The following is a 72,089-nucleotide window of genomic DNA, read 5'->3' as shown; positions in this document are numbered from 1 at the left end:
CATACTTATAAATACATAACTTAAAAGATATGAATCCCTATATACTCATATAATGCATTAAAATAAAAAGAAAATATTGGCGTATAGCAACCTCAGGTCTCTATAATAGTCTTAATCTTCTTTAATTTTTATATGTGCTGTAAGGTCAAGAAAAGACAAATCTAGTGCTGGAATTTGTTTCATGATAATATCATTTTGTATGTTCATTTGTATTAATGTTAAACTCATATACATTGTAGTTTTCTGTGTTGCATAAGTCAATAATTATCTTGTTATTATTACATTCATTTTTAAATTATTTTTTTGTTTCAAGAAATATGGATTATTTATGATAGTCTTAATAATTTTATACAAGAATATTTGCATTTGTACTTCAACTCTTAATTTTAAATTGATTCATTAAATTGAAGTAATAAATCATTAGAACTTCAATGATCGTTCCACGCATTTGCGTTATATTTTTATAATACGAATATTTTCGAAACTTTTTTTGTTTTCTTCCTATCTGATCTTGATGTACCTTACAAAAAGAATTTTAAGTCATAGACATGTATTTCAGTTTAGATCTCTCAAAGGAATTGAATAACAGCTTTATTGATTTTATGTCATTAAATTCCTTTGTGTTACGTACTACAAATCCGAGTTTCCTATATGCCTCCAATAATGTGAGTATTATGAGACGTTATATCAAGATTCTTTACTGTCAGTACCTTCCTTAGATGCATAGCATTAACCCAATAATTTGTCATAGTACTGGTTGCTAGTAGTAAAAGATATTGAACAACATTTTTTAAATACTGAACTTGAAACTATTCTTTAAAGACCATTGATACATATTATTCAAATCATCTTGCAACTCTCTAACGCTCATTCACATCATCTGCATAAATGACACATTCCGAAGAATTAATAGATTTAGGTAAATCTTTTATATACAGAGTATCCAAGGAGGAAAGGACAATATTTTGAGAAATTAAAGTATGGATCCTTACAAGCAAAAGAGTCTATATAAACTATGGGTCATGATGGCATCCTTTTCGAAATATCGGAATATCGAAATAAAGGTCAAGGGAGAAAAAGAGGCTCCACAAAAAATCATAAACATTTGCAAAAGTATGAAAATCATACCTAATATGGTGTGGGGCCTCCTTTAGCGTCAAAAACAGCTTGGATCCGACGTGGAATGGGCGTATACAGCTCCTGAATCGTGGTGCGTGGAATTTTGTACCATTGTTCCTCCAAAACACTCTCCAGTTCCTTAACGGATGCTGGTGGAGGGTAATGAGACCGAACACGCCTTTCTAACTCAGACCACAACGGCTCATTGATGTTCAGGTCTGGTGATTGTGGGACCCATGGAAGGTGTGGTAATTCCTGGTCATGCTCCAACCATGATTTCAAAGTTTTTGCAGCGTGAAAGGGTGCCAAATCATCTTGGTAGATGCCATCATCATCAGGGAACAATATTTTGGCCATGGGTAGAACCTGGTCATCCAAAATGGCCTCATATGCCTTAGCATTAATCATTCGATACAGGGCTATGATGGGACCTTGAGAAAACCCCGATATCATTGCCCATACTGTAACAGAACCATCTCCATGCTTTACAGTTGGGAGCAGACAGTCTGTATCATAGGCCTGCGACAATGTTCTCCATACGTAAACAGACGGTTGTTGGAAACAAGGTGAAGGTCGATTCATCGAATCACGTTACGAGTTTCCACTGTTTATGAGTCCACGCTTTGTGGTCCTTACACCATTGGATATGCCTCTTCCCATTTACTGCTGTGACCAGGGGTTTAGCGATAGCGGCCCTGCCATGAATTTTCATTTTATGAAGTTCCCGTCGCATCGTTTTGATGAAACCGGGTTCTGTAGACCGGAATTGAGTTCAGACGTTATTTTAATTGCAGTGGCCTTCTTTAGCTGCTACAATCCGTTTTAATGCCCTCCGATCTCTATCTAACAGGATTGTCTTTGGACCACTGTTGTGCTTTGCAGACGTCGTTTGCTCATGAATTGTGTATGCCCTCGTGACATTGGATACAGTGACTTTCGATACCTCCTCAATGTTCGCCACTGTTGCCACTGAAGCTCCAACTAGACGTGTACCAACGATCATGCCTCTTTGGAAGTCTGTCAGGTCACCCATTTGACCGCACCACTTTCACACCATGACACTCACAAGTGAATTAGTTACGGCTGACGGAAGAGGAAGGTCCACATGACACACTGAAAACAAAAAACGGTCGGCAACCGCAAGACGTGTTGTACAGTGGAGGGCCAAACTTACGTGTCCAGTATGAAGTGTTTTTAGATTTTTGTCAACCCCTGTATATATATACGTATAAAACACACGTTTTCGTATATATTTGCCGCAGGACATTACGTAGGGCTTGTAAGTTAAATTCAAAAACTAGAGGATTTATGCATGTAACCTATGTTTTTAAATATGCCACTTGTTTGTTTCTCAGTGCACTGAAATTTACTCACTATACGCAATATTTCCTAACCAATTGTTTTCATTTAATCGTACATATATATATAACAAAAAACAATGGATCTAATAACTCAATTTTACCGGAAGCAGCACTTACCATTATGCTCACCCGAGCCACTCATATTGTATATTCAAAAATATACGAACCCTACCTTTCGTTTTTCGTATCAATGAAGTACTGCAGTTTCAAATAAGACGAGGTCCACACATGATAATCAATTGGATCTATAGTCTTAGGATGCCTCTATAGTGTGTCTCATCAATCGAAACAATAAGTTAATCAAAGAATTCAACAAAACCTTGTGTCTCTTCATAATTAATATCAAAGAAATGTTTGTATATTGAAAGGAAGAAGTCCTGAGTGAGTGAATGACTGATTGATCAACGCTGAGATCAAATCGCATGAGCTAGAGGTTTAAAATGATTATAATCTATAGGATTACTGATGGAAGATACTACTAAGGGAGTAGGGTGTATTTTTTGTAAATTCAACGAGGAAAGAGGCTCCTAGGAGTGATCGTTATTATAGTAAAATGTCCATTCTTCGAATCTCTGGAGGGTGGAATCATGAAATATAGAATGAGGCTTACTATTTAGCACAATTGAACACGGGTTTCGCCGTTTTTTGACATTTCCCCCCAGAAGAGGATAAGAGGCAGGGAAAAGGCGCAGGTTGAAATTGCTAAAAAAAAAAAAGGACCATATATCGAGATTCCGTTAAGGTTAGATACATGAAATTTCGATTTTCTTTTATTAAAAATAATTAAAGACCTGTTTAAGTTTTTTTCTTTTTGAATTTTCTTAGAGGTACTAGAGAAGGCACGAAGAAAAGATGGAAGTTGTAATAAGATGGCCATATCTTGATATTCCTTAAGGTTAGAGGCATGCAAATTGACATTTAGGCTTACAGACAGTAACACAGCCAGGATTTTTGTTTGGAGGGGCCTTAGTGTTCATACTTATGCATATATATATATATATATATATATATATATATATATATATATATATATATATATATATATATATATATATATATATATATATATGTGTGTGTGTGTGTGTGTGTGTGTGTGTGAGTTGCGTGTGTATGTGAGGGAGAGAGAGCATTAATTAAGCGGTTCGCTAAGTTAAATTAATAAAAAATAGTAATATCTTCAGTTAGTCAGTCATTTTTACTACTCCTAAAGTGCTCTCTGATCGGTCATTTCGATCATTTTAATACGTCTCCTCACTAATCCTCCACCATGTTGCGTAGCTGAATTTGGATTTAAATGACATTAGAAGTGTCACTGTTCATCACAGTGACCTCGAAAACTATGTATTCGGCACTAATATCGTCATTTTCAATGAATATATATATATATATATATATATATATATATATATATATATATATATATATATATATATATATATATATATATATATATATACAGTAGAGCGTCGATTATCCGAACGTCGGTCAACCGAACGACCGCTTAAATGAACTGTGTACTCGCTCGCACCTGTTACTCTCCCACCCTACCGTCCATCATCCCCCTCACTCCCAAACCAAGTTTCCCATAGTCGCCGCACTGAGCCACCGCTGGCGGAACATTGCTTCTAATGGGGCCTTCATGAGGCGCTGCAGACCGGCCAAGCCGCCAGTCGCTGTGTTTCAACAATCAGCACACTTCTGTCGGTTTGGCACTGGCTGTAGAAGTTGAGTCCAGTACAGTACAGTACAGTTCGATTATCCGAACAAACCAGTTTTCCGAACACCCATGTCCCCCAATTACTTCGGATAATCGACGCTCTACTGTATATATATATATATATATCGTAGTGTGCCGGACGCGCCATCTCAATTGGCGCCAAAATTTTTGCCACACTCCGCAATTACTCAAACAATTAACGACAATTATTTTACTAATTGCGTAGACAAGATTATTTTTTTTCCTAAATCTTAAAACAAGGAAAAGCAATAGAACAGAGAAATGTTAGTCATTCTCTTCGCGCTCATTCGGTTTCTTCCAGCTGTCTTTATTTTTTTGGATGAAATATTCTGTCTGCTTCATCCTCTCCCAGCCAGCTGATTGTCTGCCTCAAGAAGCAGTTAAACTATAACCTTTCTCGTCTGAGAAGATAATATTTCCTCCTAAAGGAAAGTAACAGATTCCTACTTTTGGTTATCACAACCTTAAATAAATAGAGACGAAAGAAATAATCTGAATTTCATTTAGTTAACTTTAAGGTTAAAAAGGTTATTTTGCTAGCCAGTAATATATTCAATAACTCTGACACAAAGTCTCATTTCCTCGCAATACAACCACAAGTGTTCGATTGTAAATTTGATTACTCACTCTGTTTTTGGACGTTTTAGTAATATAAATTGTCATAGTCCTAAGTTATTATTTTTACAGCACACTTGCAAAGTTTGAACTTTTAAACTCTTTAAATTTTATTGGAAATATAATGTGTCTGTAGAGTCATGGTATAATTAAACTTGTCTTAGTAAATTGTACTATCTGTAACCAGACGTGACTCTTTGTACACGTGAGGTCAAATGTCAACCTCCTCAGGTTATCAGGGTTTTTGTATAAAGAAATTTTCCCATGTAAAGGAAGCTTTTAGGATACGCCCTCCGCCTGCTTGCGCAGCCGCAGAAACTTAAATTCGTTTCATAAATAATTAGAAATCCAATCAGGTAAAACCCTGGCTTACCCCTGTATTTACACGTCCCTGCCCTAGTGCCGTGTGAAAATGATAAGGGCAAACAAAAAGTGAGTACATCTCTCTTTTTGGGGATTAACATCTAGTTTTTCGAAGAAGCACGAGTTTATGCTCGTTGCCCCCTTCGGGGGAATTAACATACAGTTTTTCGAAGAGGCACGAGCTTACGCTCGTTGCCCCCTTCGAGGGGAATTCCGATAACTTCAAAACATGGACTTATCGTCCACAGTCTAACTTTGAACTTACGCCGGTACATTGACACTCCTGTTCTAGCCCGTTCTTCGGTCGGGAGAAACTTTGTTACATCGTTCACCGACTTGTGCTATTGTGTCGGCAGTGACTGTTAAATTCCATCATACGGCGTAAGGACGGTATTCCTTTCACCACGGTCATTTCATAAAGATTCATCATTGGAGACGAGCAGTGTGTGTTATCGCCAATTCATTCCTAAGTGCTCAACTGGACAGTACCACTGTTCTCACTGTGAGTATACAGTCAATATAAAAACTACTACTCAAATTCTGTTTACCTAATCTGAGCACTGGCTCTACACGGATCTCTTCAAGATTTTTCATTAACTCTAACTCTTGTGTTCCTGAAGGCTTCCTAATACAATATTAGTTAACCTGTGCTAACGCTGATTTACGTATCTATAGAAGACCTCATGTAGGAAGTCACATGTGTTGTATTAAGTCCACGGATTTATTCGAGCCAGCTAATAAAATTCTTCCTAACTCGAACTTGCATCGCTTACGTCATTTAAAACATTCTCAATACTTCCTTTTGGTGAACGTTTCATAATCTTTCTTAAGATCTATATTAACGCCTCGTATCGACGTGCCAATGTTGTAGTCTACTGGAGAAGGCAGATGACCTGTGGGTTGGACGTAGTTCGAATCTGGGAACTGCATTTCTAACCTCTATTCTATCATCCATCCAGGAGAAGACCAGCCTGTGCGAAGTCCCAATTTTCCAAAGACTTCTAGTCCAGTACGAAGCTCAGTGACGACATCGTCTTACACGAAGTCCTGACCATCGTTCGTCTATCCTGCTCTTGTATTTCAGCCGCTCGAAGTACAAGTGACTAATTTTATCGCAATAGTGTTTTTAAGTGCTTTTAAGTGATTGTGCTACCCGGTGTGTACGAAACGGCTACAGCAACGTCGAGGTAGCCCAGAGTCTTCCCATCTCGACTTGGAGTGCCTGGAGGTAGGACCACGGACCTCAGGTGGGTTACCACTGTTTATTTAATATTTTCATGTACCTGTCATTTGCATTTTGTTTTCATCAAGTCGCTTAACTGTAAAGGGGATCACCTCCCACGTAGTTTCAAAATTACTTTGAAACCTTTTAGTTGTTTTAATATCGTTTGTATGAATTGTTAATTACTTTTGATTTCCAAGATCTCTTTTAGTTCGAGCGGTAATCTCGTGTTTAATGATATAATATGTTTTGATATGCTAATTTGTTAAGTATTCTAAACTGGCTGATAGCAGTGGTATTTCAACTCGCTGACGTCTACTCGCTAACATCATAATACTCGTAATCATTCGTTCTCTTGCGTACTGACCACCCTCGTCCTCATTCTGACGAAAACCGCCTTGCTTTTGTTATTTGTATTGTTACGGGACCCTAAAGCTGTCCCCTTGACGAGTGGTCATTCGATAGCCTATTTGCTTGAGATGGACATCCGCGCCTTTGCGCCCTTACTAGGTTGTTATTGAAATTGTATGCTATTTAATCATCTACCATTCGAGCTGCATAGCTCGTCTTTGACACGGACTAATTTAAAGTCCCAATATAAACAGCCTTTTTCAAGGCTACCTCTTGCTCTTACTCATTATTATTGTGCTAATAACAACCTCCTTCACCACGACATATTTTGGTGGCAGATCGGTGGAATGTGCACGCGCGACATAATTGGTGTCGGCCGGTGACATGCGATACCCCGCGTCACACACATAATTTGGTGACAGAATCGTTGGGATATGCATCCGCTGCCATAATTTGGTGGCTACAGTGAGATTCGAACCCTGGCCCATATAAATGGTGGCCCTGATGTGAATTATTCTTGTTGTGAGATAATTATCCTCTGGCGGTATATAAATACTTGTTGTTCTTGGCTATCGTTCTTTGTCGGTGTCTTCACACCCTGTCAGTACCCCCATTAATTAGTTAAGCGCTCGTGTATATATAAAACCAATATTTTGAATTCTATGAGAGCTTACTTGGGAGCGTGAACAAACTATTCGTTGTTCTTTGAATGCAAATGATAGAAGCGGTGTTTTTACAATTTCCTAACACTAAAAATCCTACCAGTCGACCACGAAGGTCTAGTGCCCCTTGAGACCGTTCGTGGGCGCGACAATATACAGGGTTTTCATAAAGTCTGGACGGATTTAATTTGCTTATAATTTTCATAAAAATGCTCATAATGAAATCAAATAAAGTGCAAACGGTAACGGAAGGATTAAATTTTTAGTTGGCAACACTGTTAGATAAGCGGCAACTCTGAACTCGTTGACAGAGGGAGAGGGAGGGCAAGGGTCAGTTTCTTACCAAATTCCATCCATTGTTGTTTTCATTGTTGTTTCAATGTTGACTGTTAAAAGTAAGTTGTAAGCTGAAAGTGGCATGCTAAGTTCTTGGAGACAGGAAGCGTCCTGGACCGTCGTCGAAGTGGGAGGCCGCCAACATCGCCTGCAACAGTGAGCAGGGTAAGGGAAAGCATCATCAACAGCCCACGCCTACGCGAATGTGTGGACGTAAATGGCGCCCAGTTGAAGGATGTGGCGGTGAATGAACTGAGCTGGTGCAGATTACAGGTGAAAATTGAATCCTTCCGCTACCGTTTTTACTTTATTTGATTTCAATATGAGCATTTTTATGTAAATTATAAGCGAATTAAATCCGTCCAGACTTTATGAAAACCCTGTGTATATATATATATATATGTCCCTGGGTAAGGCATGGGATAGGTCACTGTTCATCTCAGCAATCTCGAAAACTATGGATTCGACACTGATATTGGTCATTTTCGGTCATTTTAAATGTCTCTTCCTCTCCCCTAAGTTGCACCGTCAAACTGATATGATATAAACCATCCCAGGTCCGAACCTCATCTGTTTTAAAAATTTGATCGTGATCGGTGGGGTGGTTCGAGAGTAATTAAGTTTTATTTATTTTTATGCGTGTTCCCCTTCCCTCTCTTCCCTAAGTTCTACTGTAAAAGTAAAATTATTAAAAAAAAAACTCCCCAGTCCCGAACCTCATTAATGTTGAAAATTTGACTGAGATCGGCCAGGTGACTCAAGAGTTATTAAGTCAAAGCATAATCACTTTCATTTATATATATATTGATTATTATATATCTCCCCCTCCTCCCCCTCCCCTAAGTTCTACCGTGAAAATGAATAGACGAAAACTATTCCAGGCCTGAATCTAATCGAAGTTGAAAATTTGATCGAGATCGGTTGGATGGTTCAAGAGATTAAGAGTCACAAACATAGTCACTTTCAATTTTATAACATACTGACTTTGCCTAGCTGGAGGTTCCGCCCCCAGACCCCCGCGTTTTCTCGGCCTACGGCCTCCCATCTCTTATGTATTAGTCTTTGCACTAACAGTGAATTTCATGCATTTGCTCTTCATTTTTTTTTCTTTTTGCTGAATTTACCCATCTGAGGGCTTCTTCCCCACATCCCCCTTTTGCTCAGCTTATGGCCTCGCACCTCTTCAACCCACAATTCTGCCGAATTTCAAGTTTCTTTTCCTATTTCAACTATCTAAAAGATAAGATTTTGTGTCCCAACAAAACGCCTATTTAAATAACATGGAAACTTCTTCATCCCCCTTTAGACCCCTTAAAAATTAAAAATGTTCACTTTTAGCAATTTTCCTGTAGATTAGTCCCGGAAGGCTACAATCATCCTAAATTTCATAATTCTAATCCTGCCGGAAGTGCCTAAATATTTTGGAGTGTAGAAGACATTCCATATAAATAACATGGGAATGATCCTTTAGTTCCTCATAAAACCACTCTAAAGTTGGACATTTTTATTTTTACTGATTTACTTAGGAAACATTAACGAAAACGTACAAACATACCAAATTTCAAGGTTTTATACCAATTCCAAGTACCTAAAATGTGCAATTATAGGTCCAAAAGAAGGCACATTTAAATAACATGTTGAATTTCTTCATCTTCCATTTAGATACCTAAAAATTAAAAATATTCACTTTTGGCAATTTTTCTGCCGGTTAGACCCGAAAAGATAAAATCATGTCAAATTTAATCATTGTAACCCCACAGGAAGAGCCCAATAATTTTCTAAAAGGTGTCTCATATAAATAACATGGGAAAGATTTTTCAGTTCAGCATAAAAGTGGGAATTTTTTATTTTTACTAATTTACTTAGGTAATGCTAACGAAAACGTACAAACATACCGAATTTCAAGTTTTTATTCTAATTCCAAGTACCTAAAACATGAGATTATAGATTAAAAAAAGACCCATTTAAATAACATAAGGAAATTGTTCATCGCCCCTTTAGACCCCTTAAAAATTAAAAATATCCACTTTTCCCAAGTTTCCTGTCGGTTAGTCCCGGAAATCTGGAATCACGCCATATTTTAACTTTGCACGTCAACCGGAAGTACACCTTTAATTTATGTTAGTTCATGTAGTTTTATATACTTATATTTAGGATATATGTGCGTCTGTTACGCCATTATGTTTAGTCTTAATAATAATAATAATAATAATAATAATAATAATAATAATAATAATAATAATAATAATAATAATAATACCTACATCTTTCTCTGAACACTGGCTTTCTTTAAATACATTTTTTCTTTGTTTCTCGATTGCTGTTTTACCACATTTTCTTCGCCAAAATTAGCATCACTAAAGTCCTTTATATGCTCAAGCCATTTTTCTAAAACGTTTTCTGAGACTTTCTTTGAATTGATATGTTGTTTAGATTTTTCTCCGTTGTTTTTTTTTCTTTTGTTTCTTTGTTTGCATATTTCCCCATCGAAATTAACACAATTGTCTTTTTTCCGCTTTAACAATTTTTGTAAAACATTTTGCGATATTTTGCAATTGCAAAGAAAATTCTTATTTCGACATCCTAAACACGTCTAATTCAAGCAAATCATCGGAACTGCTCTAATTGATCAAACATTAGAGATTGCTTTGGAATAGTCACACGCTACAAGTCTTTACTATTGTTTTCCACCCTCTCCTGTTCACAATTTTTTCTCAAATATTCTTCATCTAAATGAAACCACAACAAAGGAAAATCCTTATTTTCACCCTTCCTTTTTTTTTTTTTTTTTTTTTAGGTTAAGGAAACTAGCTGATAAGCATTTATCGAAATCCATTAATCCCCACTTTCTTTGATGCCAATTCCGGTAGGTTTACTGTTGGGAACGCCAGGTAATAGTTCAAAACAGGCGATGTCAGGTCACATGTTTTGTAATTTTTTGTCGATGTCAATGATTTCTTGGTCTCAAATATGTCCATTCCCTCATAATCCTTCAGCTAAGATAAAGTAATTTTTTTCGGAACCTCCTTTTACGATCAGAAAGAAACTGATGCTTTTCTGAGTGCCTGGCTCAGTCAGCAAAGTTTTGGGTCAAAGAAGATACGTGAAAATGTGGTCATTGCTATGTCAAACAGTAGAACAATAACTCCAAGGTCACCATATGCATATACGTTTTTACTCTCTTTCCTTTCTTCCCTTTGAACAATTGGGATTCCGGGAATAACTCGATTCCCATACACCCCTCCCCCAAATGCTAACATCTTAAAAGAATCAAGACAACGTTGGCGAACATAGCTTGTCTAGAAACTGTTTAGTGACATATTTTGTTTTGAAATAGAGTACATGGAAGGGAATTGTTTCTTCCGAGAAAAAGTTACAAACATCAAAGTACCAAAGTACATTGTCGGAACCCATTGGGGGGCAGCCTCCATGCCCCCTTCCCTCTTACAGAAATATTTTCTCTGAATAAAATAAAAAAAAGTGAGGGGGTTGTGGTTTTTATATTAAGATGCCCACATCTTGAAATCCCTTAAGATTTGAATATGTTAAAGATATTAAATTTGGCAAATATAATAGGAAAACACAATGTTTTTGTTGTCTTCTTTGTCTTTATTTTGATACTGTGGGATGAAACCGAATGTTTAGTTATTTATAGATCGCGAAACTGTTATGAATTGACACGTTAATAAGAACGTTGCGCTTTGATCAGAGGTTGTATGTTATTTCTATTTTGAATTACTAAAGCGAAGGTAACATCAACCAACGTTATTACTCTATAAACTACTCATTGAAAACAAGTGGTTATATGCAACAGCGTTTCAACAAAAAAGAGGAAGAAATGCCGCTTTCAGCGAGAAAAGGGGGAGTAAATTTCAATATTTTTTTTTCTCTATATATAAATGACTTCAAGATTGTTAGCACGAGAAACTCAGGTGAGCCATTGGAAATGAATTTTTGAACACAGTAAACATCTGGACCGACGTGGGTTTTTATTATTACTCTTTCATTGAAATATGTATTCTATAAGGGTAAAAGGGGTTTAACTTTAAGACAGGAATAATGCGATAAACGTTTTCTTACCATGCGAAGAACGGAAGCGAAGGCTATAACACGACGTGCGCAGCATAGGCGAGCAAACGCGAAGACCCAGTGGAGTGAAGACCCCAGCTATCCTGAGAGGAAGTTAAAAATACAAATTTATAAAAACTATATATTTTGGCAAAGATGAAGAGAAACTTAATAATACATATAATAGATACAGTATGTTTTAGACTACGTTTTGCACATCTATTTGCGAAACTGTTAATTTTTGTATAGCAGTTTTAGCACCAATGAAAATTGAATTTGTTTATTTATTTTATTGTTTTACGTGGACATGAAAAATTAAAAATAAATAATTTTTGTTTATAACAAACACATATGATAACGAAAAGCATAATAGAGGAAACGTAGTGACTTTTGGCTGAAAGGCTAGCTATTAACTTTATCATTCTATAAATTGCCTTGGATGGTATCTGGTTTTGAATGTGTTTATATGGAATATTAAGTGCTGAATCCGTAATGTCACCAAGAAACGGAAGTTAGCATTACCCAGCCAAGGAACTGAACATACATTTTTATGACGAAAATGCAATAGCTTAATTAAATAGTAGTGTTAATTTCCTAACTCACATTGTAATCAAATGATGCCCGGATTGAGCATGTTTTTCTTTTCTTTTCTTTTTTCTTTTTTTTTATTAAGTTGTAAAACGAACCCTAATTTTTCTTCGCTAATTCAATCAACAAGAAAAGAGGACGAAGCAATGCAACGAAATAATTATACAAACCTGTTACTTACAAACTCCTTAACCTAGAACTTGAAACAACAGGACAGAAAAGAGACTTTATTTCAAAGATGCTTTATTTCCAATGCTACAAAATATAAGTGTTCATATGGTATTTTCTATCGTAAATTCTACAGCCAGTTTCCAATGATGTGAACTCCATAGTGGATTGATATGTGTTATTGAGAACCAAAGAGGCATCTACAGAGAAACGTTGGGTTTATGGGGAGAAATTTATCTCTGACTTCAAAATATAACTCTTCTATCATGAGTAAAAATCTGTTTTCTCACAAAAATAGCTCACTTCAATAATAAATTATGACCACAGATGCATAGCAATTCTATGATTTTGTGTAGCAAACTACGATGAAGATACCGCTTAAAAATAACGCACATATATATATTCAGATACCCAGGGTAAACCTCTTAAACTAGAAACTTTAAATTTCTACAGTACATAGGATTTGTGATGTAAGTACCATTAGAGAAGAATTTTTGGAAATTTGGCCTGAAAAAGGGGAGATAAGGGTTGGGTCGCAATTAGCCTTAAAATTTCCTTATCTGGGAATGGAATTTGGCATTTTAACTTCTCATTTAAGATAAGTATACATATGTTTCACCGTTATATATATATATATATATATATATATATATATATATATGTGTGTGTGTGTGTGTGTGTGTGTGTTTCTCATAAAAAGGAAGTGAAATTATGGGAAAAAAGAGTGGGGTGCCAATTATTATAAGATAGACATATCTCAAAGTGCCTTAACGATAAAGACAAAAACTTTCGTACCTACAATGTTTTATTTTCCATTTAAAATAGTTATAGACTTGTTTCACTGTCTTTTTGATGTTTTTCCTAGAAGGGAAAAAAAAAGGGCTGGCTTGACAAATGTTATAATAAAACGGCTATATCTCTAATTCCGCAAGGTTAGAGACAAGAAATTGCATTTAGACTTTTCATTTAAAATAATGAAAGACATATTTTTAAAACCGTGGCTCAATAGTAGAGCGTTCACCTCTGGTGTGTAGGATCCTTGCTTCAATCCCAGATCACGCCAAATGTATTTTGTGGTGGCCAAATACCTTATCCATGTGTTTTCTTGGGAGAACTTCCACTTTCCTTATTCCATCATTTCATTAATTCTGATCATTACTGACCAGTTTTTTAGCCTACACGGCATAAGCGGAATTCACCAAAATCGGAATTCATTAAGGTTAGCAAGATGTTAGATGAAAATTCGTATTTAAACTTCATATTCAATACAAGTGCGCCTGTACCACAGGGTTTCCTGAAATTCGGCTTTTAACCGAAGAAGGAGGAAGTTTCTACTTTTTAATCAATATATATAAAAATGGTTTCGGACTTATCTGTCTCATCGTCACAGGTGAACGGTACATACATACTACAGCATATTAAGTATGTCATCATAGAAAACACTACAGTACTACGTTAATTACTGTACTGTACCTTGAAAAATGTGCTCAAAGATCACTTTCTAGTGACAAATTTCTGTAAAATTGTAAAAGAAAAAAATGAAATGAAATCTTTAAGTTTTCCGTCCCACTGTTATGCCGGTTAGGCTAAGGGAGACGGTGATGATGAGAGATGAGTGAAATGGTGGAATGAAGAAAGTGGGAGGAAACTGGAGAACCCCGAGAAAACACAGAGCACGCTGTTTGTCCACCACTAAGTCCACACGGCGAGAGCTGGAATCGAACCAGGGACCCCAAGCACCGGAGATGAACGCTCTACCACTGAGCCACTGCGCTCCCAAGATTGTAAAAGAAAAATGCACTTTCGTCCGTATTGTAGATATCACACGACACACTTTTCTCTCACTTGTTTAATCACAATTCACTAATGATGAAACTGAGTCTCCTTTGCTCACCAGTGAAGCCAATCAGTGAAACAACTAAAATCTTGAATGTCTAAATTTTTTGCATTCTCGTCAACGTTTGATTGAATTATAGTATAGGGTTACTTAAAGGTACATTGCAAGCGCGCATATCGGTAAATCCCTTCTTGGGTACGTTTGGTTTATCTTGGTGCGCTTCCCGCCTAAAGAAAAGATCCGTCTGCAAGGCATTGTTGCCATAGCACGGTTAAATTAAGAGTTACAATACTCTAGGAAACATAGCAAAACGCCACAGCACTGAAAATCACTGTAACAATTGTTCCCGTATGGCAATAAGCACTTCAGCCACTTGCCAAATAGTCTGGTGGCAGAGCAAGAGAACCTTGCATTTTGGGGTGACCAAGGTTTTTTGATGTTTTCTTATAGATTTTGATGTGCTGAATCCAAAACTGCCGGGTGCAACTCTGGCACCCTTGAGCATTTCCCACAAAACTCACTAACGATTTCCCCTCCGCCCTTTTTATTAAAAAATCGTTGACATCGGGGAACTTATCTGTAACTTCTACAGTAATAAACGTAGAATAACGGTTCAGACCTTGTTATGCTTCTATTGGAACAGTCTTTCCAACTATGTTAATCACTTGGGCTGCAACGATCAGGAAAGGGAAATAAAATGGGAAATTCTGGAAAATTCCCTCCCAAAGAATCTTTCAGCTCTTAATATTCAAGAGCCGTACATCGAATCTCCATCCGGAAAGAAAACATTTTTATATTTTCATTAACTTTCGACACTAGCAAACAATATTAGGAAGGGTACCGCCCTGGCACCCTTGAACATTTCCCACAAAACTCACAATTTCCTATCATTAATATTTTACCAAAAAATTATTGACTTCTGGGAAATTATCTGTAACTTCTATAGTTATTAACGTAGAATAACGGTTGAGACCTTGTTATGCTTCTATTGGAACAGTCTTTTCAACTATGTTAATCACTTGGGCTGCAACGAACAGAAAAGGGAAATTTTGGAAAATTCCCTCCCAAAGCATCTTTCAGCTCTTAAAGTACAAAAGGGATGGGGTGTATCTCCTTCCGATAGAAATATTTTCAATTTTCTTGAACTTTCTACCTTCACCATTTCTCATTAAACTCATGATTTCCCATCTAAATTGAAAATGGTTCATTGCGGGAAATGTACCTTGAACTTCTATACAAATTAACAAAGAATAATGTTTCATCCCTTTCTGCTTCTGTTCTAATAATCTTTCCAACGATATCAGCCCTTAGGGCAACATTTGCAATTTCGAGACATTTTTATTAAGTACGAATGTAATGTATTTAGACTGTTCCAAAATTTTCTATTATCAGTAAAGTGTATTAATAAATCGTACGTTTAAAAAAATATTTTTATAACTTTCTTTGATTTTTATGATTTTGATTAAAATGTAGCACCTGTAGTTTGAGAGGTTTCGCACACTTAGAAAATGAATGTTCTAGTGGTATTCTAAAAGCCACACTTATCTGTAAAAAAATGGTTATTCAAGATAAACTTACATAATGACTTAAATATGTCATATTTATTTGTAATATTATTCCTCACCACCTCACTGGTTATATCTTCCTGAGACCCCAATTTTTTCAAGATAACTCCTTTACTTGTTTAATGGCTGTTGATTTTCTTGTATTATAGCCACCATATTCAGGAGTGACTTCAGGACTCCTAATGATCGACTTTAAAAACTCGAAATCTATTCTCTGTGCTCTGTACACTGAACAAACTTGAGATGCAAGTAATGCTAGAGTTGGCACTTCTTTTACTGAGAAATGTTGGGGCATTGGTGGGTTTTCTGGCCCTGTGTACCGGTGTACAGGCACTCCACTAGTCACACGTTCCTTCATTTCTTCCTTTGTAATGCGACAAATTTTGTTACTTTTGCAACTCCATGACTTCTCCACATGAGTTATCAGCAGAGCCATACTGTGAGTTTGACGTAGACCTTTTTGAGATGAAATAGACGTGTCGAAGTTGTCACCAACAGCTTGCACAAATCCGTCTGTTGAGGGATTAAGTCCTCGCAAAGTTGGTGCTTTGCTGGCTTCTGCTGCAGCTGACGCTTTAAATCTTAGGGTCTCACTGTAACTACAAGTGATTCCAAACTTATAGAATTCGTCAGTGAGACGTTTGCTGTTCAGAAGCATAGCAAGATCAATCTGGAGAATAGTTGGCTGCTTTGTCAATGCTGCAGTTACGATATTGCAGGTAGTTTCCAATGAGTATTGCAGATAGCTCAGTAATTCCAAACATCTCTAATAAGGAAAGTAAAGTTTCACTAACATTATTTTTAATATTGTCTTCAGAGAGGGTAGTTTCGTAACTTTTCAATCTATCATCAGGCTTCTTCACTTCATTCATTATCTTTGTACTTAGTTCTTTTATTGTTTCTCCATCATCGTCGTCATCTTCGGTAATATTCATGGCAAGAGCAGCTTGATTTTTAAAGGCAAGAATGCTGGATACACCAGAAGAGGACAATACTAGAAGGTCTTTACCTATTCTTTCCTGAACATCTCTTATAATTGCAAGATGATCAGTTCTAGATCCATTGTTCTGTTGATAAAGATGTTAAACTTCGATGGAGTTCCAAATACGAGAGGCGTCCTCTTTTAAAGCTGTCGTGACTGCGTTGATTCCATCTCCGTCACTTCCTTTATTTATGCTGCGTTTCAGTGAACAAATTTTAGCTGACTTACTGTGCAAAAATTGATAGTAACAGTCTTTGTGGTAACGAGCGTCTGCCTCACGTAGATCTCCAACAGCTCCATTTACAAGCATTCGAACAGCTTCGGATAATTCGTCATTTCTAACATCACATATTATGAGGATAGCTTCTTGAGGTTGCCCTGGACAATCGACCGTTCTAAGAAGGTGATATCTGCGCCACCGACTTGGATTTTTTGGATCAGAATCGGAACAGATCTCTCCACAGAATAGACAGTCAGTACGAAAATTGAAAGGTTTTGCGTCTGATCTTCTAATCCGTTTCACCTGTGGTTCAGAGGAGGTTGAAGTTGATTGTCTTTGGCTCTCTTGATATGCCACTGCGAAGTATACGCAGTACTTATGAAAGTATACTGGCACATTTTCCTCAAGAGAAATAAACCGTCCGTCACGTCTAAGACTACTTGCCAACATAATTGATCGAACTCGAGCTGGTCCTCTAGTTATAAGCCGCTCTTGTTTTTTCTGACATGTGAAAATGCACTTCTTTTCATCCGCCATGATTTTAAAAAGAGCTCTATGAAACACTACTTTGAAACGTGTTAACACACATAAAACAGTAACAGTTTATTCACTTGGCACTAGTCAGCTATAAACTCATCCCTATAACCATGATCACTAACCTATAAACATGATCACTAAAAACTGTTATGTCTATGTGATGGCTGCTACCTGTAGATATATAAAAAGGTTGAATTAATACACGGAGGAACGTTAGAATTAATAACGATGAAAAAATAAAAGAAAATTTAAACATTAAGATTCATGAACTTTTAGCCAGGAATCGTAAACTAAACTTAAATTGTTAAAAACAAAAGCGAATACAAGTACTAAATATACCCTACTGCCCAAATTATATGAGGAAGATAATTGTACCATATATTGTGCTACTTATCAATTCTACAAATGTAAATTCCTTTTAAATTTTAATTATTGAAGTGTGTATCGCACGGTTACAATTCACGTGTGTACGGTTATTTTCAAATGTAGAAAGTTCATAAAAATATATAAATATTTCTTTCGGAAGGAGATACACCCCATCCCTTTTGTACTTTAAGAGCTGAAAGATGCTTTGGGAGGGAATTTATTTCCTTTTTCTGTTCGTTGCAGCCCAAGTGATTAACATAGTTGGAAAGACTGTTCCAATAGAAGCATAACAAGGTCTCAACCGTTATTCTACGTTTATTACTATAGAAGTCACAGATAATTTCCCAGAAGTCAATAATTTTTTTGGTAAAATACTAATGATGGGAAATTGTGAGTTTTGTGGGAAATGTTCAAGGGTGCCAGGGCGGCACCCGTCCTAATATTGTTTGCTAGTGTCGAAAGTTAATGAAAATATAAAAATGTTTTCTTTCCGGATGGAGATTCGATGTACGGCTCTTGAATATAAAGAGCTGAAAAATGCTTTCGGAGAGAATTTTCCAGAATTTCCCATTTTATTCCCTTTCCTGTTCGTTGGGGCCCCGAGTGATTAACATAGTTGGAAAGACAGTTCCAATAGAAGCATAACAAGGTCTGAACCGTTATTCTACGTTTGTTACTGTAGAAGTTACAGATAATTTCCCAGAAGTCAATAATTTTTTGGTAAAATACTAATGATGGGAAATTGTGAGTTTTGTGGGAAATGTTCAAGGGTGCCACGGCGGCACCCGTCCTAATATTGTTTGCTAGTGTCGAAAGTTCATGAAAATATAAAAATATTTTTTTCCGGATGGAGATTCGATGTACGGCTCTTGAATATAAAGAGCTGAAAGATGCTTTCGGAGAGAATTTTCCAGATTTTCCCATTTTATTCCCTTCCTGTTCGTCGCGGCCCCGAGTGATTAACATAGTTGGAAAGACAGTTCCAATAAAAGCATAACAAGGTCTGAACCGTTATTTTACGTTTATTACTGTAGAAGTTACAGATAATTTTCCCGAAGTCAACGATTTTTTAATGAAAAGGGGGAGGGGAAATCGTTAGTGAGTTTTGTGGGAAATGCTCAAGGGTGCCAGCGTTGCACCCGGGAGTTTTGGATTCAGCACATCAAAATCTACATGAAAACATCAAAAAACCTTGGTCACCCCAAAATGCAAGGTACTCTGCAAATCTTATGGACTGGCTGCCAGACTAAAATAGCAATGACCTCGTTTAATGGGCTGGCTGACAACTAATGCCACCTACACGACAAAGCCAATAAGACGTCTATTGGATTAAAACGTTCACGTGAGTGCTAGCAGAAAATACTTTAAAGGCCAACTAAATGCACTGGCGGGAAGTGTGACAAGATAAAACAAACGTACTCTAGAAATACGACACTGGCGAAATCGCTTAGATTTGTTCCCGGAACCTGATGCAACAGTATAAAGAATATTTTTACGGTCTTGAAGTACTGTGTATAAGGCAATCCCATACTTTTCTGCAATTGTATTTTTCTTTAATACACCACTGTCAACTTCCTCCAGGAATTTAGTTTTGTTTACAGATCTACGTATGCTTATCTGCTTCCTCTTGGCCATGAGTCCCCTCCTAGGCCTACTACTTGCAATTTAATATTACTGGAACGAAATAGGCCACACATCAACTAGCATCTACACCATTCTACTTCATCTATTGACAAGGATCCGCGTTATTGACATTTACAACTAGCGTTCTCATAGCTAATTTTTAACTGAACAAAAATTGCATTTGTTAATTGAAGCTCATTGTTGACGCGACTATCACCATGGTCGAGCAATTACTCATGCTAGCCATGTTTTAAAAGGGTATTCTGTGAGGTTTTCAATTAAATGGGACGGAATGTAATGGAACGGAATTCATTTTCCATTCCATTATGTTGCGTTACCTTTCCTTCCCAGCCAGGTAGCATTTCTGAATGTAGTCCTAGCACATAAACAACAGGAAAAGAGTATGAAAAAATTTGAAAGTTCATAGTAAATGAAAAATATCTAATAACGCAATGGACTAAAAAAAGTTCTAAATTCGTGCTGAAATTCGTGGCCCATAAAACTTCCTTTAAGAGCATGTATATCGCTGCCGGGACCGAAATTTTGTTCATGTTAACCGAGTCTTCGCCTTAAGTAAGTTCGTTGAAAAGCGATTTACGCTGTATTGAATGAAGCCTTAATGAATTAAGAATAATAATTACTACTTCCAGAAATTTAATTAAGATGTAGGACTACTTCGTGCATAATTATTGTTATTTACCTCATTTTGGCAAAGACAGACCTCTAGCACTACTCACATTTTTTGTCTCTCTACAAGACTTGCCAGCTTCTGATTACAATACATTCCGGCTTTCGCTAAATTACACATTAGAAACAACGCATAATTTTGTTTTCTTTGCTAAGAGAAATATACTTTGAAAATTGTCATGCTGTAGACCCTTACATTTATGCAATAATTCTTTCACGCGGAAGTACGCATGATAGCCTAACAACAAGGATAAACAACTGGGCTAAACTACATATAAACAAAGTCTACAGCCTTTAGACAAGAGGTAAAATTGTTGTAGATACTTTTCTTTACGATAAAGAAAAAGTAAGAAAAGCAGATAAGAAAAGAGAGAAAAGCGTAAAAACAAACTACACGGGGAAGAGAAGTTGGAATTTGTGTCTGTGAGGAAAAAAGCCGAACGTTACATTCACAAGTCTACGGGATAAGGTTTCCAATTTACGTGTAAATCGGCTCAAAACCTTCTAGAACTCACGTTTCTTTGCTCAGAAAGATCTAACACAGGCCAGAAACCCACGAATTTTTCCTCTTGGAAAATACATCACCAAACGCAACAGAGGATTTCCCACAATCCTCTCGTCCATTCTAACTGCGTGTACTGCTGATCATTGGTGCTATAAGTTCGCTCTAAAGAATGGTTGCGCATCTTTATTTTCGAAAACTCACTACTCACACACATACACACATATGGAAATACCACAGTGTTGGACGAAGAACCTGGAGTTGCGTTCAATAAATTTTCAATAAAAGTGTTATTCTATAAATCAATCTGTAAAAAAAAAAAAAAAAAAAAAAAAAAAGTTATGGAAGTAAACTCCGGTTTAGAAACGAAATTAAGTTACTGTTCTTCTAAGGTTTTCTACAGAGTATTTACATTTCTTTTAATTAAAAAATCTGAGAATAACAAAAGATAATGACTTGAAATCAAGTAACAGCAATAATTCATACTCCTTAAATGTCTTTTCCATCTGAATATTCATTAAACTCAACAATTCTGCTAGCTGTAGAAATATGTATTATTTCAAGAAAAACGAAATTTTACCATAGTCAACACCGATTAGTAGGGCAACTCATATTATGCTTTCTTTCTTTTTTTGTTTAATTATTATTTATTTTTTTTCAAATTATGCTTTATTATGGTTTATTGTTAGTTTCAACCATTGTTTTACAATAATCGTACAAAGTATATTTACTATACATTAATTTTTCTAAGTATCTTGACGTATTTATTAATACCGGTATTTTAAGCTATCAGTTGCTTCCATATTTAATGAACTTTCTACTTGATGCACTGTAAAGAGATATGCTTTATTCGAGTCAGTTTTTTATCACTTGTGTGCGCCTAAGAGGTGCATATATACAGAAAGGGGAAGTAAAAGATGACACCTACGTACAAAAAGTGCTCAAATTCAAGAGTTACATATAACAATATAGTGTGAAGTTCTTGTGTACTATTCATTGTTGGCGATAAGTTTTCTTCTTCTTTTCCTTTTTTTCTTTCGAAGGATTACACCAAAAAGTTTACAGAAATAAAAATAAGCTTTTCATTGTTGAATTGTTATATTCTCAATGATTTTGCATTGTAAATATTGGTTTAAAAAATATTAATACAGTATCTTAAACTTACAGTTAAACAGAATTTTCTAAGAATTGTGCTATATATTTTAAATTGTGCTTTATGCTTTATTTTCAAAAATTATGCTTTATTATGCTTTTAAAATTAGTTTCTTCTGGAACCCTTAGACAACCACAACCATGTTCAAGGTACCAACCATATGTATAAATTGTTCTTATGCTTTTTGTGCTTTTGGGTTGCATTACAGATTAGTAATGGTAAGTGCGAGGTCTCTACTTTGATAAAATTTTATTTTTAGTTAAATAATCTTGTCACTTTTTTCTTTAAACGTAATGACAGAAAATAAAACCACTAGGGTTCCTTCCAACTTGCTCAACTGCAATATTCCATTGACACGATAATAAACTGCATGTATGCTCTCCCCTTTGGTCTATTTGTCTTGAAACTTTCTTATAATTTTTGAAATAATGGGTAAAATACCGGTAGTTATAAAATTTTATACATTTCAAATATCAGCAGCGGATAATCCCTTGAGGTACTATGCAATATCATGAGGTTAACAGTTTTGGCAACTCAACATAAATTTGTCTTTTTTCTAATGTCATTGCAAGCTCTAACTATATGCTTTATATCTTCGGAACAGTATGAAATATAAAATTGCTGTAAATGACATGATGATGATCAAGCTTGTTGAATCCATCTGCGTAATTGGACTTGATACTAGTCTAAGCATCTTTTTAAAATAAAATTTTTCGAGAAAAGTCCTATTCATTTGAAAAATGTCATATCATGATTATTTAACACAAGTATTTTATTAGATGCGTATTACCCCGTCATTCTCATTTGCGTTACTACTGTTGTAGAGATCTTCAAAATTTAGATGTTTGTGATATCGTAGGAATCTTAGTTTATAACACTAAATTATATGTGATGTATTGTAAGTTTTCGTTTAGTGTGTAAATTTTAAATATGCAATGATATGACGTTGCGCTATTTGGAAACATGTAACATTATGTTGGTTTTGCAACATTATTTAGTGTACGCGCTTATGATGCGGGAGATCCGGATTCGACTCTCAGTGGCAGCTCATGTTTTTCGGATCTCACGTCAACCTGTAGGTCCACATCTCATACAGCCTCGATGCTTTCATACATCCGCCATTGAACCCCTGTACAAGATCGGCAGTTACTCGGTCACACCTATTCGACACGAATTGCTCCTTGTAATGTTGATGAGACATTGGACCGTAGCAATATCTAGTAATGGATACGAAGTGCTTACAGTCTACTGGACCAGCACTGAACAACAGACCATCAACTGTAGTGAACAACGTTAACAAAGAGCACATTGACAAATGTGCAGCCACACGACAGCTTGTTAAAGCGATTGGGTTATCTGTGGGTAGTATTCTAACACTAATACAGTCTTCAGTTTACAGAAAACTTTGTGCCCGTTGGGTGCCACACCTGCTAATAAGCTAACAGAAACAAATCCACTCTCAAACACACACAGCAGAAAATCAGAAGTGTGGGAATGGAGTAGGAATCTCCCTATAGTCCGTACCTAACCTCTTCGGATTTCTTTAAGTTTGATCATCTGAAAGCCTACCTTCATAGTAGACACATTCCCAGTGACCAAGAATTCATTGCATATCTGTGTGTGAAACAGTGGTGTAATACTCAGCGTTTGGGGTTTTATTAATGTGCTTTCACGGCATAAAAAGAACAGAGGGTTAAATGCGTCAAAGTGGATGGAGTGTACATTGAGTAAAATGTGTATGTATATACATAAAAGACATAAGTGTGTGCACACAGAACTTCACTGTTCTAGTGCAACTATAAACAAGTTATCGCTCATTGTGCAAAACGTCTAGAAGGACCTTTGTAAAAACGTATAACGTAAAATGTGCCAGAAAAACGTTTAAGTTATGAAAAAATGTAACATCTTGGAACCCTGGTAAATGTAGGGGGACCATGAAAGAAATATCTTTTCTTGAAATCTTCTTCATTTAATTCTGATTTTGGGAAATTTAAAATTCCCACCGAACTGTCTGTTATATGTAGTCATACGCACAGTCAACTTTACCGGTGGACCTTTGCACAGACACTGTTCGTCTTCTTTTATTTTTTTAACAGGTTAAAATGGTTTGAGTTCCGGGTTCTCATAAGATCCATTGCCTCCCATGTGAAGTATAAATGTATATGAAGTGAATTGCTATGATGTGGATCAGCGTTTCCCAACCGGTGTGCCGCAAGGAAATCGAAACAAAATTGTTACTTCTATAGCAACGAAATTGCAAGGCAACCAAAAAATGTATACTTGTGTTTCACATTGTTAAGAACTTCCACAACGGAAAAAATACTGTAATTGTAATATATTATACATACATTACACTATAGCAGATAGTATTTCGGAAACAAAATTTTATTTGTCGGATTCTCATACACATGAATGTTGAGAAGTATTTTTATATGCTTCAGTTGACTTCATTTTAGTGGGTGAGGGACCTTTTTGCGCCTTCTGTTCTACAGTCATCAGAATTAAGTGTCCAGGAAGAAAGTGAATTGGTCGATGTGAGGAATGACCGAGGTTTGAAGCTCAAGTACTCCCAGCAAGACATGGCATCATTCTGGATTTCTCTCCAGAGATAATATCCAGCTATATCTACAAAAGCTGCGAAAGTTCGCATTCCCTTTTCTACATCCTACTTAAGTGAAGCAGGATTTTCTGCAATAAACACAATTAAGTGTAAGAACAGGTGACAACTGTTAACTCCGGAACAAGATATAAGAATGTGTTTATCAACTATCCGTCCAGAATTGAAGATTATGAAAGAACATCAAGCTCAAGTTGCACATTAATTTTGCTTCGTGCATGCTTGTTTTACTTTTGAAAAATTGTAACCTACATATAGAATTATTAAACAATTCTAACCTTCAATAGACGTTATTGAAAAATTGTTACATTACTAATATTATTGAAGAATTCTAACCTTTATTTAATATTTAGAAAATGTAAAGTCCATATTAATCATGTTAATATTTAAAAATGTAAAGTCCATATTAATCATGTTAATATTTAAAAATGTAAAGTCCATATTAATCATGTTAATAAATTATAAGTTTCATACTGTGTTACTTTTCTGCACATTTTTAATGTTGAAAATAGTATCATTATCATTATGATCATTATGATATTTATTATCATTATGATCATTATTGCTTCTTTATCGTTGCAGGCTGTATCGTAACTTGAAATTTTAAAATATCATTCAGTCCATGCATACAAATTACCTAGATTTGTGCTTTAAAAGTATAAAAGGTATAAGAGATTTGTTTGTTCGTTCGTTATTAAATGATCTTCCTTCTTAGTGAAACGTTAAATATAGTTTTCGAAAAAGAAAGTGTATTTTTAAAAACCTGAGTCCTATAATCCATTTCAATTGTTTTCTGTTTTTAAATTAGAACGAAAAATAAACATAATGATCTACCACTGGAAAAAAACAGTGATCGAGCTTTCTTCTCTGTAAGGAGATCAGTAATCACAGGAAAAATTATCACGGATTTTATATTTACAAATAATAATAATAATAATATTTACGAGTGTGTCGCGTGAATTCAAGTTACACCTGTAGTGTGGCGCAAGTTGAAAAAGGTTTTGAAACGCTGATGTAGATGATAGAAATGTAATTGTCGTTGCCTCTGTTTGGAAGATGAAGAGTAGGCAGTTCACAATATTTATAATTGACAACATTCATCCGAAGAACCCAATTGGCCCCTGAACTGGGGTGGTGGATCTTGATTGGATCTCGATTGGTTGGCTGCCAATAAGGGTTGTCTAGAATGGCCCTCATAAGGGTTTTATCCTGAACGTAGTACTCAATTGCAGTTAATGTTTGTCAGGTGTTATGTCATCTAAAATTTCACAAAGAATGAGTAATTTCGTAAGAATATCTTCTGATCATTTGAGAATATCTTCGTTTGATAGCTTGGAAAAGTATCGTGAGTTTTAAATCATGAAATACATTTAGGATTTCTCGCAAATTGGAGGTTGAGTCTTCTGAAGTATCTTCCTTTGTAAACGGAAATTTCGGTGTCTGGTTTTGGAACCGATCTTCCGAGGGGTAAGTTTCTTCAGTAGTTAACTGTTTCGACACTATTGGAGATGAACCTCATTTTAGAAGTGGAAAGTCCTTAGCTTGAGGCATTTCTGCTGGGAAGAACGTCTAGACAGGACCTTGTGGGTGACGTAACATTCTTTATAGTATACTGGATGGCCCCCTCCACAATTTGATATTTTTGTTTTAGTTGTTGTAATTTTTCTTTTAAATTTAAAACAATGGAAAATAAATCGAAGAAAGAGAGTTTAATCCTATAACTATTGTTAGTTCGCTATTTCATAAAATAAATGAATTTCTTAATAATACTGACGATCATTGCTAGTGCGCAGAGAGTGTTTAAAGGGTCCTCACAAACAAAATGCCTGTGGCTCATGAAAACTATTAGCAACTCTGGTGGATATAATAAATTGATAATTGCTGGAACGTAAGTAGTGAGGAAGTGCGATGAAAATATCTCACGTTTTTCACCAATATCTCACATGGGCTGAAATGGAACAGGATTTGTCGCAACAGAGACAAGCACTGTGCAACAGAGCCTATATACTGGTAACTGATTCATAGATTTATGTCACACCGTTTTGCAGAAACGAGGTTTAATGAGATCTATGGCTCTAAAATGAGATCTAAATTACTATAGTGCTTTCAATTGTACTTAGAATCGTATCTAGGAATGGTACTTGGTTCCTCGTCTAGCAAAAGTACATGCTCTACCCATTAGACTAAGAATGTGAGTTATACAGTATATTGGTGAAGTAAGTTTTGTTACATTATATTTTATATTCATCATGTTACCATATCCGTAACAGCAACGATGATCGGAATAGTCATTCAGCAAATTAGGTTTCCGTAGGACTATTCAAAGTATAATTGCAGAAAATATACCGTCATAGAACAAAAAGAAAAACGCTCCAACCTCTCTCATCTAGCAAAGAATCAAATAATACTAATAATGTTTTAAAGAATCAAGAAAACTAACAATAATGGTTTTCTCTTTTGTCTGATAATACTAAGAGTAACAAAGGGTTTTCTTTCTTTGTGTTACAGTTTCCAACTGCTGAAAACTCAAAAAAGTTCATAAAAACTCCGTCCAGAGAACAAAGAGAAGTGGTACACTTGGAGAGAAGAAAGGATTTCTTCCTATTGACAGAGTGATCTTCTGAAGCTTAAAGAGGACAGCTCAGCTGCGGGGCAAAAACTGCAGACTGTCACGTTGGCAAGATTGAATGCCTGCCTGTCTTATCAGTAACATAACAAAAACAAAAGAAATTAAGTAAAAGAAGCACATTCCACTGTCTCCGTTTAATTAATCTTTTAAACAATACCAATCACTGTCACTGAAACCCCTAACCTAATTAGAACAGGCATTAAATCTGGTTGTTATGATTTTCAGACAAATTTTATGATAGATTAATGTTCTTTCTTAAGTAATTGGTATTCAGTAATTTGATGTTCAAACAATAATTGTAACCTGGTTGCAAGGACTGAAAAGTTAACAATATTTAGATCACCTCCCTTAAAAGTAAATCATATTCCTTCGTGACATCTTCAAGCATAACGCAAACTGAACTTGTTAAAAACCAATCCTAATAATAAACTAATCCTAATCCTGACGCAAAAGTCTTAGTCTATGCGTCACATTAATCCTAATAATACACAGCCACGCTAAGAAGTCACAACCTGAGTTATGGGATGTTACCGTAAACTACAGATGATTTTCCTATTTAAAACTATTATGACAATTTAATTATAACTTGAAAACAATATTCTTTAAATTTAATTATTTAAAATAAAACAAGTTCCGTTCTTAAATTTGAGTGTTAATAGTTGTGAAACCTAATAACATAATTGCATGTATTTGGTACAAATATGATTTAGTTACTATTTCTACTCTCATTGTGTTCATGAATTCAGGACAAAAGTATTATTTAATGTATTACATTATACAATATATGTATAGATGTATTGTCTTTACAAAGTACAATAGTTGTATTATATTCCCTTTTAATTTTTAACGTCTCAGTGCTTTAGGAGTTGACATAGACTACACTCTCAGACTTTAAATTTTTATTAATTCGTGCTAAAAATGTAATACTCATTTACTTATTTTTTTATATTATACTGTAACAATAATGGTGAGGTATATGACCAACTGCTGTATTTTTGCTCTCAGCTGTTTTCAGAACTTAAATAAAGTTTTTATTATTATTATTATTATTATTATTATTATTATTATTATTATTATTATTATTATTATTATTATTATTATTATTATTATTATTATTACATTTTCAAATCGTTTGTTCACATATAAATAAGGAATCATTTTTTACGCTCAGACGGATGCCACTAGTTTCAAGTCACATAAATAAACAAAACTAGGTTCTGCGTTCATGTTCATGTAATACTCATTCACTTCACCACAGTATTTCTTAGTTATATCATACATGCTACATGAATTTATATATGTATTATGTATAAGAAAGCTAGAAAATATTTTTAAAAAATACAACTAAGGAATATTTCTACATCATAGTTTTCAGTCGTAACTGAAATTGTTTTTCCCCTGTTGGAAAAAAAAATGGCTCCAAATTAAAACAGTGGAACTTTAATGCAATATGGAAGGCAGTTAAGGGCGCCGTAAAGCAAGTTAAATTATACCTTCCCATAATCCTGCTGTCCTTAGCTGTGTATATACAGAGAAGCAACAAAAAGGCTGGGGCGGGAAGTCAGTTCCCGAAGGATTATGGGGAAAATCCTTGGATACCACGCAATGACCTAGTCGTTAATTTAGATCAAGATGCGCGCCTATTCTTTTCCGTAGCCTTTTTCTTCCAGCCGCGATTTTTCATTGCAACAAAATTAAAATTAAAAGACTGTTATGATTCTGAATATTTATCTCTGGTACTTTTACCCATCCACGCTGTGGTTGTTCGACTGTAATTAGAATTTTAAGAAAAAAGGCAAAGGAGGGAAAATAAATTTTATATTCTCTTCACAGAATGAAAATGCAAATAACCACCTCGCGGAAGGCAATTCCTGAAAATATGACAGCGGTAATAACTTTTTCTTCTAAAGCTTGAAAACATTGTATATACAATAATTCTAAACACGTTAAAATTCATCTTCGTCTGCCTTCGCTGTAAGATGTAATAATTCCGTCCGAAGTTTCACTTAATCATCTCGAAATAATCACCTTAAAAATTTATTTTACTTTCTCTGTCTTCCGTTTAAATGAACTATTAAAGAAACGATTGCTGATTGCCGTTATTTTCGGGTTTAAAATGGTGAATGTTTGCGACATATTAATTTGACATTATATTATTACTGGAAAATAAAAACATAGACATGCTGTACGTTAACCACACCAGTTATCTATGACCGAAAATAATGGTCAATCCTTTTAAACCTATGCATCTTTTGAGGAAAATGTGAACTTTCTATTAAGTAGCAACTGCTTCAACACTACTCATCCGAGTATCTTAGTTCATGCCTCGTTCTCTTCCAAATAAAACAAACTTTCAAAAGCTACCATGCGCATGTATTCTATTCATAATGCACAGAAAAATAGTTGATAATTTGAGAAATTTCCTTTAAAAAAATATTTCTGAAAATTTGATACTCTGTGCAACAGCCGCGACAACAAGTAACCGACTATAATCTACCTTGAAAGATAATATGATATATACGTAAATCGTGTGTCAACTTTCATTGTAATATCTAAAATAGTGGAATATCAGAAAGAAGGAAATGTTGAAATGCTCGAACGATAAGTGCGGTCTTGCTTCAAGGCCAAGCTTTAAATGACGGAACCACCCTATATCCTGGAATGCAAAGCACGGAAAATGCATTTTGTTAAAGCATTATAGCTCCTAGACATGAATTAGTAACAAATTGCTTTGAAGCAGCATATTATGTTCGGGAGATCATAATTTGTGATATATGTGCGTAGCACAGCGTACATGCCAAACGATTTAAAACGGTTAACTCTTAACCCTTTACTAACATTCAAACGAATCTCTTGGCGTGGGAAACGCTGGTTCGATTCACGAGTGGAGTTCAGGCGGTTCGGATTCCACGTTAAGCTGTAGGTAAACATCTCATATAGTCTCACTGCTGAACGAGACACTAAACTTAAAATCAAATCAAATCAAAATCAAAATGAATCGAGAAATGACAAGTTGAACGAACTGACATAATTGAATCACTGATTGGAAAAAGGGAATAAGTGCATCAGACCTAAGTTTTCAATAACGCTAAAAAACCTTCTAGAGGCGTTGTTTGTATTTGTTGCAAAAAGTGTATAATTGATTACTTGTAGCAAAACAACTAACAAACACTAAGACAACAAGAAGAATCTTGTATTGCAGCCCTGGAGTTGGTTAGAAAGGCTTAAAAATGGAAAAAATATTCCCTTTTTCCAATCAATTAAAGTTGGGTGCAATTGTAATTGTGTGTAGGGTATGTAATGTGCAGTTTGATAGAAAGCTATGAAAATGTACATGTTGAATGCAATGTTGTACGTTAATCTTGGATATATGTATTCGAACTATCACGCATATTAGGCTTCTAACACTTTTATTGTCACCGTCCGTTTTTCTGTACAGCACATGTTATTCGTACAGCAAGAAAAGTAATACAATAGACAACTGAACAAAATACGTACCAAAATACGTTCTCACAGTAGAATGGGTTTACATAGGGTCCTATCCGTCTGCATCTTCTTCTTCTACAGTTTCTTGATCAGTGGTTTTCCATGAACAAATCATCCTATAAAACTGTTTGTATTGGTCAGGTATGTATTTGATGATCTGTGAAGAATCGTTGATCTTTTTCTGATTGATCGAGACTTGCCAATCGTATGCCTTTGACGTTGGCAGTGCAACGTTTGTGACATTACTTTTGAGTAATCGAAAAATATCAGTTCTTAGTCCATTGATAAACTTATGAGCTTGGACATAACCTGGAGATTCTGCTTTGTAAACAGTGTCTCTATTTACTTACTTGGAATTTCACTGTTTTGTCCACAATGCTACCTGAAGATTTCTAAAGCGTTTACCACCAATGTTTAAAATCTAAGATTTCTTCATTGACAACTTCGTAAACCTGAAATGGAGGATCAGTATTTGTTGCATTCGTAATCATGTGGTTATACTGTGCTGGTAAATAAATGCGATTGTGTCGTTTGAGTTCTGGTTTGATTACAGCAAAATTTCGGTCACATGGTAAAAACTGTGACTTCTGACAGGCAAATATTGGTGTATAGTGGGAACCGTTATGATACGGTCAGGCTGAAAAGCATTCATGTCATTGAATGATTGCAGTTTTGACCACCATTTGTATCACTGAAAACATGTAAATCTGTAACTGATTGGAGCAAAAAGTTCTCCATAGATTGTGCAATGCAAAAAGAAGGCGAAGTATCGTAACGAAAGCAGAGGGCTCTGGTGGTTGTTACACACAGTCTCACAGTTGTGGTCGTGTCCTGTAGTGACTGTAAGAAGGAAATAAGAAACGTAGTTATTCCCTTTTTCTAATCAGCAAGAGATTTTGCCTTCTACATTGGTCATATAGAGTTGCCCAAACATTCCAATTTTCTACTCAACGATGCAACTATCTTAAAGGAACACATCTGCTATCTCAGGTTAAAATCGCAAAAAATTGTACTTATTCCCTTTTTCCAATCAGTGGTTCAATTAAGAGTAAATTCTCATACGCAGTTTCCTTGAAAACCGAGAAAGACATTTGAATTTCTGTGGCACTTTATCAAAGAATTTTTGTTCTTTACCAACAACATTGATACTGCAATGTTCTCTAAGAAGAGTTAAAATAAAGTATAAGGGGAATTTAACATTTCACCCTTTTTATTATTAAACAAATGTCTTATATGAACTGTTGTAAAAAGTTTTTTAGAAATTTTCTCTAAGTCTTTGATAACCCTTTAGCCTCTCATTGTAGGTTATGAGCATTCCCCTTCCGCATACGATATTGCCTTGAAGTGAGGGAGCCCCAGGTGTAGGTATTAAAGGATACCTCCGTAGCTCATGGCGGCCTCGGAAGAAAGGTTTTGTGGGTGAATGATCAGCACTGGCACTGATGACTTCTTAGTCTCGTCGTTCGCTTTTACAGCCGTCCTTCTGGAGGGAAGGACCTGTGAAGGCATTGTCGGATTTCTTCGTGACTTTTCGTGTCCTCTTCGTTTCTTCCTTTATGTATAGTTTCCTTCTGTCGTCTGCCACTGTTTGTTCATAATCGTAAAAATATGTGTTTATAGTGGAAACGTGTGGCTTATAGTACCTGTGATATAAGGATCTTTGAAATAGTTTTGATTCTGGCTGGAGTAGGTTATTTCTTCATGTATGCAATTTATATATATATATATATATATATATATATATATATATATATATATATAAAATACACTGTTAATTAACAGATTGTATCTGTTGTTCTCGGTCTTCTAACAACGAAACACGTGCTCCTAGGAGTAACACACATTCTTCTGTGACGCACAGTACTAATTACAGTTTGTCACTGTGAAACTGAGATACCTTATGATTACTTTAATAAATATCTTCATTACACTGCAACAGATGATCATTTTAATTAAATATCTTGGTTCCGTATATGTAGTAGGCTTTATAGTGTGAAACCAGTCAATTCATGAGAAGCAGCAAGATATTCGAAACGTTATACACCACATTTATGCCCAGAACTTTGCATAGGGTTTTCGAAGTTTGAACCGTTTTCAGTAGCATATTTTCCATTTACAAAGTCCAAAAATGCAATGTAAACATCTTTATTGTATGAAGTTTAACAAGACAAGCAAAAGTTGAATACCAAATGAGTATATAGCGAGAAACGGCCTTGTATAAATTTGGGCGCTATTTTGTGGCGAATATGTGCAAACAAAGGCATGTTTTTGCGCTGTTATCACATTAACGATACTTCTCTATAAGCTTTGATCCTTCCCGTCCTCCAATTCCCTTTCCTATATACTTCATCTCTACGCAGTTTAATTTAGCGGCAATTGTCAGGATCTGCGAGCAACCATGTTTCGTTTTTTTTTTTTTTTTTAGAAGAGGTACGCAGAAGAAGAGAGAGTTATTTTGTTGCAGAGAAAGGGAGGGGGAGGGATGAGAATACATTTTCAAGCGAGAGTACGTACATTCATGCCAAGTTTAATTATTCCACTCATATTAACTAACAGTTACCATGCTTTCAAATTGCAGCAATGCGCCATTGTTTAAGCATTGCCTTAATCTGCTTATCTGCGATGAGTAAAAGTGTGAACAGTGCCAATTACATGATCACTATCTGCAAAAATGTACTTTTTTTTCTTTTAGAGAAGTGACCAAAAATTTTCGTAACTAATCCAGAAGTCAAATAAAGTGTTCACTTTTTAATTTGTATATTTTTACCTTTGTGTTCATGTGATTGTATCGGTCTCCTAGTTTTCAATATAAATTCATGAAAACATTTTTTTAAAAAAAGAATGTGAGGAAATGGATAACTTGTGCATTCACACAAACGAGTAAAATCGTATTATTTAAATCAATTTTAATATTCAACAAAAGTAAACCTTTCCAAACGTTTATAAATAATAAAATAATCCTCTTTTAAACAAAATATTTTTATTCGTTTCTTGTTCTTCTAATCCTGCTATATCATTGCTACATAAAAGATTTTCGGGTTTTAGTTTTGTGTCATTTTTGCATAAATTATATTCTAATAGAATGTATACTAAAAAAAAAAAAAAAAAAAAAAAAACAAGGAGCGATGATCGTGTGATGTATTGCACGCAATAACGTTTCGTAAATAAACATTATGTCCTTATTTGTCGGACTCTTATTAGGCATATCTGTAGAGGTTAGAATATATGAGTAACTGTATTTTTGCATGCCTTGGCCGGAAGTGATATATGAACAACTAATGTTTGTAGTGGCATATTTACGATTTTGTTCCGGTCGGGGTTCTTTGTTAACTTTATTCCTGGAAATGTGAAAATTCTGCAAGATATTTCATTTATTTTAAAATAGTAAATAAAATTTCGGGGGTGTCTTAAGCCCGGAAGCCCGCTTAAATACACCATTGATTTTATATAGATAGTCATAGATAGTCATATATATATAGATATATAGATAGTTATAAACTGAGTCAATATTGATAATCTAATACAGCGTCGTAACTTAGTTCCTTTCTGGGGGGGGGGAGGCAAGCATTAATATTTGGGCCCCAAGAAAAATTTGCTTTGGGCTCTCTCGCAAAATTTGAAAATAGGCCCCTTCTTTCAATCTTTCTGTTCTTCTTTATAGGCCCCCGGAGACTTCGGGCCCTCCTGCAAAATTCGAAAATAGCCTCCTTCTTTCCGTCTTTCTCTTACTCTTTGTGCCCTTCCTCCCCGGAGCCTGTGGGACCTTTCGCACGCCCCTTGGCCTGCTCCATACATGACAAATAAATTAAGAGAACAATATTGACAAATCTCAAAGCCATACGAATAAATAATATTTCTAGGACCCCTAATACTATACATTTTTTTTTTTTTTACTGAAATGAGCCCACGACTCATCTTTGTTTCATTTAATTTTTATGTGCCGTTTTATTTATGTAATATAGTGAACCTGTTTGATGCTTCATTTGTAATTTCATGTTCGTATCGTATATGGAGTAAGGAAATTTTGTCTTAAAGTGGGCCCCCCTCGAACGACAAGGAGCTTCCCTAGAGGGGACATTGCCCCTCTTGCCGCCCCACAAGTTACGGCCCTGATCTAATACCAAATATGAGACAGTTTGGAATCTATTATGTACGTCCTATATATACCAGCTATATCAATCCGGTCGACTTTATCGCTGAAATTGTTTTAAAGTAAAGTTCATTTTCAAAATGGCCCGTCCATGTGGACGAAATGACCGGTTATAAGTAAACTTGTTATCACTAATATATGAGAAATTAAAGGGGATAAGAGATGCTGAACATAATTGCTCTATATTAAATAGAGTTACAATTGTATCAAACAGTAAATTTGTCTAAAAGTAAAAATCGATCAAAAATAAAATTGGAAAGAAATAAGAGCTTGGCACTAAAAAAATATCTGGTCAGCAGCCATCTTGATTAACTAGATTCTTCCATCAAAGTAAACATATATGAAAGTCCAGACAATAATATCTAATATATCTTTGTTTGCACAGATATTAACGACCAGAACATTCTAATCAGAGTATGAGCAACCTTGTGTGGCACTTTGAGCCAAATACAAACACTCTGTACTACTTTGTGCTATTCTAATTCCCAAGAATAGGTTCAATAAAAATTAAAGTATCGATGTTTGTCCGCTTTCTCGTCCTAGACCACTATGGCGATTTTTATGAATTTTAGTACATTAGTTGATCAGGACCTAACTTAACCTTTTATCATCTTACCTCTATTAAAATGCATACCCTAAAGGAGCAAAGAATTACACTTGTATATGTGAATAACAATATATGCGAAAAATTGAGTATCTCACGAGTAGAGTAGGGTGGGAAGGTTGACTTGAGTGTAGCGTCCGTTTCAGCGGCGAGGCTATATGAGACGTGGGCCTACAGCTTAACATGGAATCCGAACCACATGATCTGCCAGGAATTCGTACGCTATCCACATATTCACGAAGGAACGATATGACTTCTAAAAATAACCTAAAACAAACTGTATTAGTGTCGAAGCCATTTTTCAGACATTCGGAAACGTGTATTAACATTCTCAATACTGATTCAGTTCTAAATCAGTTTTGTTTGAATTATCTGTCAACTCGATAGGGAAGCGTTGGTTTCTCTACCTGCAACAAAGCTACAGGGATTGAACAAAAAAATCTAAAACGTTTGCAAAAGTGTGAAAATCATACCTAGTATGTTGTGGGGCCTCCTTTTGCGTCCAAAACAGCTTGGATCCGACGTGGAATGGACGTATACAGCTCCTGAATCGTGGCGGATGGAATTTTGTACCATGGTTCCTCCAAAACATATTCCAGTTCCTTAAGGGATGCTGGTGAAGGGTAATGAGACCGAACACGCCTTTCTAACTCAGACCACAATGGCTCAATAATGTTCAGATCTGGTGATTGTGGGACCCAGGGAGGTGTGATAGCTCCTGGTCATGCTCCTCAAACCATGATTTCACCGTTTCTGCCGGTTCTGCGTGACAGGGTGCCAAATCATATTGCTAGGTGCCATCACCATCAGGGAATAATATTTGGGCCATGGGTGGAACCTGGTGCCCCAAAATGGCCTCATACGCCTTAGCATTCATCATTCCATGCAGGGCTATGACGGGACCTGCAGAAAACCACGATATCACTGCCCATACTGTAACAGAACCACCCCCATGCTTTACAGTTGGGAGCAGACAGTCTGTATCATAGGCCTGCGACGGTGTTCTCCATAGGTAAACACGACCGGTTGTTGGAAACAAGGTGAAAGTCGATTCATCGAACCACATTACGTGTTTGCACTGCTCATGAGTCCACGCCTTGTGGTCCTTGCACCATTGGATACGCCTCTTCGCATTTACTGCTGTGACCAGGGGTTTGGTGATAGCGGCCCTGCCATGAATTTTCATTTTATGAAGTTCCCGTCGCATTGTTTTCGATGAAACCGGGTTCTGTAGGCCCGGAATTGAGTTCAGACGTAATTTTTATTGCAGTGGTCTTCTTTTTAGCTGCTACAATCCGTTTTAATGCCCTCCGGTCCCTATCTGACAGGATTGTCTTTCGACCACTTTTGTGATTTGTAGACGTCTTTTGCCTATGAATTGTGTTGTAAAAGGCTGGGCGTGGTCAAATTTATTAGATATGTAAATTTGACCTCGACTCCTGAATATTAGCATAGGATAATTATCATAGCGGTATACATTATGTTCAGGTTCGCCAGATATGAATAAATTAATATGTAAATTTATATATTTGCTTACCAAGACTGGGCTTTTGATGGTTTGTTTCCGAAAAGTACACCGGTGTGATAGTAAGCAAAATCATGGAAAGCTGAAGTTAACGCCGCGGGGACCGAACCTCAGGTCTCCAAGTCTAATGTTCAATTAGTGATTCACGAAACATAGAGAAATTTAAAGGTAATACTCCTAATGATATACAGATCTCGGCGTCCTACTTTTCCCCCAAAACGGTCTCACCAGGTCGCTAGGAAAAAGTAGTTGCGCAGCTAATTAGAATTTAAGCCAAACAAAATAAAATCAGTTTTACGCAACCTCCACGGAACGGACACACGCTGCAAAGCTGAAAGAAAATTTCCCGCTAATGCAGTTTTTATGGGACAGACTGTACTGACTACCATTTGGAGAAGCAAGTGAATTTTCGAATAAAAATGTTCAATAGCTGAATCCTGCAATAGATATTTGATTTATTGAAATAAAAGATATAATGGAAATAAATCGAATCAAAATAATTCGAAATAACTAAAATTAATTATGACTCTGGTGGTCAGTTCAGGCATCTTCCAAAATACTGGTAATGCCAAGAAAAAAAAACTTTTATCCTAGCAGGGGTGAGGAATTAAATCTACTTTGCTTAAATAACAAAAGTTACACAGAAATTTGGTAACAGCAATAAAATTTTAATTAATTAAAAAAGGGTGGTTACCAGCAGGGTTGGCTGGTTTAAACCAAGGTGGTTTAAACCAGCTGTTTTTTTTTTTAAATCAACTGGTTTGAACCAAAAAACGAAAAATGTTCGTAAAAGTGTAAGTGTTCGTAAAATCTTGATGAACACATATTTGTGGGTTATCACGTGTCACTCCCGTATATTATTCGTATTATATTCAGACCTCCCCATTCATTACTCAAAGAGATTATACTACAAAAGCAACTTTTTTTTATAAGTTTATGAAGTTTCTTTTGTGATTTTTTTATAGTTTGTTATTACTGTTATGCAATTGCAATCAAAGAAAAATTCTAAATATTGTTTCGTTTTAATAATGTTTACCATTGATAAAATATATCGAAATACCGTACTTTTGCGGGGGGTGGGTCATACAAACCCCACAAGAGGCACTTAATATTGATACAAATTAGTTCGGATATCAATTGGACATTACTTTGAATCAATTAACTTTTTGTCTTTATTAATGAGAGTCCGTCTGCGCCACGTGTCACTTGATTAGATACTTATCGATGAATTATCCTAACTTTTGTGTATATTATCTAATCTACCGATAGGCCGTAACTGTTGCTTTTACAAAAACTTTTACAGATGTGCAACTACAATTCGTTTCCGTTTACGAAGTGCCTATCCAGACAATTACCATCGAACAACTAATAACATTGAATTTATGTTTTATTTAAAATGCAACTCCCAAATTTGCACTTTGAACAGACATGAATATTATTCTAAATATTAGGACTCGATACAAATATGCATCTTATTCTGACCCTTTCTTCATCAATTATATAACAGAATGTCTTAGTATATGATGAGGAGTTAAGAACTCAAAATGTTATGCAATAAGATGTATTATTTCTTCAATAAAATAAAATAAATCGATAAAATAAAATGGATCACTGATATACAACTGGATTTGTGGTTATTGGATAAAAATTAAGACACGCTAATTGTTCATTCCGTATGGAAACGGAGAATCGACAATACCATCAGTTTCGACCCGATTGGGGAATGAAGTAAAGAAATCGACGGATGACATCTGCCAAAATAGTCCGACCTTGAGTCATAATGGGGAAGAAATAAAATAACTATATTTCCTACCTTCTCACCGCAGCTGGTCGCCTTTTTATGACTGCTTCTTCTTACCAGGCACGTACTTTTTCCTCGTGTTCAACTTGTTAAAATGTATCACTGGCACTTAACTTCTCCTGCTCCTTTCCATCTGGGCGATGCTTCCGTCACAGTTCCATGGTTAAAGTTCTTGCTTCGGACCCCGACGTGTGCATCTCATCTGCTGAATATTCGTCTGGTTGCTCATTAGCCTCTTTACAGAGCATATGCTAGGGCTTCTATGGGATGTAAATGTTTGCTTCTTTTCTCCTATGGATTTGTCTGACACTTTCCACTACGTGGTCTATTCAAAACATGTGCAACCTTTTCTATTTTTATTGGAAGCACAGACATTCAGCAACCGATTATCAACTAGCACCATAGGTAGTTCGATCACCGCCACTAATAACAAATCACTTCTGCTTTTGATAACACTTTTTCTTAAAAGAAAAATAATTCGAAAATAATTATCAATGTAGTGTACAGCGTTTGCACGATATTAATCAATAGGCAATGTTAACTGATCGGCTTCTAACACAGCACCACGACGGCGATGCACTAGCACATAGTTTTTAACTAAGAATCACTTGAAAGAAAAAAAAATAAAGTTCGTTGATGTTCGTGTAAGTGTGTATGCGTATAGAGGCCGTGTGTAATGTTCGACGAATGTATTGCAACTGCCGCAGCTTCTTTCGGTGTTAGGGCGCGTACCTATCTATAAATAAAAAGATCTTTCTTTTCTTTCAAAAACATTTTGAAATTCGCCACTTGGTTTGTTGTGGTGGCGGTTTTCATTGCTCTTTCCCCCCCAAAAAAAATAATAATAATAAAATAAAATAAGAAATAAAAAAAAAATCGCTGTAACGTTTTAGGTTGAGTTTATGACATGCTTACAAAGCCAAAGGGTTTCTGAATATCTCCAATGTAAAAAGGATGTTTCAGCAGTTTCTCGGAGAATTTTAACTGTTAATTGCTCAGCCTGTGTTTGGGCCACGAGGACAGAAAGAAACGGGGTCTATTGTCCAGAAAAGTTGGCCTTCCGTTACATGCGATCGAAGCTGGTTGAATCGAAAAGTAAAGATGTTTACTTTTAAAGAAAAAGAAAATCGTGCTTTAGCTAACTCAAATTTTAATATCGAGTTGATTGCACATAATTTACATATGTAATGATAATTACTTCTAAACGATTGTCACAGTGTATGTCATCGTACATTGGGCACAGTGCCTTTCGATACCGAATGTGCCTTTCGATACCCCCACAGTGTTCGCCACTGTTGCCACTGAAGCTCCAACCAGACGGGCACCAACGATCATGCCTCTTTGGAAGTCTGTTAGGTCGCCCATTTTACCGCACCACTTTCACACCACGACACTCACAGGTGAACTGGTTACTGCTGACGGAAGAGGAAGGTCCACATGATACGTTGAAAACAAAAAAAAAAACGATCGACAACCGCAACACGTGTTGTACAATGGAGGGCCAAACTTATGTGTTCTGTATGAAGTGTTTTTAGATCTTTTTGTGTATCCCCTGTACATGCACATTAACAATAAAAATGTGGTAAATATTTACAAAAGTCAGAGAAAGGAGCATCATATAAATAGGTCTACATGATAAAATAAACAGCTATTTAGCTTGATGAGCGTTAGGTATCATCTATAGTTCTACTAAATATTTAACTTGTAATAGAGTTTATTATTGCCACTAGTTCTGTTAGAATTCACTCGTAATGAAACCTTGTTTCTTGAATCTGGCGCCAATTAAACATAACACTTGGCTTAAATTGCTGAACAATAGAACATAGATTCGTACTCGTGCGGCCCTTATAGGTGGTCTGTGGCACTCAAGTCAAAGAATTCTATAGCAGCAAAAGCAAACAAGTGTTCCCAACTTGAAATCACTATTTTGGTGCTAAGAGGAGATTTGCCAACTAAGTTTCTAGTAATTATTGCATCAGATTAAAATTATCACATATATTTAATGCTGTTATAGCATATGGTACAATAAATATCTAACAAAAGCGTAAATTTTTATCTATATAGGCTATATAAAAACAAAATTGACTATGTTTCTGACTTAATAACTCTTAAACCACCTGATCGATCTTGATTAAATTTTCAACACAGACAAGGTCCGGGCCTGGGATGCTTTGATGGTGCAACTTAGACGAATGGGAGAAGGATATATATATATATATATATATATATATATATATATATATATATATATATATATATATATATATATATATATATATATATATATATATATTTGGTCTAGGAATTAATTCGTGCGGGTGGACAAGAGATCCATCGTATCGTTCGTAGTATAGGGCAGTGGATTAAAGCGTCAACAACACCAGTTTGTAGTTAAGTGAACATGGCGCATTTTGTGCCTGATAAAGTGTTTTTGCGGGGTGTCCTGCTGCATTACTTTAACATGCAGAAAAGTGCGACTGAAAGTCATCGTATTTTGGTGGAAGTGTATCGTGACCATGCTCTAGCTGAGCGAACGTGTCAGAAGTGGTTTGCACGGTTTAGAAGTGGTGATTTCGGCTTGGCAGACCAAGAGCGAGCTGGACAGCCAAAAAAAATTTCAAGACGAAGAATTGACAGCATTGCTCGAGCAGGATTCGTGTCAAACGCAGGAACAACTTGCAGCAGCATTAGGCGTTGATCAAACAACAGTCTCCAAACGCTTGAAAGCCATGGGAATGATTCAAAAGATGTCACATTGGGTTCCACATGAATTGAAAGACAGAGACGTTGAAAGACGAAAAACCATTTGCGAATTGCTGCTTCAACAACAGAGCAGAAAGGGGTTTCTGCATCGAATTATTACGGGTGATGAGAAGTGGATCCATTACGAGAACCCTAAACGAAAAAAGGTCTGGGTGAAACGAGGTGAACCAGGTCCATCACAACCAAAACGAGATATTCACTGTGCAAAGGTTATGCTGTGCATATGGTGGGATATGAAAGGTGTGGTGTACTATGAGCTGCTGCAACCGGGTGAAACTATGAATGGAGAACGTTATCGACGACAATTAATGCGTTTGAAGCAAGCTCTGGCCAGAACACGACCAGAATGGGAGAACAGACATGATAAACTTATTGTTCAACATGATTACGCTCGCCCACATGTCGCAAAACCGGTCAAAACCTATTTAGAAAATGTCGGATGGGAAGTTTTACCCCACCCGCCGTATTCACCAGACGTTGCTCCTTCGTACTACTACTTGTTCGATTGCATGAACAACGATTTGATTGGACAGCGGTTTACTTCTTCAGAAGATATCGAAACATGGGTCTCTGACTGGATCGCTTCCAAGGATGAGGACTTCTTTCGCCACGGAATCCGTACATTGCCTGACAGATGGGCGAAAGTGGTGGCTAGCGATGGACAATATTTTTCTTAAGGTATTTATGTATTTTGTGTTTGTACTACAGCTTCAATGTGTGCGTACCAACCGCACGAATTAATTCCTAGACCAAATATATATATATATATATATATATATATATATATATATATATAAAACTGATTGAAAGAGACCGCTATTAGAGTCGAATCGATAATTTTCGGGGTCACTGAGATGAACAGTGACACTTCCAATGTCGTTTAAATCCAAATGCAGCCCCGCAACTTGGAGGAGGGGGAGAGAACTCCTTGCTTCTCACACGGCAAACTTTATGTAGCAATGTCTGGAAATGGAAATCCCGAAAATTCATATGTTATGGTTGAAGAATGCAAGAGAAAAGATGTCTTCTATCAGAGAGCTCTTCAGTAACTGTTAAAAGTACTGTAATTTGTCAATTGTGTTTCAACCAAAGGAGCTGTCAATAATTGCTCTTGCTGTTTAGTAGTTTTTTTTTTTATTATTATTATTCATAATTGACAATTTGTGCGAAGAAGATATACGAAATTTACTAGATCAGATGGATTGGGAATCTGGATCTGAAATCGATGACTCAGACAATGACCCCGATTACGTGGACCATGATACTATGCGAGGTAAGTTCTTTTTTTATTTACTCGGCGATAATTGGAACAATAAATTTTGTAATGGGGACAAAAGTCTGTCTTTGTAATATTCCATAATATACTGCAATGGTGTGTTCAAATATGAAGCTATCCACACGAATAGACAGTGGCGTATTTAGAAAAATATTTGGAAGGGGGTTGAATTAGAAATGTTATTTCATAGAAGTCGCGGATATTTTGACATAACGCGCGGGTATTTTGTCGTACCAATTTTTCAAGTTTACAGGCCTATATAGGAGAGTTTCGTGCATTTGGCTCTTTATAGCATTTTCTCTAGATAGATAATGGCGTATGTAGAAAAATATTTTGGGGAGCTTCAAGTAGAAATATTATTTTATAGAAATCGCGGATTTTTTTTTTTTTTTTTTTTTTTTTTTGTATTCTTTCACTTCAGTGCAGGTAAAGAGTAAGAGAGGGTCTGTAGATAATGTAAAGCCAGATCTAATTTTAGACTATAACAGAAACAAAGTCGGAGTAGATAAAGGTGATTAATTGTTTTCATCTACCCTATAAATACGAGGGCTAGTCAAGAAAGACTTGGACTGATTTTTTTCTAGGCAATTTATTATTACTCAGCAACAGGCACATGATCCTTTTCAAAGTAGTCCCCGCCCATTTGAGTGCACTTTTTCATTCGAGTCTTCCAGTCCTCAAACACGAGTCGCAGGCCATTCTTTGAGAGGTCCTTCAAAACCGCCTCCGATGCCTTCAGAACCTCGGAATTATCGGAGAAGCGGCGTCCACGCAGTCTGGATTTTAGGGCAGGGAATAGAAAAAAGTCGCACGGTGCGGTAGGCGTCTCCACCATCCTCAAACCTTTGCAACAGCTCCCTGCAAGTCTCCACTCGAACGGCCTTCTGCTCTGGTGTCAGGAGTCGCGGAATCCATCGCGCACACACTCGGCTCATGTGGAGGTGGTCATGCAAAATTTTGAAGGCACTGCCATGAGATATGCGTAGTGCGGCTGCCAGATCGTCGATACTGATGCGGCGATCTTCTCTAACAATGGCTGCTGCCGTGTTAATGTTCACCTCAGTAACAACTGACGCTGATACACCTGGTCCACCAGCTTTCGTGATTGTCATTCGGCCCTCTTTAAACTCTTTGAACCACCAGAACACGGTACTTCGTGGCAGAGCGTCATCTTTGTAGGCTGCTCTCAACATTCCTAGAGTTTCTGTTGCACTTTTCCCCAGGCGATAGCAGAACCGTATAGCTGCAAATTGTTCATCTCGTAATGACTCCATTTCTTCTACAGGCGACTTCTAGAGGCGGCGCAGAACATCACCTGCAATAAAAAGTCGTGGTTACCAAACATGCAATGATTCCTTAACAACATTTTATATATATGCACAGCAAGACCCACCCTACTTGTATGCCAAACTATGAAGCTCCAGCGTTAACAGAACTGCCGGGAAAAAAATCAGTCCAAGTCTTTCTTGACTTGCCCTCGTATTCTCAGCGTAAAATCAGAGCAAAAGTTAATTTTCTTGAAACCGTACTCTCATGTGACAAATAGCACGCTCACTGGTTTAATATTTGTAGCGTTTCATATCGCTGCCGCTACAAGTGCCAGACACACGTTTCCAGCGCTGCAATGTTTCATTGTACTATAGTACGTTTCTGTGCGATATTACTCATTACACAGTATTTCTCACATTTCTATACTACATCTTGCACAAGCTATCCACAAGGTTATCGCTTATCTCAGTTATTTGCAAGTGAATGAGTTGTGATGTCGTGGTTCATTAGTTTCCTTCTCCGTAAACTATACAGAAAGAGGAAGGAGTAGCAGGAATCTGGTGTTCACAAAACACAGTAATAACATGCAAAAAGAACACTAATAGTGTAGTTTGTGATTTTGCAGGCATACGATTTGTGGATCTATGACTACGCAGACACTGGCAACACGTTTACAACATTCTCCTACCTCATTCCTCGTTACTTTGCTCTAGTGCTTATCTCTGGTATTCCTCAGATTGTAAAAGTATGCTTTTACGCCATACATCGCCCAGTTAAACGACTGGTCTACAGTATGTCATAAGTATTCTAGTCATGCCTACTCGGTAGAAATTTGAGTGTTTTCAAGAGGTATTTCGCATATTACATATTGAGAATGTTTGTATAACTGTGAGGAAAATACAACGTCTTACAGATAAACGTATATGATATTTCATGTTTTCTTCAAGAATGTCTTGTAACGAATGACCAAGCAAAACTTTAAAGAATAGAAAATAATTTATGAAGATGAGACTCCAACCTTGGTTTTCTGTATAGAAGTCCAATATCTTAGCCGTATAACAGTGTTAACTATTGAAAATTTATAGAATTTATGCTTCATTCTTTTAACACTTTAAAAACTTGATCTTTTGATGATTTTCTTTAATTTACTAAAATGTTCTTTATATTCATAATACATTTTGACATGACCATTAAGAAGTCGGTTCGATATTTTTCTCAATTACTGAAAGACTATTCTATATTTAGAAGCCTGTTTAATAAGCTCTCTTATTTTCGTAGCTGGAGTTAGTGTGCATTTTGCATTCTATAGGCCAGGGTTTCATCAAACTGTAACCTTGCGTTATTTTCAAAGTTTGCAAACTGCTTCGTTGGAAACATTATTATTATTATTATTATTATTATTATTATTATTATTATTATTATTATTATTATTATTATTATTATTTATTATTATTATTATTATTATTATTATTATTATTATTATTATTATTATTATTATTATTATTATTATTATTATTATTATTATTATTATTATTATTAACAGATATAGTGACTAGAAACAATGTTATTTCAAAGCAAAGGAATTGTTGCCACGTTGGCAACACACCATTACTGATGTCATTGATAATAACAATTATGGATAACTTGTATAGATGTTCTACGTTGCCTATGTTATCGAAGTTCCTTATTAACTACTTAAATGAATTTCAACATATTTCAGTTTATTGTTAAAACTCAAGATATCAAGATTGATAATCTCCAAATCCTGTTGATTTATAACTTTTTATTGAGGGCTTCAAAGATTGGTATTGTTCTATGCAAATGAAATGCAAAAGGCATAATACAGTAGAGGTACAACACAGAAATATAAAATTAGTATCAGTAAGGCAGTAGTGTGTGATGTGCCCCCTAGCAGTGCCTCCTAGCAGTAGCATGTGCGAATTTAATAACGCTGAAAGTGGGAAGATAATATTGTAGCACTTTTTCATGCACACTTTAGTTGTTCCGATATGTATTTACTGTATTTAGTTGTTCCAATGATGTTGTAGCCTAACATTGTTATGAACACGGATTTTCTATTGTATGATTGTGAATGTAAAAGGGCTACAATATGCAGTGTGACCATTCCCGAATTGTGTACCACCTATGAACCATATTCGAAAGGGTTAGTGAAGATGGTACTACCAGTGTTGCAGGGAATTAAGACATTGATGGCGTCGGATAATTAACTGACACAGCACACTGCGGCTATCGAGCTTCTATATCCCAACCAACCATTCGCCATACCATTAACGAAAAGTTAGACCTCAAGGATCCAGACGGTAAATGTTGATGCATTTACAACGACTCACCAAAGGTGGTCGCCAACCCTGGTTCGGCTAATAACATAAGTAAATCTTTAGTGGCCGTAATTGTTCACACCTTAAAATATCTTCCGTAATTATATCCACTAGTATTCTCACCTTTTATGCTGAAATTACAAGTCGATGATGAGTAGTAAATAATTTATTCGTTGATTCTCTTTTAACGTATATTCATACAAACTGTTTTGCAATCAAACATGTTAATTATGTATCTATAAACAACTACCTAGCAACCAATTATACAATAATGTATATTTCTTACATATATTAAAAACATTCTTCTTTTGTTATTTTTAAATTAACATTATATCAGGTATAGTGCTTATGTAGAAGCACTTTCTGCCCAAAAATACAGGTAATTATCAATCGATACAAAGTATCTCGTTGTATAAAATGTCGCCCGACGACGGGACTGAATATAAAAGTTACAAGCGAGCTTGGCTTTTATATTTAAGAACCACTGGTCCGTTTATAATAATGATATTCTATTAATTACGTCCTTTTACATTTTGATCGACCCTCGTATATAACTTTATTAAGCTTCCTTTATAGAAATACATTTATAATAAATCTTTTAATTCATTAATATTTATCTTTTATTATAGAAACGTCGTCGCTTATTAATCTAATCACTGAAGGGTGCGAAGTCAAAAATTGTAAAAGTCAATTACATTTTAAAACATAAATCACAATGATCAATAGTTTCAATCATTATTAAAAACGATCATATTAAGAAAAAGATGTTTGATTTTTCCAGGGCGCATTATATAGTAATTATGTTAGATGATATTTTAAAATATACATTATATCAATAAGGCGTCATGATACAAAAGGATCTTATTCGAATAACATATAAGGTAGCTCATAAAGACAGCCGTCGAATAATTAGCTTAATAGAATGAATCTTATATTTAACATAATCTTTGACAACAAAGTTTCAACACAAATCAATATAATATAAATAACCTTTGCTTTTAATCAATTACGAATCGAATTATAATTCTTCACATTAACAAGAAAGAATTAAAATCATTTGAAAATTATCATTTGTTGAAACAGACATGATAAAGTATCTAAAAGTCATAAGGGTTGTTTTCATTATTAACATTAACACATAAATTTGAAGATAAATGTTGATAAGAATCTATAGCTGATATGGGCTCAACCCTTACTTCATCAATTGTAGTCAATTTAAATTCGTACCTGCATATGATTCTAATAAAGTACATTGTACTGCACAATCATTATTATGTCCCGTATTATTGTTCTGTACAGGAATTGTGTCATTATCTTGATTTGGATGCGAAATGCCATCTCTTGAATTACGATTACGTGTATCCATATAGTTTACTGTATTCCTGGAATTTCGCCATGTATTTCGTCTATTTTTAAGTCTACTTCGATTAAGTGATCTAACATAATTATTGTCACGATTAATTAGGTTAGGTGTATTCCCAACATATCTTCGCCTATTTTGTCCGTTCTGATTGTTGAAATTTGCTCGACTTAGGTTATATTCCGTATTGTCTGCATTACGGATATTTAGATTCCGAACAGGTAAAAGGTGATCTGAATTGTTTTTAATTTTGCCTAATCCTGCTTGATGATTCTGAGCGTGGTATTGAGTTTCATAACATTGGACAAGCGTTAATAGGTGATTAAGACTCATACACTGGGTAGAAAACAGGATCTGTTGTAGTTTAAACGGTAGCAAATTTCGAATTGATGCAATTACTCTGGATTCCGATTGCAACGGATTTACGACTTTTAATTCGTTATATGTATTTACGACAAAATCGACAACAGATTTGTGCAAACGAGGATTAAAAGGTTGGTTTCTAATCGTGGCATCTCTGTTTGCAAGCAAAAAGTCGTTTTCGTAATTTGCAATCAGCGCTGCTTTGAATTCCTCATATGTATTGATGTGATCTCGTACTGCTTTAAACCATAAAGAACATGGTGGGAGTAATAAATGAGGGATTAGTTTCATATATTGCGATTTATCTATACATATTATATTGCACTCATCTTGAAATTTTTCTAAGAAAGAGGTAGCATTTTCATTACATTTACCACTAAACTTACTCATAGCACGTATTTCACTCATCTTTACACTTAACTTTACCTTCCTTTCACCATTTCGTGTTCGTGTTGAGTGACAATTTTTACCTACTGCATTATCTGTGGTTCCACCATCTCTTTTCCGCCCATCTTTATTCCTTGAATGAATTCCTTCCAAAATAATGTCCTCATCGGATGGATTACTTGAAGATGAGATAATATGAGGTCCACGTTGATCTGTTACGGGTGAATGCGAGGTCATCTCTTGTGAACAAGGGAACTCCAAATGATCATTAACCATGTTGTTGTTGTATGCGTTGTCCTTAATTTGTAACATCCTAATATCCTCTTGTAATGTAGATATCAACTGAGTATTTGCACGTATTTGGTTAGAATTATCCGTAACCTGAATCTTTTGTTGCCGTACAGAAGATTCTATTACTTCCAAATCCTTTTTTACACAATTGACTTCTTGGATTACATGGTTGTAATTATCCTGGCAATCTTCTGATACTCTTTTTAACTTTTCATCAAATTGTAATGTAAGGTCTTTCACCGCCTGGATCACAGATTGTTTCGTATCTTCTGAATTTTGGTCTATTTGCTCCAACCGTCTACTTAATTCCTCGTACTGTTTACTGGATTCCTCGGATTTCTGCTGAACCGTATGCTTTAATTCTTCCGACATCTGGGCTAACTTTTGTTCTTGTCGCTGTAAAGCCATTAAGATTTTGTCTTCAAATGTCAACACTTCAGGTACAACAGGAGCTGTATTTTGTTCGTCGTTACCACTGTCACCAGTTTCTTTCTCCATTGCCTCACCGAGCATAATTTTTCTTGTGATTATTTTACCACTTCTAAGTATAGTTAAGTTCGTAGACATGAACCTTATTACTGAAGTAAATTCACCCCTTACTTTGTACTTCAGGATATGAATTTACAAAGCTCCCGGGTGAGGTAAACCAAAATTTTACAACGACTCACCAAAGGTGGTCGCCAACCCTGGTTCGGCTAATAACATAAGTAAATCTTTAGTGGCCGTAATTGTTCACACCTTAAAATATCTTCCGTAATTATATCCACTAGTATTCTCACCTTTTATGCTGAAATTACAAGTCGATGATGAGTAGTAAATAATTTATTCGTTGATTCTCTTTTAACGTATATTCATACAAACTGTTTTGCAATCAAACATGTTAATTATGTATCTATAAACAACTACCTAGCAACCAATTATACAATAATGTATATTTCTTACATATATTAAAAACATTCTTCTTTTGTTATTTTTAAATTAACATTATATCAGGTATAGTGCTTATGTAGAAGCACTTTCTGCCCAAAAATACAGGTAATTATCAATCGATACAAAGTATCTCGTTGTACATTGAAAGCTAACCATGTTTTGCAACGCTGAACCAACTGTAGGAAGCTGTATGAACGCCACTTACAGGGAGATCAGTAGAAGTTTGTAGTTACCTTAGACAAAATATAGATGTATGACCGTGTACGATCGTTTGCCAGTGTTCCAAAAGTTATCCACGCTATTACATGGTTGTGACTGGGTTTTGTTACAGGAAAACATTACAGTCATGTATCGTTGCCAATGATGTGAAAATTAATGTTGTGTATTAAATCGAATATGAATCGAATCGATATTTACAACAAAAAAATACACTTTATGGAGCGGACACAACCGAGTGAAATTACGTCTAAACACGGCGTCCAGTCACACAATCAAATCTTCGGTGACATTCTACAAACCGATGGAAGCTAGAACTAATACTTGTGCTATTCCCATCACCGACATTCTAGTGTAGAATTTCAATGCCAGTCCATGAACTACTATGCCTTTGGACTTGAGAAACATCACTTTTCTTCCCGTAAGATGAGAATAGTTTCCGATCTATGGAAAGTGCCTCAACAGGAGTAGAAAAATTTATCCTTGGAACAAATGTGAAGAAGTCTTTGCGAGTGGAAAGTGCGATATTGGGCAACCGTCAAGAAAGTTGGCCTTCACAACCGGTATAGAACACAACCGGTGGAAGAAAGGATTGTTATAAGTGAGTGAACATTTTAAATTAGTTTGCTCAGAACTCACTCAACCTCTGTATTAACAGTTATAATTTTACTGTAGGTCACAACGTCAAAGAATGTAATAAATTCATTTTTAAGATTTTTCAAAGTTCTTTTACGGAATAGAAACATTTCTTGTTAGTCGCTATTTTTTTATTATCTAGCACACATACACAATACGTACAATGAAGTGATAATAGAAAATAGGAGAATTGTTATAATTGTAAATACAGAGAGAAACTATAAGAATGAAATTAGTAGTTTATTTGAACAAATAGTTTAGATATTCAAATGATGTGGAAAAAAGTTATTTTATCTGAATATTTTAGCAATCACCATCTCTCTGTTTAGTTTCTTTTTTTATATGAAATAAAATCCTTATAACACTGAAAGTAAAGAGAAGAACCAGAAAACCAAGAACGTAGAAAAGAAGGATAGAAAAAGAAACTGAATGTGCTCATAAAACTGAAGCAATAGAAAAGTCTCATTTTGAATCTCTTACATAACTTGGAACTCTTGCGGTTAAGTGTTTCTTTGCAATTGCCGGAAAACAGAGTAAAGTTTGACCACGTGGAACAGAAATTGTTCGTAAGTTCTAGAAAGTTAAGAGGCAAAAGAACTGAAAGTTCGCAAATGTCTTTGTAATTGTAAATTTAATAATCACGGAAGATGATACAGACTGAGAAAGGGTAAGAGACAAAATATAAGAAGATTTTAATATAGAGCAGAAAAAAAGCATGTAGACTGTATAATGGAAGTGAAATAACGAGAGCAGATGAGTTATTGTCCTCTGGAAGATACCAAAGACAAACTATGCAAACTATCAGGAAGTGTTGCCAGATAGAAAGAAAGAAAGAAAGAAAGGGAAGCGGAAACACTTTTGCTGATTCTTTGAAGAAGATCGTGTCTTCGTTATGGAACACAAACTTTGTCACACAATTTTTGAGAAAAAGGAATTAGCAACAGGTTCGTCGACCACTCCCTTTGGCACGTGAAGAGGAACAAGGGAAAAGGTGGCACGATATGGAATGAGAAAGAAGAATTATGAACGTAGAAAGAACAAAGATAAAGTTCGACAAGCATTTAAGATGAAGAGTTAGCGAACCGCAGAAGTACACCATCTCTCTCTCTCTTTTAATTTTTGCTCTTTTCCAACCAATCCTTGTGCTGAGCCGTCTAACTCTCAGTTCCATTGCTAATTGTAAGGTTGAATTATGGATAAGGCAGCTTACATTCGTTGCTGCTACCAACCCTTGCTGCAAGTTTCCTTTTTAATTTATGAGATCTTATGGTGCGTGCCAGAAAGTAGAACCAACTGCCTAACAAATTCTCTGTTTCCAAATATTTGTTTGTTTATAAATATATAGTACAGGGACACCTCAATAATACAATCAGAACTTTTTTTCAACCAAAAATACAGGGACATAATACTCCTTTTTACAGATATGGAGTCTTTCTTTCCCCGTATCTTTGCAGTACCTTATCGTAACTGGCAGTTTATATGGGGTTATGACAGAAAGTACTTTCTATAATTTGAAAATAAATCTAAGACACAGTGCAGATGCAGTTAAGATACAAAAAATCAGTGCCGTACAAAATAATTTTGTTACAAAATATTGAATTATGATCTGATGAAAAAGACTTATAAAATGCTTCGTGTGTAGTATTGTACTGTATGGGTCAGAAACATGGACATTACATTAAAATAATGGGAAACGACTGGAAGATTTCAAAATGTGGGTCTGGAGAAGAATGGAGTGAATTAGCTGGGTCGAGTGGAAAACGGATGAGAGGGTGCTAGAAATGGAAGGTGAGAAAAGAACAATTTTAGATATTATTAATTAGAGGAAGAGAAACTGGTTGGGACATTGGATAAGAAGGAACTGTATCATAAGGGACGTGCTAGAGGGTATGGTGGCAGGAAGGAGAGAGAGGGGGCGAAGGAGACTACAATTAATAGGCGATATCAAAACAGAAAAATCGTCGGTGAAGACGAAGAGTTTAGCGGAAGACCGTGGAACAAAGTTTCTCAGTTGCAGCAAGTGACCTACCAGTAGTGACAGAATACTTATACTGATGATTATGATGATCTGATGAGCCATCATACAGAACAACTGTAGGGTAGGCTTGGATTTGTTTTTCTTTTCTGTATACACAATAAATTCCTTTCTAGTGCGATTCTAGATAACTCAATAAATAAGAACAATCGTGGAATGTCAGTTGTATGCCGAAGAATTCCATGTGTAACTTTTTCCTTCCCCCTTACCAATTCGCATTGTATTCCCTTGAAGTTTGCATCTTTTCCTGTTACTTCAAAGATAGAGGTTAATTGCCATTTGTTTTATGATAAAATTTCAACCAGAAATATTTCCGCCTTGCACCATGTTTCGAAAGTACACTAACAATAAGTACAATATTAGCCGTTATTTACATTTACAGTCAATGTTTCTACTGTTTACTGGATACAATTATCACATGAGTTGTGAATAATCGTAAGTTGTATAATCTCCGTAACAATGACGCCGAAATTTTCTTGCTTAAATACCTTATATGAAATCATGTGCAGCAGTTACTATTTTGTTGTGAAATACGAACAAGGCGTAATCGGAAAACTTTCCCGAAAGAAAACTCACTCCCATAAGTAAATTATCCCTTATAGATATTTATATAAGAAATTACATATGCCGTATATAAGATTTAGGTATTATCCAAATATTTGTTCATAAAATAACAACAAAATTGCATGAGTCGTATTTCACAAAACTGTAAAAAGAAAAAAAAACTCGTCCCTAAGAACATGACAAGAATATAATTTGATAATGATTTTGCATGGTACTTTTAATACTGATACTATGTGTATAATCAAGAAATGTATATTTGTGGACAAGAAAATGTTGCTAAATGAACAAGAAAGTTTTGTTTTCGTTTTATTGTTCTTATTTACTGCTCTTTTGACATGAAATTTGCCACATACATGTCTTTGCCGATTATACACTTACTAAAGTTATAAGAAATGCCGGGCGAATTCGTTATCAAATTATATTCCTATAACAACATATTTATAGATATACGACAATAATTTTGGACGTGAGTGTACCTATTACGAATATTCTCATGAAAGAAATTTGCAACATTATGTAAATATTGATTAAATATTTATTTACGAACATGAACAAAATCACCTAAATAGTTTTGGAGAAAATTGTCCGAAAAAAAAAAACAGATCTCCAAGAATAAACTACCCGTTGTAGATTTTTCAGAACTAATGACTTATGCCATATTCTCACGTTATTAATGGAATATTTACTGTATTATGAAATATGAACAAAATCGCGTGAGTCAGTTTTCAAAAAATCATCCGAAAAAAAATCTCATACCAAAGAATAAACTATCACCCGTATTAAAAAAAAATCAGAATAAGTGAACTCTGCTACGAGGAGTGAAAAGAAAGTAATAATATAAAGTCTGTAATGAAACGTGTATATATTATATGATACAACCAATACAATCAGCAGATAATACATATATCAGGTTATGTTTCGACATAGTCTCCATATTGGTTAATGCACTTGTCGTATCGTAGGATAAGTTTGAAGACTCTCTCCTGGTAAAAATCCTGCCCTTGCGTATTCAGCCACGTTGTCACGAAGTGTTTCACCTCCTCGTCTGAAGCTAAGCGACGGCCTCCTAGGTGCTCCTTCAAATGCGGGAACAGGTGGAAGTCGCTTGAAGTGAGGTCTGGGCTGTAGGGAGGGTGGTCAATGATGTACTCGCGAAACTACTTTAACGGCGTGATGGGTCGGCCACTGCGCTGGTTACTCGTCGGTGACGTTTTCTCTACCAAACACAAACTTTCGATACCATTCTGCGACATGCTGATGAGACATTACATTCTTCCCGTAAACCTCTACCAGCTGCCGATGAATTTCAGCCGCGGTTACATGTTTCGCCTACAGAAATCAAGTATCTGAGCGAACTTCGTGAGACGAGTTTTCGAAACGAGTCGCCATTTCTGTTTACTTACAAGTAGCGCAGTAGGTGGCGGTGGCTGAAACTTTGCACCGTTGCCAACTCCATGTATGACATTACAATTACCGCACATTTCTCATTCCTCTCTAACAGATAAAACTCCAAAAATATCGGCCTTGTAACCTTAGTTCCTGATCCTCCCTCGTATATCCTCAGGTTGTTGATGAAATTTTTATTTATGAAATATGAAAAAATCGTGTCATAAAAAATGTCCAAAAAGGTATCTCTCCAAGTGTAAACTATTGCTTTTCGATTTTTCTCAGAGAAACGACTTGTTGTTAATGAGATGGTTGTTAATGAGATATTGATGTATGAAATATAAAATAATTGTTCGAGCCGTTTCTGAAAAAATAGCATTTTTATCTTTCAGTAGTTATACCTTAATTTTTATGCGTAGAATGAAAATTCGAACCCCTCTTTCGAGAATCACATAAAATCCTCAACCAGAAATGTTTCCGAAAACAGATTTAAATAGTCTTTTCGAAGGTGTAGTTTATTGCGAAGTTTTGGCTGCTAATGACTATAAATAATGAAGTTATGGCACAAAATTTGGGAAAGGTAAACTTACAAAATAGTAAAATTTTAAGATAAATTCGAATAACTTTAAGTGTATTTAAACAATCTAAAGAAATGTTAGCAATACTGTATTATACACACTAATTAGTCTATCCAAAGGCATTAATATCAATGCTGTTAATAATGCAGTGTTCCCAACTGGATATACATTTTTTATTTTCAAATAGCACTGCGACATATAATTACATTTATATAAGATCAATACATAATGTGTGTGTGTCTACTACATAGCAGTATTGCAAACTTTAGAAGTTATTTGAAAAGATTAATTGCTACACCTTTCGTCCACAAGTTGTAAACACGAGAACAAGTAATGGTTTCTGACGACAGTAGTTCAAAGAGGACTATTCTAACCTCAAGTACAAAAATATGTACACTGATTCAATAGTGGTGTCAGAAAAAAAAATCCAATAATTTTGTAAAGAATATTCCGAACAGAATAGTCCCCAAACTAATATAACACATTTCTTATATTAAAATATATCAACCATAAAAACCTTAGAATATCATAGTGAATTAAACAAAATAATCATTAAAGAATCAAGTTAGAAGAAGAGAATGATAATGAAATCACTAAAATGAAGCGCGTTTGCCATTTGTCGATGTGGCCGAGTGATGGGGTTCGACAACTATTTGTCTTACTGTGGACGTGTGAAATGCCTTATGCGTATGTTTTTATACCGTGTTTTGTTTAGTGAACTGTTTGCTCGTAGATTTTTTCCTTACTTTCTGTTTTTGTTGAGATACATTGAGCCATGAATAAATACAGTACGGAAAAATACTGTTAAATTCGAGTTTGACAAAAGTATACGCCATTTACGACCGATGTCTCTGGAGGTTAATTTATGGCTTCAAGGCAAATTGAAACTTACCTTAGATCATGTTGAAACAATTCAATTGCACAATAAGAGTAATTGGACCTTATGCCCCAGGTAGGACCGGACGTTATTTATGACGTCTTCTGAAGGTCATGAATAACGTCAATGGTACATCATGATGTCACCAAATATCACGCCATCTGGACGTCATATTATGGGCATTTAGTTACGATACTATCTCCAAGGGTACGATTGCCCATTTCTTCATTACAGACATTGCCAACCGAAATGTATTAATAGCTTACTAGTAACTTGAATCACAAGAACTCTATTGCTAGTATTATATCGGGTATTGCAAAATAAGTGTTACAACTCTTGGGAGGTGATTCCTGCCATTGAGACAAGAAAAAAAGTTCTCTTGAACTTTCGGCTATCGGACATAGTTTCGGATCTACAAGGTGCCGAAAGCGTGGGAAAATGACTTTCGGACGTCAGTATTTCGGAAACTATCCAACGTAAAGAGGGCGGGTAAAAAATTCACTGAAGAAGTCATGCATGCTGTATTGAATTTTGCATGTTTCACAATCCTACTATACACGCGCAAGGGATTCCCCAAAGGAACGTTGGGAGTCTCGGATAATCTGCCAAATGAAAATTGGTCTAAATGGATATGAATTGATAGGGTTTCTACCAGGTAACAATAATTCGATTATATTAAGTCGATATCTGGAACAAATACAAAATGGCGGACACCTTCATGCCCGTTGTGTGTGGTTGCATAATGGACAGGTACGGATGCTGACCAACAGTGACGTTCTGAGTATTCAATGTAGCGAATTTCTACTCAAAGCAACACCCGATATATATATATATATATATATATATATATATATATATATATATATATATATATATATATATATATGTGTGTGTGTGTGTGTGTGTGTGTGTGTGTGTACGTACGTAGTTCAATATGAGTTTCCCTAAGCTGTAAACGATTTAAGATACGTTGTAAACTATACGTACAGTACTTTATGTATGTGTGTCCTTCCTCACTTCTCCACATAATGGTTTCACAGCTCGATTGTTAGCACAAAAAACATACCAGAAGAAAGCATACCTCCGTTTCTCAAAATTTTCTCTATCGAGTTTTGAAAAAACGGTCCTCATATGTATAGTTTACAAACGCATCTTAAGAAATAAATTGTTTACAGCTTAGGGAGCAGTAACAAAGCACTAACGACTGATGCCACTTATATATACTTTATACAATATTTTAAAAAGTGGTGATTTTAGATTGACGTCAAGTGAATACCGCCACTTTAATTAATTAATAACTTTACGTGGGTGAGAGTACCAACGTTTTGTTTGGAGGACTAACCAGCACTAACGTAGCACTGACTATTAGTGTATTTTTAATTTAATTTTTAGTAAGTGGCGATTTTGTTTGGACAAACATGAAAAGAATGTACAAGGTGTATATACCAAACGAGTAAATATTAGATAAAAATGTTTAAAAATAAACAATAATAGTTTCCATAAAATATTTAAGATAATAATCCAAATGATAAGCTATATATATCTTTTTTTACATAACTCCACAGGTAGGGATGGGCACAAGCGAGTTCGAGCGAGTTTTCTTTGAAACTCGACTCGACTCGAAACTGACACCTTTGAACTCGACTCGAGAACTCGGCTCGAAAAATTTCCTCCAACTCGACTCGAAAGCCAAATCGAGCCATACCCTGTGTGGAATTTCAAATACTCTCTTCAAGTGTCCTACATAGACAATATAATTATTATCAATGATACTATTACTACTATTACTACTGATTATTATTATTATTATTATTATTATTATTATTATTATTATTATTATTATTATTATTATTATTATTATTATTATTATTATTATTATTATTATTATTACCGACCTCGGTAGTCGTGAAGACTAGGAGGCAAGGACATCGTTCAAGAGGTTCCGGGTTGTTCCGGATTTACATTTCGGAGGAGCATCAGACCCGTTGCCAGACGGGTTCAAGGGGTGAACCCTCCCTCAAGGTTAATTGACCCCCTGGAACTGTGAGTGGTGATAACCTGTGTTTGAGAATTTAATTAAAACACGAATTTGCTATATAAACTAATTTTGCTTTAGGATTACTTTACGTCATATATCCAAAACTAAGCAAATCCTTGAGTGGATTTTAAGTTTAACATCCCTTTCAGTGGTGATGCTATATGAGATACTGATTAACGTGGAATCCGAACCACATGAGCTCCCGCCGGTAATCGAACCTGCGTCTCCCACGCCAAAGGCGCGTACACCAACCGCTTAGCCATGAAGGAGCTCCGACGCAAACTTGTATGCAATTTTAGTTACTATACAGAGAATAGTAGAAAGAATATATAAAGAAATAAGGATCACACGCAAATTCAATGTCCATCCTCCACAGAGCTGACGTCATCTTCAAGAGCGAGGTGACAGGTACAAAACGGAATTGAATTAAATTTAATTACAGCAAACTGGCATCTTGGCTTATGCTGTTGGAAAGAGACGAGGGAAGTTAACTGCCAGGTCAGGGCTATTTTAATATAGGTACCATCCCGATATCGCCTCGTAGATGAAAACAGTGTACCGTCATTTTCCCATGTCAAATGAATAGTGTCAGAAGAAAGTACTCCAACGCTCAGAAAAAGGTAACAAAACCATAATTTACTCGTCCGTCCTTTCTCTCATATTTTTCAACAATTCGCTTAAAAGAAAAAAATATAGGGCATGACTTCAACGGTCAGTTGTGACAACAAAATACATTAACGTTGATAGTGCAATTTTCCAACAATTTTATAATAGACTTTTATATTGGAAACACAAATAAAAATATCGTATAATATACCTTACTATTTTGTATTTTGTCGGTTCACCTAGAAAATCAAATCTAAGCGTGTGGTAGCAAGTAAAACTGTTATATTAAAGTAATGTACAATAGGAATATTGGTGAAGGCTACAAGCATATTATTTGAAGTACGGAGATTCAAGAGGACTCAATCGTTCCACGGACCCTCGCGCCGAGTCAAGGAGTTTTCGAAGTCTGTTCTTGTAGAATATTAACTTAGTACATAATGTAACGTTTGTCATGTCGTCAAGTCTAGGAGACTTAGTAGTGGCTAAAATTCCGTTCAAGTTGTTTTTCCTCAGATGTGGGATGGTACCTTTACAGCAGGCCACGCGATTGTTTCTAATTCATTCTATACTATTGAGTATAAGGAATGTAATCTCTCTCTAGACTTCAGATAGTATATTTAGGGCGCAGAGTCTATCACGCAAATAGATATAGGGAAATAATTGACAAAAGTTAAAGTGGATTATGCTGCAAATTATTTTAGAAATTATGCTGCAAATTATTGTAAATAAAGCATACATTCAATCATATATGTACTACGTATTAAAATAAAGATGAAAACGACGTCTTTTTAAATTAGCCCTAATGCGAAATGAATTTCTCTACCCTCCTCACGTATTAAATCTATGTCATATACAAAATATTAGGTTAATCAAATATCAGAACTCGATACACTGCACGTAGGTATAATAAACTTACAATTTCTGTTTTAAAAAATTACAAATTTCCAATTTAGAAAATGTTGACAAAATTATTGATACACAAGCATATATCCTATATCCTATAGCACGAACATATGAAAAGTGTTGTTACTCTCAACATTTTCTATTGTCTGACGAAGCCATAAATTCAGAGTTCTTAAGGTAGAAAATAAATAAATAAAAATTTGCTAGCTTTACATACCATAATTATGAAGTTTGGATCAAAAGGAATGACTGGATGAAGAAAGTGAATTATGAAAAGTGTAGGAGCGCCCTGGGTAAACTCATGGACACCGTGTTGTCCGCCAAAAATTCACATGGCCTGGGCTCGAACTAGGCTCCTTTCGCACCAGAGGTGAATACTTTACCACAGAGCCATCTTATCCCATCCCTCATAAATCAATATGAATCATTATATGATATGTATATAATATGGTAAGTACAGAAGAGGTGTTTATACCACTTACGCAAAACTTATCGTGGATACGCTATTGATAATAAAGCATGCAAGCAAATGAAAATATTTTTAAGAGTAACAAGAAAATTAATCGTTCTGAGGGGAATGTTCAGGCCACTTGTGCCGCCAAACAGCAGAATACTACGTATTTGATTTTTCGTTTGCCTTGACCTCATACACAGTCATTTATTTATATTTCTGTTTGAATCATTTTACGGAAGTGGTGGAAGGTAATTTACTCTCAATGAAGGGCGGGAACGATCGAGTCGAAGGCAAGGTCAATGGTCTTTGGGAATGTTGGTTTATTACACATGTCCACCGCCCGCTCCTAAACGAACTCGTACAATTGAAGATGCTCACAATACCAACTATTGAAAGAGAAAGAAAAATGAAAAAAGTGGCTACCTGACTTGTCATAAATATGTCGGAGTACTTTTAGCATACTTCTGACTGTGCAAAAAAGGCGCCTAGATGTATTTGATGGGTGAACATTCGTTTGTCCTCTTGGTTAAGAAAGGGAATATTTGTTTCTCTCTTTTTCACCTACACGCTATGAAACGACTTTTTAGTTTTTCTCTATATAATGTCATTACTATCGATGATACAAATAAAAATAATATTAGAACATGTATAAACATATCTGAAAACTAAAAAAATATATTATTTGTTTACTGTTTAACTGCCGGTTTCGGTTCTCGAGAAGTCTACGAGGCAAGGAAGGACATCGTTCACGAAGTTCTGGGCTTGAGTTCCGGTGGAGCAACTATTTGGGCTCGAGCCAAAAACTGTTATAAGTTATAAGATGCCAGCCAAACATGTTCAAAACAGATCGTCCCGGATTTAGGGTTATCAATGACTCGAGCGGCTCGGCTCACTATCTAGCCGGACCGAAAATTGAGCCGAACCAACAGCTCACCCAACCGAGTCGGTTCGAGCCCTCAGAAACTGATCTCAAAAGTTCGCTTTCAAAAGCTTTTAAGTCCTTTCTTATATTAACGTACACAGCACTACAGGCAAAATAATTGTTTTATGATTTTAGTCTTTAAATCCTTAGATAGTGCCCTGATTTGTTAACATTTTCATTGGAGAAAATATATACCAATTATAATTAACCCACATTTTCTTTGCTCTTATTGAACTCTGCTGCTCTGTTGAATTTATCAGTAAAAGCGTTTAATCATTATCAATTTGGGAAACAACGACAAACTGAGGTTCTCTTAGGCTTCACAGCGTAAGCGTGAATATTCATAAATGATCATAAATATAATTGACTAGAAATTGGCTAATTTTGAATAATATGGGCACATTAAAAACAAAATGATAAAATATTTCATTGATATCAAAACATAATTTGACAGAAATATGAAATATTTTGTCTAGAGTTCAATCAGTTGGTTAAGTTACTTTTAAAATGTAACGCGCTACTTTGTCATCAATTTTTTCTTATATACAGTATATGACGCAAATTACACAAGTTGATAGTTGTTACTAATATCATTCACACTCAATTGATGCTGCCTCTTCGCTGCCAAATGGCGAATATACTTGCCTTCTATATGTGCGGTCCCGGGTCTATTCTCGGCGAGTTTCCTTGCCTCAGTTTAAACAAGCAGTAGGACCAAATTTATTATTCTTTTAGTCGATTTTCTGTATGTATAGAAAACTTTTAAAGTTAAGGAGACGATTTAAGGTACCAGGGTCATACCCAAGGGAGCGGCAAGGGACCCATCGCCCCACCCACCTGAACAAAGGAAAACTACTAAAACTGGTTCAATCCTCTTACTTTTCAAGATAGTTATATAAGAAATTTATCGAGTTGGAAATTTACACCTCACAGTCAAACTAAGGATTTCTTTACAGGAATTCAGATACAAGAAACCTACTGAGACGGATATACAGTAATTTCCTAAAACCGATATCTCATCTCTAGCGAACAAAATTCGGTCCATTTGATCGTGTTGTATGATCTGTGCCGCCTCTAATGGCGCAATTGGTTTAAATGGATCGACTCACGGATTGTTCACCACAGAGCTGAGATCAGAATGACCGCTCACATGTCACGCCTACCGAGCCGATGCTTCACCTCAAGCAAGCCGGCTCGAGCCGATGGCTCATCCTTATCAAGCCAGCTCGAGCCGATGGCTCACCTGAGCTGAACCGAACCGAGCTCATTGCTCACCCAAACCGAGCCGGCTCGAGTCGATGGCTCATTCAACCGACCCGGCTCGAGCTGTTCACTCAGTTGAACTGGATCGAGCTAGTTGATATTACTACTCAGGTTGGGCTTCTGTTTGGGCTCAAAAATTCGACCGTGCAAGTCTCAGTCTTGATGGTAAGAATTACAGAGTGGACCAAAAGTAGGTATACAGACCAGTATCGATCAAGTATGACATTTTAATTTATTAAGATAATGCATTTATTTACTTCAGTCTGTTCAAAGCTTCAAGTATAAGTGAAAAGACATTAAGAACAAACAATGAAGAAACTAAGTTAATACCTGTGTGAGAAATAAGAAAATAATATAAAATGATATGAGACGATCAGTAGTGGACTGTATACCTACTTTTGGGCTACCCTGTATACACAATTGTGCTCTAGACATTTGAGGCTGTCTCATTATAAAAATCTGTTGTTGTCTCGTTATCGAGACGAGACGAGATGCGAGCAGTGTCCCCTCTCATGAAGAACACTAAAAATATTCCACATTACTGCTTACATTTCTCATGGCTTTCGCTTTCCAGTCTAATCAGACCATGATTTCAAAACGAGTTAAACGAGCGAGCCATTTATCAAACTCGACTCGACTCGAAACTCGACCTCAGAAACAGTGACTCGACTCGGAACTCGACTCGAGAAAATTACCTTTGACTCGACTCGTGCCCATCCCTATCCACAGGCACTATTTTCACTCTTTTATATTTCACTTAAATAATAAAGTTTGAAGTAACAATCACTATTCTCCGTGTCCTATAAGTATATCCTTGAATTATTGGTATACACATTATTTTAAGTTCGCTATATCTATTTTAAAAGAGGATCGCAGAACTCGTCAATAGCAGCACAAAATTGCAAGAAAAGGATGTTTGGCACAACAATCTTCTTGGTCACCTTTCTATGAACTTGGTGGTATTATTCAAAAGCCAGTGTCTCTGTTATCTGAGCTATACAAGAAACGGTGCCATGGACAGCATTGTAAGCAGTGGGGTAATTGGCATATTGACCATTTTCAAGAGTCTATATTTTGGTTATCTGACATAACACTCGGTAGATGGTGGACAAAACTTCACAAAATGATTATCAATATTTCACATACCAATTGCTTTAAGCATTCAGCCAATCGGCATACGCACTATTATCAAGTGCTTATATCTGTTATGGAAGGTGCACAAAACTCGAGAGATAGTGTACAAAACTTCCAAAATGGGTGCTAATATTTCACATACTTTTTTTTTTTTTTTTTTTTTTTGACCGGCGCTGTATTCATTCGTTTAATTGATATGCGCACTAGTTTCAAGTGTTTCTTTCTCAGTTATGTGAAGTGGACAAAACCCGAGAGTTGGTGCACAAACCTGTACAAAATGAGAACTAATATTTGCAGTAACAATTTCCTTGGTTGGCATTGTACGCACTTTGGCGGTTGAAATACGCACCATTTTCAAGTGGCTACATTTCTGTTTTTTAAGATGTACAAAACTCGGGAGGCGATGGACAAAATTGCACAAAATAAATTCTAACGATTGATATAACTTTTGCCGGAATATGTGTTATGCGAACTCCATTGCCTTTCATATTCAATATTTTCAAGTGGCTAAATCTCTGTTCATCAAGAGATGGGACATACTTCTTACAAGGAGATGAAAAAGACTGCTGAAAATAGGAAGCTTTGGCTCCAAAGACAAGGCTTAGCTTTTTGAAAGAAGAAGAAGATATCTGTTATCTGGGGTGCACAAAACTGCACAAAATGTGCACAAATCTTTTCTATAAGTTTTGTTTGAATCCTTTTCTGACGAACCCCAAGTTAACGCTGTTCAAACTTAAGCCTTCAATTAAACCTTCAAACTTCTTCTGTTCTTATATTAAGACATATTAATCAATACGATTTATAGGATATGCTTAAGCGGTCTGTTATATTTTATTATTTTGGTTCGCTTGTAATAATTTGACATGATTGATGTACATAGTACATTTAGAATTCAGAGCTATTTTATTAAGTATTTTATTGAAAAATACACTTTTGAAAACTATTTCTGAAATATGAAAAATAAACTTGTTTGTGAAATAGCACTTTCTAGCCCTGTATGGAAGAGTTTGAGCAGTTTGTTGAAGTAGCAGTTAAAATCCAAAACGTAAAGTGTTCCTTCTATTGTAACCAAAAATCTCTTCATTCTTTTAAGAGTTAAAATGTCACTTTCTTAGGAAAATGGATTTTAATATCTATCAATAAACAATTTTGTTGTGTGTTGAAAACAACGTTACTTATTTCCTATGTTAGCCATTATTATACGAAGGAAAATGCATTCCATAAATGTTTGATGATGACTAAAAGTATGTTTCTGATACCCAAGAAGTAACCCGTAACGAGTTAAAATAATAATAGTAAAAATATTAAATAATAATATATTATCAAATATAATAGATAAATTGAATTACACTAACCATTTTTACGTTGTTTAGTTTTTTAACTTCTAGGCTTACATTAAATCACAAACAAGGGATAATGTGATATGCAATAAAACTCTTTATCATCCTCCGAACTTTGTAATAGTTATACTAGCAAAAACATATTATTATTTATACATAATGGTTTATTTAGTACTTACGTCCAATGCTTCTGATTTACCAAATCTAAATCTTCTAATAATCTTCATACATCTATATTCACTCGTACTGACTGAGTAATTCTTGATTTAAAATTAATAATAATAAAATTCAGTAATTGTGGCTCTTCATTTACACGTAAGTAGCTTACGTTTCCTCCCAGTGGCATAGCAGAAAGTCTTTGTTTGAAGACCTTCCAAAATATATTTCATTTGACGGGGCATTTAACTGTTATTCATTGTAAATTCCAAGTCTTATCGTAATTCAGTAGGTTTACGGTAGACAATTTCACCAGACTCCTCTTTTCTTAAGCCAGTGTTTCCATCAGAGTGTGGTGCTTTGAGACATAATCGACTGAATCTACATAAAACAACATAGAAGGGAAATCTGTTGCAAAGTGGATTAATTTCTATCCAATGTAGGAACATTCAAGAAAAATTTATTTATATTATTTTTTTAGCATCGTGATCTCGTTCATAACCAAGGCTACGCAAGACTCGGATTTACAGCATCCAAATTACATGAAGTCGAATTCGGATCTCCCGCGCTAGAAGTATAAGATATTCTTTTTAATTGCATTATAGGAAAGACATCCTCATGTGGGAGATGTAAAAAGTATGTTTGTTTCTGTCAGTTGTATATTGATAGCCCAAACACCTTTGCAAATGCTGATGTAATTTGCTGTCGAAGTTCATTATTCTATGTTCATTATATACATACATACATACATACATATATACATATATATATATATATATATATATATATATATATATATATATATATATATATATATATATATATATAGAGAGAGAGAGAGAGAGAGAGAGAGAGAGAGAGAGAGAGAGATAGAATGATTAGATATATATATAATGGTAAATGAATGGTCATTTGTAGTATTCCCTTCTAAATAACTAATTAACTCTATGATCTATGGAACCCTGAGGTTCAATGCCATGTTTACAAAAAGCTCTCTATTGACTTCTGCCCTTAGTCAAGTGAATCCAGTTTCTACTTTGTATTACTACTTTGTACTACTTTGTATTTTTTGCGAGATCCATCTTAATATTGTTCTCCCATCCGCGCCTAGGTCTTCCTAATGGTCGTTTTCCGATTCTGGCTACATGATCTGTCCACCTGAGCCTCCTACTCTTGATGACCCTAACAATGTTTACAAATTATGCAGTTCCGCGTTATGAACTTTCCACCAATCCCCATTCCCGTTCCTCTTGAATCCGAATATTCGTCTCAGGATTTTATTTTCAAATACTTTCAACCTAAGTTCTTCCTTCAGGGTAAGTGAAACGTTTCGATAGTCCCTTCTACAATCTTTAAAGTGAACAGAGTAATAACTAATACAAAAGGAAATACGTTGGTCCACAAAGTTTATTTTATAGAGTTATTTCGCTACCATGTTAGGGGCTGCACTATATCAAACAGATATCGACAAACATATCTTCTTGAGTTTTATAGGTGAAAGCTTATAAATCAAGTATTAAAATTATACGAGCTGTGTGGAATAACAGACTATGAATAGAACTTGTTAATCCACAACGATTTAATTAGATAAAAGAATGATATTGATCAAAAATGAAGAATGTTGGAACAGACTTTCCTCTCCTCCTTCCTTTTATACGTAAATTTAGGAAAGGTAAAATGGCAACCACATACGAAGAATAACTTTCGACTTGACATTATACAGAAATAAAGTTATCCTTTAAATATTTTTGTGCTTTCAAAGGGTTAAATAAATAAAATTGTTACCTTCAATCTATTTACTCATGGTAAAAGTTTTGGTGTAGGAAGGACCTGGTAATTGGATATATTTCAATCCCCCTCTCCAAAAAAATAAAATAATAAACTATGCAGGAAAGTTTGGTGCTATCATTCAAAGTTAGGTTGTTCTTAAGAGTGGCGAAGTGTACTGTAAGGCTCTGAGGCCGGGCCTACCATGTTTAATATCGTATATTTTTTTTATCTTTGATTTCTTATATAATAATGTCAATACTTCAACATTTCGTTTTTTTTTTCGATTAAAAAAAATAGTAGGTTGGAAACGCTTGGAGACACTTCCGTCTGAGCCTCACACGCTCGCTAGACAGGCTTAGGGAGCGAAGGTATTACTGCTGGAGATTGCACGCAATCTTGGGAAGTTGCGAAGGCTCGCCTCTGGGAGTTTAGTTTTTGAGTTGAAGGCATCTTTCAATGCTAATATGTTATTAAATTATTTATTTAACAGAGTGGGAAGTTTCTGTGTAGAATTATGTATTTCTTTTAGTGATAGCTTGTTTAAATTAGCTATATACTCTCAGGTTATTCAGAGTAATCGATTTCTTTCTTACATGGGGTCTGGTCCATAATAGCTAGTAAAATATGTCTGATACAGTGGCGGCGATTGGAAGTTACAAATGGGGGGGCAAGATATGATCTGAATATGTGTATATCAATGTTAGTGTTCCTAACACTGTGTTTGATGAAAGGTTGTATAACTAATAGGATACTATCTTTTCCAGTTAAAATACCGTATATGGTGTTTCATATTTAATTAAGTAAATTGACAAGAGCAACACACATAGGTACTAACCCTTGATTCCTTGCTCATGAACATCTTAAAATTCAGTCTGGAAAATTGTGATCAGATTATTTAATAACATATTTGTAAAACAAATAAATAGAAAGGATATTATTAATCATACTAATGAATAATAAGGCTTGTTTTGTAGAAGTTATATTGAAACTGGGGATTAATGAATAACTTACATTTTTAACTCCACACTTGCCGTTAAATGTATGTTATTAGTCTTAGAAAATGAAAGACAGTAAATACTACCTGCATATGCTACAACGCAATTGTAATATTAATTCCTTCGAACTGCAATTAAAACGCAATTCCTGTAGCTGTCTTAACTCCACGGGAAGACAAATAACCAATACACATTTACGCAACGACAAATATTACATGGTACCATTTTTTTTCTATGAACCAGTAATATATGGAAAAACTTTACATTTCCAAATGAAACTATATACATTAACATTTTAAATTATTGCTTTTTAAAGGTAAATTATTGAATTTCAGTCAATCAGCTACAGCATCATCCCTTTTTATCCTAGGATCATGGTTAGTACCTCATTCTCTTTAGAATAGAACAACCTTTCAAACGGTTCCATTTACGTTTTCCTATTATGTCCCTAACACAGGAAATTTTGAGGGAAATCTGGAGTTTTTTCTGATTTTTTTTTCAAACTTTGATCCCCTCTGGACCCCTTTTGTTAACGCACAGATCTCAAAATCAACTGAAAACTACGAAGGGGTGTACTAAATGTGTATAAATGTTTCAAGCTTCTACTTGAAAACTAAGTGCGGGAAAATGTTTACCAATGGGCTAAGAACATTCCCACAATGCCCCAGATGACCCGGATGTAATATAAAATTTTCCTGAAACATCACTGTTTATCCTATGATCATTGTTCGTACATCATTCCCTTCAGAATAGAACATACTTTCAAACGGTACCACTCACATGTCTCCATCATATACCTGAGGTGGGAAAATCATGAAGAAATGGATTATTTGTTTAAAAAATATTCCTTCTTTGTACTTTTCTGTTCCTCTGTACCCCGCTGTTTTAACGCAGAGATCTGAAACAAATCTGAAAAATACTTAGGCGTGTACTAAATGTGTGTGCAAAATTTCAGTGTTTTAGGTACAAAAGTAAGCTTTGCAAAAAGTAATTAAAAAAGTCATAACAAAAAATATTTTTTAGTTATGACGTCATCACACTACGTCTCGACGCAAAAAGACGTGGAAACATATGTAACGTGTTCTATAATGCCTCCAGTCTTGAGAAAAAAACAGAAGTAAAAAGCTTTTTTGGTACTTTTTTAAAATCGAATAATGAAGATTCTAGCCTATCACCGAAAAATATATGATATAATTTAAAAGTTGAGTGGTCACTTCAAAAAAGTGGGGGGGGGGGCAACTGCCCCCTCTTGCCCCCCTAATCGCCGCCCATGGTCTGATACATTAAACATATGTATAAATTTATCAAACACTACCGACAGGATAAAATAATAATATTTCTGTGTAATTTTAGTTGAGTTTTTCATTTCGGAAAATCTGGGGTATTTACGATTTTGTTTTGAGGGGCTTTGCTTGTTTTGGGAGGGGTTTTGCTACTCTACTTCTGGAAATGTGAAAATTCTGCAATATATAACTGCCATAAAATTTCGATGAGTGCTTAAGCCCTAATGCTACCCAATTAAATATTCCAGGGCATAGAATACAATATTAAATATCTTGCGTTGATTTAAATAAAGTTCCTTCTGAGCATTAACATTTCTAGTGAAGTCATTGTTACGTGATGCATTAATTAAATGCACTATTGTACTTACTTTAAAGTGGGAGATGTAAGTAACAAACACTTATACAAGAAATTTGACAGCTGAAGTAAGAATGTACTTTCTTTTCCTCTCCCTCTGTTTTCAAATATACAGGAAAGAGGAAATTCCCGTCATCTCCCTAGCAAACCCCAGACTGAATATGAACCGCACTTCAAAATATTTGTAGTAGAGCTAAATGGAAATATTGGTTTATCGGGCCTACCGTACTTGTAGGGTTACGCTTCGCCACTGGTTATTAATTGAAAATAAATGTATTTTTTTGTTTCATTTGTCCTAAATTTCATGTTAGGTAAAACAAACTATGTTTTTCTTATGAAATTTACAATCCATATCATAGCAAGAAGCGTTTAATGTTTATTTTTCTATCAGTAATTTTATTTCAAATTTCTAAACGAAGTGAGGTTACAGTCTGTTAGAATAAAATAACTAATTGAACCCATCTTCGTTCAGGAAAAGTTGAAAAGATAATGTTACCTTTAGCTGTTACAGAAACAGGTGTTGTCCCAGGTGTTGAATAATTTTTTCAATATTGCCAGTACGAAGGTGCAAAACCGTGTGCTCTATTTCATTTTGCTTGTCACTGGCTGGACAAACAATTTTCCAATCAAAGGTTTGTGACAATTTTATTTCTATCTTCACATATATATACCCTCCGTTGTGAAAATAATATCATAACAGTAAAATTTTACATTGTTAGAAGTCTTAATAAAGGAGTTAAGTCCTTGATATAGGCCAAATGAGGAACACTCTTTTGACATTTTATATTTCGTACCAGTTATATATTACATTATCTACTCTACAGTATTTAAATCTACTTACGACAAATGCTGACTTCAGCGAAAACCTTACACTTCAGTTATGTGTGCTCGCTGACGATGATTTAATATTTAAATTACAGTTTATTTTAAAAGTTGTTTCCTAGATACTTCAATCCAATCCAGACTCTGGGCAGTGGCGTAAAGATAACTGTGCGGGACCGCTCCCAAAAATAAATTTTCGGATCCCCTAAAAGTATAATAAAATCTCAGCGAAACTAAATGAGTTTCCATAATTTATAGTAGGGTTGGCACATCTTATGTTTTCTCCGTAAAATTTACGTTTTTGTTGTACATTGTACGTTATTCGCTTTAATTTTTACTTGTATATTTTTCACAGTATTGGAAAAAATGTAGCGATTCTGGCTTGACGTCAAGAGAATATTGCCACTTTAATTCGTTAATAACTTTACGTGGATGAGAGCACTTATTAGTATAACGATTAGTTTATTTGAATTTAACTTTTAGTAAGTGGCGATTTTGACTTGACAAACGTGTTATGTGAAGTAGATTAGCGGTTGAGGCAGGCAGTTTCGTACAGTGTGCAACATTCCTATTGCTAGAGTAAAGTAACTAGAGATAGTTATGTTTCTGAATTCGGTGGTGAAAGCTTTTACCTTGGATAGCTCTCTTCTCTACTGTAAGATGTGTGTTACAATAGTTGTAACCCCATCAGGATCCTGTCGCCTATAGTCGGACAATTTGTGCATGCCGACCAGATGCCGCGGTCGGATTGCCGGCTCCGGACACCGGCGTCTTTCCGCTCGATTTTCGACCGCGACGAGCAAAAAGAGATTCGTTCACCAAAAGAAAACAAAGAGAGTTAGAAGTAAATTTGTAGCTTTAAAATACGAATTAGGGCTTATATTTCCCTCGTATAAAGCTTTCTCGAAACAGTCGGCAGACAGTCGGACGACGACTGCAAAAAGAGACTGCCGGCAATTTCTTGAAAAGCGACGTCGGCACGACGTCGGCGAAAGTTGCAATAACGCGTACCAGCGGCAAAGAGTCGAATTTTGGAAAATGAATAGAGCCTGTATCTTCTTTAATGATGAAGTAAAAATTGAAACTGTCCGAAGGTTTTTTCTTGTGGGTGGGCACTAATTCCATAAAATATGTCTTGTGAAAACGGAGTCGGCAGAAAGTCGGCATACAGCGGACGGAAATTATAGTTGTAAAGACTTCGAAACGTTGACGGCGTGCCGACCATAAAAGAGGTAAATGCATTAAAAGAAATGTAGTAAAGGGACTGCACGTAAAGGGTATATGAGAAGTAAATACTTAAAATAAAATACAAGTACGAGAGGATCCTTGACAAACATTTTGGAAGGAGACGGCAAACAGCGGACGGCGACCGCGGCAAATGTCGGAAAGACGCCGAAACGTTGACGGCGTGCCGACAAGTAAGGGACCGGAAGAAGGTCGGCAAACAGCGGATGTACCGACCTTGAAAAGATGCTCGGATAGGCGCCGAGCCGCCAGTGCCGCTGAAGAGCCTTGTTGCAGAAATCGTAGTCTGGTTGCGCTGCCTGTATGTTCGGTTCGCGTTCTTCATTTGTCACATGGTGATGCAGTGTGGGCCAAGTGTTCAAACAAAGTTCGTTGGGGTTGAGTTTCCAAGTGGCGATAAAATGTTTATAAATATAAATATATTGCTTTAAAGTATAGATCATGCTGCAACAGTTCCCGAAGGAGCAGGACGCTCATAGTTTTATGGATTATTCATTGAGTATGAAGTGAGAGAGCAATATACATTTGGTGAGTTAATTTAATATTATGCATATACATTTCAAATTGTCATAAATGTTATATGTTGTGTTACATATGTTAATTGGTAGATTCGGTTATAGTATGTTCCCGCGCACTGGCGTCTGTGGCATGTAAAATT

Source organism: Thermobia domestica, chromosome 12, assembly GCF_964235325.1.
Source record: "Thermobia domestica chromosome 12, izTheDome1.hap1.1, whole genome shotgun sequence".
NCBI lineage: Eukaryota > Metazoa > Arthropoda > Insecta > Zygentoma > Lepismatidae > Thermobia > Thermobia domestica.
This window is presented reverse-complemented; position numbering follows the sequence as displayed.